The sequence below is a fragment of the Apodemus sylvaticus genome, chromosome 18 (genome assembly GCF_947179515.1).
Source record: "Apodemus sylvaticus chromosome 18, mApoSyl1.1, whole genome shotgun sequence".
In the NCBI taxonomy this organism is placed as follows: Eukaryota; Metazoa; Chordata; class Mammalia; order Rodentia; family Muridae; genus Apodemus; species Apodemus sylvaticus.
In genome coordinates, this window is record NC_067489.1 from 36,737,989 (window position 1) to 36,810,077 (window position 72,089).

Sequence of the window (72,089 nt, forward strand, 5' to 3'; positions counted from 1 at the left end):
CTTATCCTATGAGTATAGGAAGGCCACTGATTTGCTTGAGTTGATTTTATAACCTGCCACTTTGCTGAAGTTGTTTATCAGCTGTAGGAGCTCTCTAGTGGAGTTTTCTGGGTCACTTAGGTAGACTATCATGTCGTCTGCAAATAATGATAGTTTGACTTCTTCCTTTCCAATTTGTATCCCTTTGACCTCCTTATGTTGTCGAATTGCCCGAGCTAGTACCTCAAGTACAATATTGAAAAGATAAGGAGAAAGGGGGCAGCCCTGTCTAGTCCCTGATTTTAGTGGGATTGCTTCAAGTTTCTCTCTATTTACTTTGATGCTGGCTACCGGTTTGCTGTATATTGCTTTTACTATGTTTAGGTATGGGCCTTGAATTCCTGTTCTCTCTAAGACTTTAAGCATGAAAGGATGCTGAATTTTGTCAAATGCTTTTTCAGCATCCAATGAAATGACCATGTGGTTTTGTTCTTTGAGTTTGTTTATGTAGTGGATTGCATTGATGGATTTCCGTATATTGAACCAACCCTGCATTCCCGGGATAAAGCCTACTTGATCATGGTGGATGATCGTTTTAATGTGTTCTTGGATTCGGTTGGCAAGAATTTTATTGAGTATTTTTGCATCGATGTTCATAAGGGAAATTGGTCTGAAGTTCTCTTTCTTTGTTGGATCTTTGTGTGGTTTTGGTATCAGAGTAATTGTGGCTTCGTAGAAGGAATTGGGTAGTGTTCCTTCTGTTTCTATTTTGTGGAATAATTTGAAGAGTATTGGTGTTAACTCTTCTTTGAAGGTCTGATAGAATTCTGCAGTGAAACCATCTGGTCCTGTGCTTTTTTTGGCTGGAAGGCTTTCTATGACTCCTTCAATTTCTTTAGGCATTATGGGACTGTTTAGATGATCTATTTGGTCCTGATTTAATTTTGGTATTTGGTATCTGTCAAGGAAATTGTCCAATTCCTCCAGATTCTCCAGTTGTGTTGAGTACAGGCTCTTGTAGTAGGATCTGATGATTTTTTGGATTTCCTCAGTTTCTGTTGTTATATCTCCCTTTTCATTTCTAAGTTTGTTAATTTGGATACTTTCTCTGTGCCCTTTGGTCAGTCTGGCTAAGGGTTTATCTATCTTGCTGATTTTCTCAAAGAACCAGCTCCTGGTTTTGTTGATTCTTTGTATGGTTCTCTTTGTTTCTACTTGATTGATTTCAGCCCTGAGTTTGATAATTTCCTGCCTTCTACTCCTCCTGGGTGAAATAGCTTCTTTTTGTTCCAGGGCTTTCAGGTGTGTCATTAAGCTGGTAATGTAAGCTCTCTCCATTTTCTTTTTGGAGGCACTCAGGGCTATGAGTTTTCCTCTTAGCACTGCTTTCATTGTGTCCCATAGATTTGGGTATGTTGTGTTTTCATTTTCATTGTGTTCTAAAAAGTCTTTAATTTCTTTCTTTATTTCTTCCTTGACCAAGGTATCATTGAGTAGAATATTATTCAGTTTCCACATATATGTGGGTTTTCTGTTGTTTTTGTTGCTATTGAAGACCACTTTTACTCCATAGTGATCTGATAGGAGACATGGGATTAGTTTGATCTTCTTATATTTGTTGAGGTCTGTCTTGTGACCAATTATATGGTCGATTTTGGAGAAGGTACCATGAGGTGCTGAGAAAAAGGTATATTCTTTTGCTTTAGGTTAGAATGTTCTATATATATCTGTTAAATCTAATTGGTCCAAAGCGTCAATTAATTTCATTATGTCCCTGTTTAGTTTCTGTTTTCCTGATCGGTCCATTGAGGAAAGTGCAGTGTTGAAGTCACCCACAATTATTGTGTTAGGTGCAATGTGTGCTTTGAGCTTTAATAAAGTTTCTTTTACGAATGAGGGTGCCCTTGCATTTGGAGCATAGATGTTCAGGATTGAGAGTTCTTCTTGTTGTATTTTTCCTTTGACCAGCAAGAAGTGTCCCTCTGGGTCTCTTTTGATGACTTTGGGTTGAAAGTCAATTTTATCTGATATTAAAATGGCTACTCCAGCTTGTTTCCTGAGACCATTTGCTTGTAAAATTGTCTTCCAGCCTTTTACTCTAAGGTAGTGTTTGTCTTTGACCCTGAGGTGTGTTTCCTGTAAGCAGCAAAATGTAGGGTCCTGTTTACGTATCCAGTCAGTTAGTCTATGTCTTTTTATTGGGGCATTGAGTCCATTGATGTTAAGAGATATTAAGGAATAGTGATTGTTACTTCCTGTCATTTTTGACGTTATTTTTTAAATTTGATTGCTTAACTTCTTTTGGGTTTGATGAAAGGTTACTTTCTTGCTTTTTCCAGGGTGAAGTTTCCCTCCTTGTATTGGTGTTTTCCTCCTATTATCCTTTGTAGGGCTGGGTTTGTGGATAGATATTGGGTAAACTTGGTTTTGTCATGAAATATCTTAGTTTCTCCATCTATGGTGATTGAGAGTTTTGCTGGATATAGTAGTTTTGGTTGGCATTTGTGTTCTCTTAGAGTCTGCATGAGATCTGCCCAGGACCTTCTAGCCTTCATAGTCTCAGGTGAAAAGTCTGCTGTGATTCTGATAGGTCTTCCTTTATATGTTACTTGGCCTTTTTCTCTTACTGCCTTTAATATTCTTTCTTTGTTTAGTACATTTGGTGTTTTGATTATTATGTGACGGGAAGTATTTCTGTTCTGGTCCAGTCTGTTTGGAGTTCTGTAGGCTTCTTGTATATTCATGGGCATCTCTCTCTTTAGGTTAGGGAAGTTTTCTTCCATAATTTTATTGAAGATATTTGCTGGCCCTTTAAGCTGTAAATCTTCACTCTCATCTATGCCTATTATCCTTAGGTTTGGTCTTCTCATTGTGTCCTGGATTTCCTGGATATTTTGGGTTACAAGCTTTTTGCTTTTTGCATTTTCTTTAACTGTTGAGTCCATGGTTTCTATGGTATCTTCAGCGTCTGAGATTCTTTCTTCTATCTCTTGTATTCTGTTGTTGATATTTGCATCTATGTCCACTGATTTCTTCCCAAGGCTTTCTATCTCCAAAGTTGTCTCCCTTTGAGTTTTCTTAGTTGTTTCTACTTCTGATTTTAGATCCTGGATTGTTTTGCTTAGCTCCTTCACTTGCTTGTTTGTGCTTTCCTGTAATTCTTTAAGAGATTTTTGTGTTTCCTCTTTCATGACCGCAGCCTGTTGACCAAAGTTCTCCTGTATTTCTTTAAGTGTTTTTTGTGTTTCCTCCTTATTGGCTTTTGTATTCTCCTGGATTTCTTTTAATGATTTTTGTGTTTCCCTTGCAAGGGCTTCTAACTTTTGATCCATTTTCTCCTGAAATTCTTTAAGTATGTCCTTCATGTGTTCCTGTACCAGCATCATGACCAGTGATTTTAAATCCAAATCTTGTTTTACTGGTGTGATGGGGTATCCAGGACATGCTGGTAAAGGAGAATTGGGTTCAGATGTTGCCATATTGCCTTGATTTCTGTTAGTGACGTTCCTGGGTCTGCCTTTTGCCATCTAGTTCTTACTGGTGTTAGTTGGTGTTGTCAATGCTGGACTCACCAGTGCAAGCTGCCCCTTCCCAGGTGGCCTCTGGTGCACAGCTTACCTCCTGCACTGCCTGGAGACAGGGTGTTGTTGTCCAGGCTGTTTAGACCCCAAAGCAGACACCTGAAGGCTCCTGCTGGGGCCGGCTGGATTCACTGGAGCACACCAACTTCTCCCTGCTGGTCGCCTGGAAGCCCCACCTGCCTCTTTCAGGACTTAGGAGATGTGGTGTTGCCGCTCAGGCTGATCTGGATCCGGAAGCGTAGAGGCTACTGCCAGAGGCCTCAGGACTGAAATCTAGGCTCTCTCCCGCTGGCCGCCCGGAAGCACCACCTGCCTCCTTCAGGACCTGGAGATGTGGCACTGCTGCTCAGGCCGATCTGGATCTGGAAGAGGAGAAGTCGGAGGGCTACCACCAGAGGCCTCAGGACAGAAGCCCAAGCTGGAACGAGCTGTGCTGTGAGCTCCCAGACTGCCTCTGGGCGCACACCGGGTCCCCCGCACCTCCTGGAGACCGAGCGCTGCGGCCCAGGCTGTTCAGATCCCAAAGCAGGTGCCTGAAGGCTCCCGCTGGGGCCTGCTGGATTCACCGGAGCACACTGACCTCTCCTGCTGGCCGCCCGGAAGCACCACCTGCCTCCTTCAGGACCTGGAGATGTGGCACTGCTCCTCAGGCCGATCTGGATCCGGAAGTGGAGTGGTCGGAGGGCTACCACCAGAGGCCTCAGGACCGAAGCCCAAGCTGGAACGAGCTGTGCTGTGAGCTCCCAGACTGTCTCTGGGCGCACACCAGGTCCCCCGCACCTCCTGGAGACCGAGTGCTGAGGCCCAGGCTGTTCAGAATCCAAAGCAGGCGCCTGAAGGCTCCCGCTGGGGCCCGCTGGATTCACCAGAGCACACTCTGAGGTTTTGATCTTAGCCATTCTGACTGGTGTGAGGTGAAATCTCAGGGTTGTTTTGATTTGCATTTCCCTACTGACTAAGGATGTTGCACATTTCTTTAGGTGCTTCTCAGCCATTCAGTATTCCTCAGGTTAAAATTCTTTGTTTAGCTCTGTACCCAATTTTTTTTTAAATAGGTTTATTTGGCTCTCTGCAGTCTACCTTCTTGAGTTCTTTGTACATACTGTATATTAGCCCTCTGTTGGATGTAGGGTACGTCCCAGAATACCCAAGACACAATTCACATATCAAATGATGCCCAAAAAGAAGGAAGGAGAGGTCCTTGGTCCTAGAAAGGCTTGATGCAGCAATGTGGCGGAATACCAGGACAGAGAATCATTGGGAGGGGTTGATTGGGGAACAGGGTTAAGGGGAGAGGGCTTATGGGACTTTGGGGGAAGGAGAACCAGGAAAGGGGAAATCATTTGAAATGTAAATAAAGAATATATCTAATAAAAAAAAGCATTCCACTAACTCACAAAGTTGAACATTTAGAAGGTGGTTTTTATAGGTGCTAAAAAAATAAAGAAATGTTTTCTCCATTCATAACTGGATGATTGAATGAAGAGTTAGAGGAAGGGGGAAGGGGAGGAAGGGTGGGAAAAGGGGGAGAGGGAGGGAGGAATGTGGATAGCAGGTAGGGGAGAGAGATGGGCCAGGATCTGTTTGTGCCTTGCTAGGAGGGACACTCTGACATAAGCAGTCTCCGGAGGCAATAATGCGATAGAAAGTATTCTGCCCCTGAAAGCTCAGAGGGAGAGAGGGAGGAAGGAAGGGAGTGGAAGGGAAGAGGAGAACAGGACTGGAGGGAATGGGGGAGGGGGTGGGGGGTGGTGCGGGGGTAGGGAGGGAAGGGAAGGGCAGGGAAGGGAAGGAGGAGGGGAGGGGAGAGGGAGCAGAGAAAGACAGTATTTTAGCTGTGAAAAGGCTTTAATTTGCTTACTATTCCCCCTTCTACGAGGAATAGAAAAAGAAAAACCTACTTCAGGCAAATTTATGATTCTAACTTTTGGCAAATCAGAGCCGCTTCCATTAATCTTCCTGTGCATTTGAACCTTAGCAGGACTCTATATAGCAGTCAGCGGCATGGATAACGACCCTTCTGCGGCAAACTCGCTTCTAGATGAGAACACAAGCTCTTAAGCCGGTAAGATTAGTAAAGGAGAAAGAGGGGAGATAAAATAGGTCCCTCTTTACAGGGTTTCTGTTATTGATAAGACCTCAGAATAATTTGTTTGGCTCCATGAGCTTAAATCTGGAATCAGTTTACCCTTCCAGGCAGTGCAATCCTCCGGAGCTCAGTTGCAACCTTAGATGTTCAGCGCTGATATGGTTTAGGAGGAAGCCCTGCTTTGGGGCCAAGAGCCGTTCCAAACCACCTCTGAAACCTCATATCTGTCAGGCCTCTTAGGCAGCTTGTAGCTTCTACTTGCTTTGAATAAAAATGTCAGAGCAGGTGAATCTGAATACAAAGGCCGCTCACTTGTTCACAAGGCAGGGAGGCTGAAGCGGCATAAATGTAATTGCGTCACCCTTTATCACTAAGAGCCTATGTGTTAATGTGCTTATATGGTAGCTGTGTAGGGAGGCAGCGGCTCACAGTGAGGTGCTCAAATCAGCCCCTCAGTACAGAAATCTGGCAGTTCTTAAGGCCGGTGAGGTTTCCTCTTTTTAAGTTAAGGGCGGTGCTACACACAGGCATTTCGTAAACTTTCAACAGCCAACTTGGTCTGCGATAAGCATGACCTTGGGCAAAAGGCTGAGAAAATGGTAAGAGAACATGTATTATTATTATTATTTATTATTATTATTATTATTATTATTGGGATTCTAGGATGAGGACACACGCAGGTGAGCCGGGCAGCTCTGCTCCAATATTTGCAATTGCCTTTGGTATTCTAGGATTTGGAGCCCTTACTTCCTGTTACAGATCGCACTGATTTTATGAATTGTGTGTTGTACAGCAAGTACTGAAATGCTGCTCACTTCATTTTAGATCCCTTCCTTAGCTCTTCATTTTGTCGTTGTGTATAGACTTTGTCCTGTCACCAGCATCTTTACCATGTCCACTAGACTATAACGACTGATATCAATAACTTGGAATCTGAAGCAAACATCTTTATCTGTCTACCCCAAATTCTAATTTGGCCCACTGTACACTAAGTACATATATTGTCACAGGGGAATCCAGATTATAGTTCTTTAAATGTGATTGAAAAATACCTTCTATAAACCATGGTATGCCTTCCTAACCACACTGCTGCATGGCCAGAGCCTGCTGTGTGGACATTACTTTCTTCTCTTTCTTTCTTCCTGTGTGTGTGTGTGTGTGTGTGTGTGTGTGAGAGAGAGAGAGAGAGAGAGAGAGAGAGAGAGATACGTTAAAATGCACATGCCTGTGCCCATGGAGGCCAGAGAAGGATATTAGGTGTCCTGCTATATCATTCTCGCATTTTCTGCCTTATTCCCTTGAGGCAGGGCCTCTCACTGAATGTGGTTCTAGGCTGACTGTAGAGAGCCTTATTGGGGTACCATGCCACCTAGCAGGAACTTGACATTGACCAAGGTGAAGTTCCTCTCCCAGCCTTTGAGCAGGAATTCCTGTGTTAGCCATAATCCCCTCCACCTAGGGTGGAGCACTCAGAGTGAAGATGAAGTTCCTCATGAAGATCTACAAATTCCTGAATTAAGCAGGTGACCTGCCCAGCTGCCTGAGCAGTGGAGCCAATGCCCAGTGAGCAGTCAGACCAGTTCCCCTGAACACACCCTGGAATTTTGGGGGGAGGGTTTTCCCTCTGGCTTTATCTTTGGAGCCCCCACCCTCCCATTAAACTTTGAGCCTTGATCAGAAAACTTGTCTTGGTTCCTCGTTTCTCTCTCAAGCCAGTTCTATTTCATCCCCAGCTTTCCTTCCAGATAACCCGTTCGACGTAACTTCGGACAGTTACAGCAGAGCAGCCAGTAAATTCTGAAACACTACCCCCTCTACCCCAGCATAGTCTGGAGTTCAGGCATGAGTGGACCATAACTTGTTTGCTGTTACCTTCTTTTCATGGATGGTGGGAATCTGAACACAGGCCCTCAATCTTGTGTGCCAAGCACGCTTACCTAATGATTTTCCTTCCTCCAATAAATTATTTTTTATGATTATCACGATTTTCTTCGATAATTATATCCCATCCCTGAGTCCATCTGTCCAGTTATGGGGCATCAGTATTTTAGAAAGTAGCATTTTAGTTAGTTTTGATATTCTTCAAAGTTTTAAAGGAGACAGAATACAGATTACATTTTTAAAAGTATTTCAAGACACATTATAAAATACTGAGTTCAGCATGTCTCTATGACTAAAGATATTAATTATTTTAATTCAGGTCTTAATTCCTTATTTACCCATGTAATTTTGTGGAATGTGTTCTATTTTAACATTATCCATAATTACTGTCTTAAAATGCTGATCAGTAACTTGCTATAAAGTCTCATTACAATTTTAGCCATGACCTTTTATTCCATTGGAAGTGTCTTATGTTTCATGTTCACTGAAATGCATTAATATTATTAATATTTATTAGTATATGCTATATAGTCTCTTATTAAAATTAATTATTGAAATATTTTATATATTATTTAATAATAACAGTTATTATTTAATAATATTAAGTGCCTTAATATTGTGTCTTCCATCATACAAAAAGGGGCTTTGGATATTTTATTCACACCCAAGTAGTTTAAATAAATAAGTGCTAGAGCTGGTGGTGGTGGTGGTGGTGGTGGTGGTGGTGGTGGTGGTAGTAGCCAAGGGTGTGAGAGCAGGAGAGCTGGCCCCACCCCTTGTCTGACTGTGGGTTATTAAAGAGATGCCTTCCCTCTTCTCCCTTTCTGACCCTCACCACCTGCATAAAGGGGAAGAACTGGCCTGGAAGTCATGAGAGCTGGAGAGTTGGTTCTGCCCTTCATTGGCTGCAGCACAGTAGAGTAGTGACCCGTCCAGCAGGTCTAGTTATTCCAGGGTCTCGAAGAGGCACTACCTGAGGGTCAAAAATGGGGGGAAGAGAAAAGGGAAGCCAAGCACGCTAACAAAATCAGAGTCAGTCTGGGTTGTGTCAAGGCTTCATTTAATGTTGGGGAGAGGAACGGGTTTTAAGGCTTACAGAGAAGGAATTGACCTTCACACACGAGCAAAGGAGGGAAGGGCGGAGACACGCCTAGTGATGGAAGCAGGAAGCAAGGAGGTCATCCAAGTGGGGACACCTGGAGTTAACGTTAACGCCAGCAGGAACATTCCACGGTTAGGGCAGGAACATCTTGTGGTATTCTTGGGAATCTTCTCCCAAGCTCAAGGGGAAGGCTCTAGTTAATTGTTCTTCCTTCTCAGCAGCTGCCACCTTAGGGCTGTGAGTAAGCATAAGTCCGAATAGCTCGGGAAGGTTCCTCACAGTGTAGGCCCTGGTGGTGGTAGGGGTGGGGAGGTCCTGGGGAGGTAGTGCCAGGTGAGAACAAGAGAACTGGAGAGCTGGAAAGCTGACCCTGCCCCCTTGCAGGCTGCCTCACTGGGTGAGCTAGCCAGGACAGTGCTGGTGAGTTCCTCCTGGTGGTGCAGATGCAGGGGAGCTGGTGGCTGACTGACTTAACTACCACCAAGGCCTACATCCAGGGCTTTGAGTTGATCTACACAAACACCTACACCATCTAAGAAAAGGCCAGTCTTGCAGATGCAAAACTGAAGGATCTTCTGACACAAGGCAACAAACAGCAGGATGTCCAAGAGAAGCCCTGGTGAGAATCCAGTCAGAGGCCTCTGAACAGTCCAGTGACTCATCACGATGAACATTTGCAAAGAAAGATGTGTGGACAAAAGGGTGTACTATGTGATACACTGTGATTCATTACTGCCTTTACTCCAATACTGTTTTTAAATTCTATCTTATTTTCTTTTGTGGGGGAGGTTGCAAGGACAGAGGGCAGATCTGAAAAAAATGGGGAAATGTCTGGGATTGGGGTACATGATGTAAGATCCACAAAGAATCAATAAAAAGTGTTACAAAAATATTTATAAATATACCTGTAGGTTTATATGCACATATAGCAGATGGAGGCACAACAAACTCACCAAATGTTTTCAAAAGGGTTCTCAAAACATTATTATATCTTATATGAACCTCTTGTAGGAAAACTAGGATTTAAATATTGATTTCCATAATCTCCTTTTCATTATCACTTCCAGTCTTTCCATGTTTTAATTACTGTCAATTAACTAAGAGGATTTCATTCCTTGATCATCAAATCTCATACTTGTCAAACACTTTTAAAAAGCATCTAGTGTTTGCTGGTCCTGGATGATAGTTTGAATGATCTAGGATGCTTTTAAAAAAAATTAAACCAACCTCCCACAGTTGGAGATTTTGATATTAGAGGGAGCAGGATTTTAAATGCCAAGGAATGCCCATCCATTTGATGGCATTCTGTGGTAAAGCAAAATTTCTTTATGACACTTAGCCAAATGTTTATTTAGCCTCTGATTGACCATAGTTTGTACTAGGAAACATCATTTCTCCAAACTATGCTTTTTGTTCTTATTCTGACATGTCTGTCACAACAGCCTTTCCCATACTGGAACTAATCTTTCCTGTTACTTGCACCTAATTATCTCAATGTTACATGTGACAAAACCAAAACCAAACCAAGACAAAACAAAAACACCTTAAGTTTGTTTCATGCTGCATTTGTTTGACTATTTGAAGGTGACTTGAATATAATGTTTGCTTCAGAATCAGCAATCCAAAATCAAGGATAGTTTTTGTTATTGTTGTTGCTCTAAATTTTTCAACCGTTTCAGCCCATGGTTCTTTTCTGGACACGCTGCCACCCACTTCCTATATTTTTCTAGGATGTCTGTGAGAAGTACAAATGCATCACCATTCTTTAAAGCTACCAAAGATGGATTGAGTGGAAAATTATTCTGCTATTTATATGGTTCTTACTCTCAGCTAACATGACTGTGTTGTCATGATATACACTGATGATATGATACCTCCATTGAATTAGTGTGACGTAGGCTTTAGGTTCAAACATTAAGTTTTTGTGTGAAACGTGTTTTGTTGGATTTATTCCATTAAATCACATTACAGTGGTGTTTTAGATCTTTATCTAAAAATGTAGATACTCATTCTCCTGGCTTCTTATCATTATTGAACTTGTGAATCTATTTGCTCAGTATGCTTTCGTCCAGTTCTGAACATTAAAAGACCAAGAGTTGGGGTTGTAACCTAGAAATCTCTCTATATATCTACACATTACTGCAGTGCTCAAAACTAAACACACTCGTAAGTTCTAAATGCACTTTTAAGTTTTCTCAATAATACTTTTTTTTTTCTGAGAAGACACGGTGAACTCTATTAAAACCTCACAATAATCTAGATAATACCTAAATTTACCAGACTAGGAAAGCAAGGAAAGGGGTTTAGTGAAAGCAATTTCTTCTCTTGTTACCGTGACTTCTTAGAGATTTTGCTAATTCATTTCTGGTATCAAATTCTTCTCTGGATTCTGGATAGCTGTCATCATTGAAGTCTTAGGCAAGTAAAATCTACTCTTTCTTCCTAGTTTTAAAAATTGGACCAAAATTTCCTGGTATGCAGTTTCCCTGTATCTATTGTGTTGCCAAGGTTCCTAAGCAATGATTCAGAATGAGTCCACAATCTTATCTGAGAAACTTCCTGTGTCCTCCTCTGGTTTCCAAAATCTTTGCACTTCCTTTGTGGGCAGTCAAATACAGAAATTGGAAAGAGGGTGACAAGCTGTCACATTGGCAGGTAGGTCAAGCTTGTTGTTATCCAATGCCATTAGGAAAATTAATGTTAACATGTCTCTGGCTTGAGATTTCTTCTCATACAACTGTGCACACCAAGCATAAAGATTTATGCCATTACATTGACACTAATAGCACTTGAGTGTTATCTGAAGGCATAGAAGAAGATGAACTTAACTAGACTATGCATCACTTAAGGCCTTGTTATTCACTCCCTTTCTGCATTAGAAGTCTCATTGCCAAGGCAACTTGGAGGAAATTCTAAGAAGCATCAATGTAAGCAAATGAACTCAGCCAGGGTTATCTCGATGCTTGCAAGCATGGCTCAGTATATATAGCTTCCTGCTTTCCTCAACAGTGTCTTTTAATTCCTGGACTTGCCATACTCCATTTTTAGAAAGTAAATCTTAAATAGAATGCCTTCAGTTCAACTTTTCTGAATCATGAGGTGAAACATTTGACCTGATTTCGAACAGTTATTTTCCCAAGCCCAGGAAGCACTTGAAACTTTCAGTGTTTATCTAGCCAGTTCCAGTGAAAATGTGCTTCATTTGCCTTTGAAAGAAATAAGAATGAAGAGTTCTCTTTGTTGCTAAATCTTTGCATGGATTCCAAGGATAGACCTGACTGGGGAGGGTGAGGGGATGAAGAAAGGATACACACACAGACAGACAGGAATGCTGTCATGTTTACTGGGCACTCTGATAGAGAAGCCACAGCACTGTCGAAGATCAGCACACTTATTATATACAGTTGAATACTTAGGCGGGACAACTGCATACAGCTGTACAGAGGACTGTCTTTATTACAGACAGATAACAAGAAGGCAGTATTTGTAGTATACAACTGGATTAAGGAAACAGGTTTGACTAATCTCTGTTGGTGCAGTCTCTGTAGCAGAACAGTCCCCAGGCTGTAAATATCCAGCAGAGGTATTTTTTTGTTTTTATTTTTGTTTTTGTTGTTGTTGTTGTTGTTGGTAGTGGTGGTGGTGGTGTGTGTGTGTGTGTGTGTGTGTGTATTAATATATAGGCTTGGACAAACGAGATGACAGATGACATAACAGGTTAAAGCACTTGGTATAAAACCTAGTGATCTGATTTCACTTCCTGGAATCCACATAAGGGTAGAGAGAGAGAATGAACTCCCACAGCAATCCTCCTACCTGTACACACTACACACACATGCCATGGCATGTGCATTCACACAGAGAACACACACAATAATAATAGTTTTTTTTTAAAAATTCATCCCATATTGTCTAACTTGAGGTGACTCTACTAGTGATTGATTTCATTGTCTTGCAAAGTCTGGTAGATCGAGGCACTTCTTCTTAGGTCATTATTGCCCATGAACCCATTTCTTTTAAAAGTTTAGCATGTTTAAAGATGTGTACAGTGTCACAACATATAAATAGTACTTTTTGCTACATCACAGCATAAACATTTATACACTCATTACATATTACAAAAACCCTGATCAAAGTCACACTATAAAATGCAGAGTAATTGAATACTGATTAGATTGTAGACTCCTCTGTTACAGAAAAGAAATCAAATCACATGCCTCTATTGCAATGTTACCATACAAATTAAAATTTTTACCTGTAATGCTTTCTACTTTATGTCAGAATTCACAATATATTTTCTCAAAAAAATCCATAGTCTATTTTCCTCATTTCCAAAACAAATCAATTTAATACAAAAGTAGACTTTAACTAATAATAGTTTTATGCTAGAGTGCAAGCACATAAATATACTAGAACAAATATTGATCAAAACCTAATGAACACAGTCCCCGTGGCAATACAGCTGGGAAGACCCTGACATTGCTGATAGATGCTAATGGGAGAGGAGGTTCTGTGGTCTCTAAAACCACTAATAGGACCGTTTCATCACAGAGGACATAGATTCCACCAAGAACTCAGAGACTAAGTTATTTGGTTTCTTACTTATAAAAGAATGTCTGAAGATTTCACACGAGATGCAAAACAAACAAAAAAAATTGAAACTTGTGGGTGGCATAGGCATAAGTGATGAGCTGAGACAATTAGTCAAGTCACAAAAGACTTAATAGCAACCTGGAGCCAAATTGCAATCAATGAGAAGAAATCAGCTTTGGAAGACATTCACAGGAGTACAAGGGGAAGACAATCATGGTGTCTGTCCATGTATAGAGGAAAAACAAAATGGGCTCTGTACAGCTGCGAGACAGTGTTGGAAAGTTTACCTACAAGATCTGAAGAGGAATGTGTTGCAAACACTCTGACATGAAACCCATGTGCCTTGGAAGTCTTTCAGATATCTCGTATTAGCTGGGTTTCCTGAATTCCTTTCTGAAATTTAGAAATTATCCTGATGAAGGAAGAAAGACAAAACCCTTTGATATGAAAAGGTGTAAGATTTCAAGGGAAACAAGAAGTCAAGGGTGAAAGTGATGCTAAGAAAATTAATATGAGAATGCAGAATCTCATACATGCTGATTTTTGACACAGTATGGTTTTAATTTGGCAGGAGAGTAACTCCTTGAGCTTTTCCATTTCTTTCTTTCTTTCTGTTTTTCTTTTTTTCCTATGTTGATCTACACTGAATATAAATGAAGAAGTGGAATGTGAGGGCATGAAGAAATAAATGCCCAAAGTCGCATATGCATATAATTGTTGCACAAAAAGGCAAGTGTCTAATACAGCTGTTCTGTGTCAAATCACAGAAGGTGAGGAGCAAATCAAAGTAGCCATGAGCTTGAGAAACTGGCATGTGTTGGAACTTAGGAAAATGGTGCAAACAGAAAGCGTGGGGAGCCTTGAACATGTAAAGTCCTGAGTGCATTAATTAGCATGAGCTGGCCATGTCAAGAACTCTTGCCTCAGACCCATGGGAGAACTGCAGTCTTCCCTGCCAAGGTGTCTCAGAGTAAAATGGCTTTCCCTTCTAGTCCATGTGTGGATATTGACAACATATGCAGAAAATGGCCACCAGAATCTCCACCTGAGACACACACACACACACACACACACACCAAAAACAAAAAAACAATAACAAAAAATGCCTCTGTTGAATATTTACAGCCTGGGGACTGTTCTGCTACAGAGATTAGCCAAACCTGTTTCCTCAATCCAGTCGTATACCACAAACACTGCCTCCTTGCTATCTACGTGTGTGTGTGTGTGTGTGTGTGTGTGTGTGTGTGTGTGTGTGTATGTGTGTATGTGTGTTATGGAGTTCAAGCTCAGGTCACCAGGCTTGGCAGCATGTGACTTTAACTGCTAAACCACCATGCAAGCCCCTGAGGTAGAGTTTTGTCTAAATTAAATCTATGGCTTACGAATGTTAAATCTGAAAACAAGGAACAATTTCCTAGATTCATACCCATAAGACTGTTTTTCTATATCTAACTTAAATGCAGTCCTTAAGACTTGCTTTGATCATTTCTAGTTGTGGTTTCTTAAATAATCCTGGGTCCTGATCCAGGAAAGAAGTCAGAATTTGAAGCTGTGAAGAATACGATAACTTGCTTCCAATCCTTTAACTTCTCTGTCTGTCCACCTCTTCCATTTCTCCTTCATGTGATCCAATATTCTTGTTGGCAATGAGAGACAGAATGAACAAAGCAATAAGTGGTGTTCATGGTTTTCACCCGTCTCATACATTGGATGGATCATGGAGCTGTAAGTACATGTAGGGACTGCACCAGAAGATCTATCTACATGCAGGTAACATGATATTGTCTTTAGTTTTGGACACAGTCCAGAATTCTATCATTAAGAATCATGAAAACTTTTGCTTTCTGAAAATTCAATGAATATCACCTCTGTAGTTGGATTATTTTAACATAATCTTATTTAGTACAAACGTGCCTGTACTTAATTTATTCTCTTATCCCTGTGTAAAAAAACAAATGTAAATAACTAATTTTTTCAGTGAAAAATGCACTTAGTAATTCTGACCATAGACTGAGCCACAAACTTTGCTCCTGAAAAGAATTTAAACCAGTTTCAGGAACATTGTAAGCAGAGAAGGAATGAGAATGTGGGTCTGAGAGGAACAGAATCCTAATTTCTGAATAACTCAAAAATTTTCTTGCATGGGAATCTTACTCTGTCAATTCCCTGTTTTAAAAAAACAACAACATTGTTTTATTAGATTAAAAAAAATGGACTTTGCCAGATGGGTCTTAAAGTACCAATGGCTGTCAGCTGCCTAGTCCATCTCAGTTTTGGAAGGAAAAGGCTGAAAAATCCTCCCCCATCAGCAATCCTCTTTCTTGCCAGGTCTACTGTGGTAGTAGCCATTGTCCCGGGACCTTCCAAAGCCTTGGTTGTCAGTTTTACTTTTGCCGCCATTAATGACAGGAAATTGATAGTCTATCTATTGGAAAAGAATGAGCTTCAAATAAAATTCAAGTATAACTTAAAAATAACATGCATATATATACACATATAAAACTTCTAAAATTTGTAAATGTTATAATATAGTTTATATATTACTATATATTATATACAGTATGTATAAATTTATGTATTTATATATTTAAATATATGTATTTATATGTATAACATAGGAATGATTAAATACAAACATCATCCTCTCTGACCAAACTAGATCTTCTGCAACCATGGCTCATGCTCTGTCTCCACTATGTCATCAGGAAGCGTCTGTACCTCCTGAAGACAACTGTGTACATTTATGATCTCACAGAACATCCTGCACAGAAAAATGAAAGAGGCTAAACCAGGTTCATGGAGAATATCCATATGGCCTGGGGAGATGGCTCACCACTTAAGAGCACTTTCTGCTGTTCCAGAAGAACTGAGTGTGGTTCCCAGAAGTCATACTGGGTGGATTATATTAAACTGTAACTCCAGCTCCAGGGAATCCATCAGCCTCCTCTGGCCTCCAAGGGCTACATGTACAGACGTGTACAGATATACATGTAAATAAAATTTAACAAATCTTTAAACAAAAAATAATATTTCTATGAGGTTTAAGGAATAAAGAAGTATTCTGATTTTTCTTAGAGATTTACCAATTTTGTTTAACTGGATACAAATTTTTAATATACAAATGAGAAGGAATTTAGTCTTATAGGAATTATAATAGACTTCCATTTAGGGATTATGATGGGAAAGGCACTTTGAAAAGATACTGGGTGGAAATAAATGACTGCATTTTGCTTCAGGAATGTTTGTGGCTTTTCCAGGGTGTGACATTATGAAAGTAATCTTAGCAAGAGTTAAACTTAATCATCGGGGACCTTTGCCCTGAAAAGTAATTATAATACCTTCTGTGACTTCATGGTTTTTGCAGTTATCAATCTAGGTATATGCGGTCAGAACAAATGGTTTTAAAAGCATTCTAGATTAGAATGGAAGAAGCTAGCTTTGAATTCTGGCCCCATCACTATTGGCAGGAATTGCTTCTATGCTAACCTCTGTCACTAGAAAAGGACAGCAGCCGCCACACCCTTTCCTGTGCCATCAAACACTTGTGACACAACTTTGGTACACTCTGAAGTAATTGCAAGTTCTTGTTGGGAATGACCTCTTTAAATATATCGCTGTGGGAATTCAATTAAACATATAATCTAGAACATTAGAACTGCTAATACAGCAACACCAACCAGCCAGCCAGAGGGAGTTTAATAAACATTGTTGACATACGTGGCCCTTTAATACTTCACTGGAAGACATGGTTTTTTTTTTTTTTTTTTTTTTACTATTTTCTATTTGAAAAACCACGAATAATCCCGAGGAAACATGATTGTTTATTTCTACCTAGTACTAGTACATTGTAGTAACATTTATGTCTGAAATTCAGAAAAATCTCTCTTCTGGTCATAGTAGCATCTGGGATCCCTTGTATGGGAGCAGGAGAACGTGGCAGGTCAGGGAAGCTGTCAGAAGCATCAGTCAGGCTATAAATGAAAATATTAGGAAGCTTCCTCAGAGAAGGCTGAGTTGTAAGAAACTGGAAATGGGAAACATTGACCCTAGAGAGAAATTCTTCACACAATATTTAGTTTGCCTCCTCAGAGACTACTACTTTCAATTTTAGAACTGTACTGCTCACTGAGATTTTGCAGTTAAATAGCTTTCCTACAACCAATTGTGGACTCAGTTCTGAAAAAGAGCAACAGAAGCAAAAATGTTTGCAGAAAGGGAAAAGTACGGCCTGGCTTGAAGTACTTGACTTGGCGCCCGTGTCCCAGGCACAAGGTATGTTTAATATACAGCTTACTTATTTTAAACACATTCTCTCAAACCTACTTTTCATTTCCCAACTTGCTGAAAGGGCATCAATTTGTTTCTAGAACACATCTAGGAGAGTTTTTAAAAATTTTTTTAGACACTACAAAGAAAGAAAGCTTTGAAAGGCCATCTACAATGAACACATTCATTTAGAGAGATTTATCCAATCCTATCCTCAAAAACTGATATAACTTAAGCATATATATATATATATATTGTATATGTATATATAATGTATATGTGTAATATATATTATTTCATATATACACATATATATTATACATATATTACACACATACACACTCACATATATTAGATGACAAAATGTCAAAATTTTAATCTAACAAGACTTGATGACTCAAGATAAACAATTCTCCTTTCTTGCAAGCTGAAAAGACTCAGCAGGCCAGATTATATTCTGTAACCAGAAGCAACACATCTTGTTTGTAGAGCAGAAGAGGTAAATCACTAGCTTGATACTGTAGGAAAATGCTTCCCTTAGACTTCAGGTAGTGAAAACTTCAAGAGGTAGAAAAATGTCTTTTATATTTATCACACTCCTGATTTGCAGTATCTCCTAAATCAGAGTAATAAATAAAAGGTGCTTGCATTCTTTCTGTTGGAGCTCATGACTGGGCTTGTGAAGAAAGGGAACCGTAAAGCACTGAGGCAACTGAAGGAGAATGAAGAGCTCAAACTGGCTCAAAGAGCATCGAGTTCCTCTTCATTTCAGCCCTCTGTGTCTGTAAACACGACTATAGCAGCTACAGCAGCATCAACAGATTATCTGTTGATGACCATACACACTCTCTTTTCTCAAGTACCTCTTATGTGTTCTCTTGTTAAAGCTGCAATCCCTTACAGACCTGGTCAGTATGTGTTCAACTATTACTTCACAATGCACTGAATCAGGCTCTCCTACTGGCTTTTTCTTGGCCCAAAATAATAAAGAATACAATAAAATGAAAGAAATAAGCAACTCATATGCTGTTTATAGCCAAAATCGACACTTCGTTCAAGAAAACATGTGTTTTTAGAAATGTATTTCTGTTGTTGTTTGAAATATGATGAATGTATTTTATACCTATGCAAAATCCAAGATTTTACTACAATATGGAGATTTATATAACAAAGGTTATGAAAAGGGACATGCAGGACTTGATGTACCATCTGGGGTGTCAAATCATTTTCTTTAACTTGTAACTACAGTGTTGCTTAGGCATGTATTTAAGTTAACGCTGCAGAACTTAACTGAAATGTGACATGAACATGACAATGTCCAGATTTGCCTTCAAGGAACTTCTTTAGAACGAACTGTAAGGTCTAGATTTCAGTGTGGGAAGAATTGCAATATTTTTGGAAGAATAAAAACTTAAAATTTCATGGAGTTTTAAGGAACAAATCTAATAGGTTTATTTCACTTCAGGGGCAATTTATGTGCTACTCCAAAACACATTAAGCTTCCAGTTCAAATCCCAATCCAACCTGTGATGTTCTGTATTAGAGTTCTTTTCATCTATTAAAGCTGACAGGCTCAATGTGATTCCTGTTTGAAGGGCCTGTATTTAACTCAGTCCAATTAACCTAGTATTATTTACTTTGGCTGATAGAAAAGTTCTACAACCCAGCTTAATTTTAGCTGTGATGCCACAGTAAGTGTTGCCACCAACCGTCTATGCAAGGTTTATTGACATTTCAATCTTCTGATTAACTTTCTGGTAGATAGAGCCTCCAAACTCTGTATTACTATTTACAAAGGTATGAAGTTAGAAGTCTTCAGCCTTGTAACCCAGAGCAAAATTATTCTGTGATGGTCTGGATTAGGCCGGGTCAAAACTCATAGACAGCATGCCTATCTTTAAAGGCCAATACAGCCATGCCAGATGAATCTCTATCAATATTATTACCAAGTTTAAAGCAATCCCATTTCTAGGACACTGTCTTAATTTGGAGTACTATTGCTAGGATGAAATCCCATGACCATAAGCAAGTTAGGGAGGACAGAGTTTATTTGGGTTATGCTTCCAAATCCATAGTACATCACTGAAGGAAATCAGGACAAGAACTATAGACAGGAGCTGATGCAGAGGCTATGGAGGGGTGCAGTTTACTGGCTTGTTCTCCATGTGTTGCTTGTTTGACCTGATGTCTTATAGAACTCAGGATCATCAGCTCAGGGATGACTCTACCCACAATGAACTGTGCTCTCCCACATCAATTACCAATTAAGAAGATGCCCCCATAGGCTTCCCCACAGCCCAGTTTCTCAATTGGCTTGTCTTCCTCTCAGATGACTCTACTACCTTTAGCAGATTGACATAAAATTTGTTTGCAACGACACATTTAGTTTCCTGTTCATCTTCTTTGTGTTTGGTACAAATATGGTGTCAAGAGTCAGGTTCAACCATTCAGCCAACTTATTCTCTCAAGAAATTTCTGTCCTCAGATTCTGTGTTTCATTTTTGGGTGAAGTTAAGCCCATATTGATCCTGTACTTAAGTCTCTGGGATACCAGATGCTTTTTTTCCTATATCAGTGAAAACAGAGCATGAAGCAGAAAATTTCACTGCACTACAAGATTTAGTTCTTAGATCTGTTTTGACTATGCCAAACCCATATCCTGTGTTGAAGATGTCCTTGGAAGCCTTTCTCAGGTCACAGTGAGTTGATCTGTTACACAATTCTAGATCTCAAGGGAGGGCTCATTCTGCTCCATCAAAGCAATGTTGAAGGCCTTCTGGAAATATATTTTTAATAGTCTTATTTTACCTCTATTTCTTAACTGTAATGTTCACTTCATTTTCTTTAGGACTGGATATAATTACTTTAAATATATGTATATATTATATATACTTAACTCATTTTAAATTGAAAGATATGTTAATCTTTAATAGGAAGAAAATTAATTGAGAATCCAGAGAGTTCTTGTGGGAATAGATTCCATCATTAGAACTGGTATCCAAAATGGAGAATCAGTGGAGAATCATCCAAAAGGTGATCAGTCCATTTTTAAATAGATAGGGTGTGTGTGTGTGTGTGTGTATGTGTGTGTGTGTGTGTGTTGTGTGAGGTGGATGGAGCAGAGCAAACATGAACAAATGGATCTGTTTGAGTACATCCTCCTTTTCAAGTGTGGGCTTACTGAAAGAATGAATTAATTCTCAAACACTTGAGGTCACAACAACACCTTAACTTTTTCTCTAGTGAGAGCTCATTCTTGAAAATGAGTGATGTGGCCAGCTGTGGTCAGTAAGAGTTCTCTTTTAGAGATAATAATGTATGCATATTGGCTATGGATTCTTGTAGACATATACTAGAAAATCAGTTCTACACCTACACTAGAGACTGATAAACATTTAAGAACTTACCTTTACTAAGCTATTGGGGCAATGTCCCAACCTCACTATCTCTTAGCATTGCTTTTCTGATAATGAATGATAATTGAGAAGAACTCTTTGCTTGAATGCCCTCTTCACATTGAGGTCTCCCCGAGTCATCTAGTAAACCTTATAATGGGTTTACTCTCAAGTCCACACTGCCTTAATTGTCCTTTTCCTTCTTTGCTCTGTTCATAGCATTGGAAGCTCTCTAAAGTGTTACATAATTTGCCTGTTATGAATGCCACAGATACTACATATTGAACAAGGCAGAAGATGTCCTAAAGAAACCTTACCTTACAAAACTAAATGGAAAACTTACCCAAACTTATGGCTGTTTCTGAGCTGTACCTGTACAGGCAATACATACAACCACAGTCTCATTGCCTAGTGGTCTGGATAGGCACAGGGGAGGATATAGAGAAGCGTCAGGCCCGAGTCCTCTTATAGACTGCAAGTATTCTAGATTTTACACAACACCATAATGGCCTCCTATTATATTAGTCTTGGGGCTTGGGTAAAGAGTGAAAAGACAGAGAGGTTGTGAAGTCCTGATGAATCAGAATATTTAAGGTAGGATTAATTCTGGCTTAGGGTATCTAATATGTCAAGGTTTTTAGCTGTCAATTGCAGTAGCAGATATTTTTGGATACTGGTAAATATCACAGAATTGTTGGTGTAGTTGAGAGAGAATATGTTCTGGACATCTTAGGGCAAAAAGCATTGGCAAATAAAAGTATTTCAGGATCTTAAGAATCAGTAATCTTAAATTAAATGATATGGGATAGTTTACCTTTCTATCATACTATACAAGCATTCAATAATTTGTAGAATCATTTGTATAACAATTATTAAATATTCTTTGATAATAGGGGCTGCTGTTTTGTTTTGTTTTGTTTTTGCAGTGTTTGAAAGTAGAGTTTACCTAACATTATTCTCCAAATAGATGTTATTCCAAAGACAATATATGAGTGAAATGGCCTATAATGATATCCATAAGAGTAAACTTTTTTTTTTTGGTTTGGTCTTTTTGAGACAGGGTCTCTCTGTGTAGCCCTGTCTGACCCGGAACTCACTTTGTAGACCAGGCTGGCCTCGAACTCAGAATTCTGCCTGCCTCAGCCTCCCAAGTGCTGTGATTAAAGGCATGCACCACCACCGCCCGTCTCTATAAAAGCAAACTTAAGGATAAAAATTATATAAAACAGATTTTAAAAATCCAATAATTTAACAAATTAAAAACTGCATAAACTTGTATGTGAAGAACTTCAGTGGTAAAATATAGACTTCTATATTGAGTTCAACAGAATTGTCTTGTGTCTGGATATATACAAATCCACTCAGAGAGAATGTAGATAGATGCTCCAGCCATTGCTAATATCTGATGCAGGTTTCAGAAAAGAAGACCCAATAAATCTCATGTAAGGACACTGAGCTATACCATCATAGTGAGAATTTGGAAAACACCATGTACAACAACTGCTTGCCTCTATACATAGTTTTCTCTTAGTATTTTATAGTTCTGACAGAGTGAACATACATGGAAGTCATCTGTAGAAAGATGATGTCACAGATCCATTCCTATTTCTTGACTTCCAAGTAGGTAGAAGAAAATTGGCCTGACCTAATCCTTATCAACTTAAACTTGAACCAAAGACACCTTAGGGAAGAAAGGAGTCTATTTTTCATAACATGTACTCAGAAAAGAAGTTCATAGAAAAAAAAAAGGTGGCCCCTATGTACTGTGAGAAGGCAGAGCCTCAAGGAGTTTTAGAAAGTTTTATTTAAAATCTTGACTTCAAATGCAACCCACTCCATTCCACAGTTAGACAGAGTGGTGCTTCAAGTGTGAAAGGTAGATCGCTTGTGACATATTTGGGCCAGGTACAAATTTAGAGTACTTATACTCTCAGGGATTCCTGCCAATTGTTCCAGCATCACCCTACCTTCTGGTGTAATCAGGAGTTCCTCCTCATTTTGTTTGCCGGTGCAGCTTAAGTAAGCAGTTTGCAGTTTCCTTTCCTGCATGTCATGAGAGTTTATTCATCTTGCCTCCTAATTGGTTTACTTATGAGCATAAAGAAAAATGGATGTGGCTTTCACATGGAGACAAAGTGCTATCCGTGTGACAGGGCAGAACCAAATATCATTCCTGTGACAACAGCACCAAACCAATTATTGTGGCTCAAATAAGATAGGAAGACTGGGCAGGAAGAAATTATTATAGTTCGCTAATTAAAATAGTAGGCCATTCATAGGAGAAATGCAGTCTAGCATTTTTATAAAGGAAGAGAAAAACAAAACAAAGGACACCAAATATTTCCTACTTTTTATGCAACTGATATATGTGTGTGTGTGTGTGCGTGCAAGAGAGAGAGAGAGAGAGAGAGAGAGAGAGAGAGAGAGAGAGAGAGTGTGTGTGTGTGTGTGTGTGTGTGTGAGAGAGAGAGAGAGAGAGAGAGAGAGAGAGAGAGAGAAGGCATGGCAGGTCCAACAGTGTTATTCTAGGTAAAAAAAACAATACCACATTATTATAAAAGCTCATATTTGATTACCATGTCAGAGTTTAGAACTTTGTGATAAAATAGAAACTGCAGGTATGTATCCAGGACACATCTGTCATCTGTGCCACTTATAATGGGCTACTGTGTTAGGGCTTGTATTTAATGCCCAGGTTTCAGTGAGGACTTTGAAATTCCTTTTGAATAGTTACTATAAAATGCTTACTTGAAGTCTCTAGGTATCCCTCAGTTACTGCTCAGGGAAAACTAGAGTCACTGTCCTACTTGTGGTTGACAGTAGGACACTTTAGGTAGAAAGAACATTTCCTCAAAGAGTTTAGTATTTAATTTCTGGGATTAACATGGGATTCTTGAATCACTTTCAGATGGCATTTGAAAAGAAATCTTTGAGAATGATGTAGATTATAATGCCTTCTACAGGACGATGCCAGGATCATATTTTTTCCTCTTCTTTATTTACCATAAATGGAAAATTGCTATTATTTCCTCTGTCAAGATAAGGGCTAATCTTTCAAATGTTACTTCAGTTCAAAATGAGAAAAATCTTGCTATCTCATCCTTCCAAGTAAAGGAAGATTTGTTGCCTTTTACTCCTTTGGAGTAGCCGAGTAAAAGGCGTCCAAGTCTAGGGATGTTGGGTTAAAGATGATCAAAACACGGGCAAGACATGTCATCAGGTACAGACAGTGAGAAACACATGTTTATTTAACTCCGAAGGAAGATGTAAAGCCATTGTGTTTAAAAATAAGAATTAGAAGTGAGCCTATCCTTTGTTTAGAGAGGAGAAATGTGGGATGAGTAGGGGCTGAAGTTTCTGTACCAGGATAATCAAGCCCATGCGGTAGACAAAACTATCAGGATATTTATCATATGATCCTAAAAGGCTTAGTTAAAAATAAAATAAAAAAAGCTTAACAAGCAGAATCTGAGCTTTTGTAATGAGTTTATCTGGAGCACAGTACAGGCACTGGTTGCCAGAAATGGTTATAAAAATGGTAGCATTTATTCTTCCTAACACCCACTCGTTCATCATGTTCCAAACCTGTTCTCACTAGAATGATCCACTGGGGCCTAAAGTGCCTGTGGAAAGAATATATATTTTTTGAGGAATAAGCTCCAAAGAGCAGGGCTGTACACCAGAAGAAGCAAAAGCATTAATATTTAAGAGCCTTCACCATGAGCTGGGCGCTAGGCTGGGCCTCACATGTGTGACTCATTTTAATGAGAACCCAAAAGGCGAAACTGTGTCGAAAGTCTTTTAAGCCCAAGTCTTGGCAGCAAGGTAATGTCAGAGCAAAATTCCAAAATCCGTGGACAGACTTCCCCAACTGGGAGCTTGACTCCAGAATCTCGGCATGTAATCCTGCTTTCCCCCCAAGTGCTCACCAACATGAAGAAGATGACTGTGGAATTGGCTGGGGTCATGACTTCAAGATTAAGAATATACTTGGAATAAAGTCATGCCCAAGAGAGGGAGAAACAATCCAATTAGACACCATCCACACAAGTACAATCCAAAAGACACCTGGTACTTAAAAGTAATTCACTACTGAAAATAAGCAGCAAATGTTTATTGAGCCATGCGGTTCTGATCACTATTCTCTGCCCCGGGTGGCCCAGTTTTGTGTGGATTCTCACGGATAACATGAGCCAGAGCTAGCCTTTGGATGGCCAGTTCTGTGTTCTTTTCACTTGAATATTCTGCTCAAGGAATCACTGGAATGATTGGCCAGTTGGAGAATGTAGTCAGCCAATTTAGGGAAGAAAGGGTGGATTCTTTAAGAATATTAATTTATTCCTTAAGATGAATTGGACTCAAATTACTTAAAAATATATCCCCTTCTGGGTGATTAAAATGTCATGAGGGAAAATGCTCAGGTGGGTTTTTAAAATACCTGTGACTATGCTATGTCAAGCAACTTGTCAAACAATTTAAACCCACAGATTTCTCTAACATAAGATTGAAATTTTTTGCCTTCCTTTGGTAATTTCTCTTATGCAGCATTATGTTAATCTACTCGCATTACATACGAAATACATTTCCTTCAAACAGGACTGTCTTTAATTTGCTATATCCAACTTAATGATAATGAGGAAATTCTGTAATTATGCTATCAAAGCAGCACGCTTCAAGGTTTCTGACAATAACTATTCTTCATCCATTCCAATAAATATTTAATGAGATACATACCAAGTATTTTCTGGGTATTGAGAATGAGTGGAAAATTAAAGTACTATCATTCATACTTTCTGGAAACTTCTTTTTTAGATAAAGAGACAAAAACAAGAAGATAAATCTGTTAGAGTTTCACATATATTAAAATCATAAAGAAAAATTAGAGTAGACTAGTCACTAGTGATTATTTGGTAGGGCAGAAGGGGAGTGATTAAATTAATGACAGCACCTTTGGGGAGATGAAATTGTAGAGGGAGCCAGACTGGAGGCAGTGAAGAGCTCGATGAGTAATGTTTTAAGTGGTAGAAACAGGTCAAGGATGAAGGGAGGAATATTTTGGCTAAGAAGAAGCTATGATAACAAAATGTAAGGCTGGAATTGGAAAGCTGACAAATGCAAGCTCATATGTCCATGCACAAATTTGCCATGGATAAGAAAGATGGAAGTTCATGGTTTAGAAAAGTGCTTTTACCTTTTGTGTAGAAAACAGGTTGCAAGGTAACAATGAAGGCCTGGGAGACATCCAATGTTGTCCAATGAAGTTGGGGAGGAAACGGCAATGGTGGTTTATGAGGATTCTCTAGAGATTTGGGTTAACATCATACATATTGACATACACACAAATACACAAACACATACACATCATATATATTTATGCATGTGTATACACACACAGACACACAGACACACAGGCACACATGCACACACACACACACACACACACACACAGTGATAAAATATTTCAGAGGCCAAGGCATGGTGCAGTAGGTGGCTTTAGGGTAGACCCATTGTTTTTACTGTTCTATTCTATTGTTGATGAACATTAACATGAACATTTGAATTAAGAATTAGGTTCGAGAATGATACAATATGTACCTTGGAAAGAAATGCTTTGGTAAGCTATTTGGATAGGGATATAGTTTGGAGCAACTCTCATTGAAATTTTCATGGCAAATTACAATTGGAGTATGCCTATTAAATGCTTTACCTTTTGCTATGTAGTCCTTAAGTTTCAGGACAAAGAAAACAGTGGCTGGTGTTCTAGAGAAGATGAACTGTGACTTTCACAAGTTCTCACACTTTATTTGCCCCAGCCTCATACTTTAACTTCTAGTGCTTCAGCCCATGAAACATTATCTTCTTCATCATCTGAAGAATTTATAATTCCTCAGTGAAGATGTTAACCCTGATTGTGACTAGTCACTGCTTATACATACAATTGAATTGGAAATTCTAGGCTAAAAACAAGAATGAAGGCTTTTGCCATCCTTTTAATAGTAGCTCAGCTATCCATTGACAAGAAAATGTATTTTCTCTAAAATACGAGATTGGATTAAAACTTACTCTTTAGACCCAATCCATAAGATAGACTTCTTTGGTGATCACAAACCAGAGATCAATTAGCCTAAAACAAAATACTACTGCTCTTTAAAAAAAATATCAATAAAATGACTCCTAATGATATTCTGCTATTCTTGTAGATTGATACCTTATTCAGCCATCAGAGAAGCTTCCTCCTGCATCATATAGGAACAAATACAGACAGCTACAGCCAGATAATACAAAGACACACACACACACACACACACACACACACACACAGTGAGAGAGAGAGACAGAGACAGAGACAGATGGACACAGACAAAGAGACAGAAACAGAGACAGAAACACAGAGACACAGACAGAGACAGAGAGACAGAGACAGGGACAGAGAGAGATAGAGACAGAAACATAGATCTTGGAACACTGAGCTAGAAATCCTTTTATGGCTCCATGAGATTCCTCCCCTCAGATCTCAGGGAACTCCAGTGGAGGAAGAGGAGGAAGAAGAGGAGGAGGAGAAGGAGGAGGAGGAAGAAGAGGAGGAGGAGAAGGAAGAGGAGGAGGAGGAGGAGGAAGAGGAGGAGGAGGAGGAGGAGAAGGAAGAGGAAACAGAAAAAATGTAAGAACCAGAGAGGATGGAGTACATAGGAGAACAAGGCCTTCTAAATCAACCAGGCAAAAGTCATATGAACTCACAGAGACTGACACAGCATGCGTACACAGGAGCTGCCTGAGTCTATGCTAACAGGTCCTTTGCAAATACATTATGGCTTCTAGTTAGTGTTTTTATGGGACTTCTGAGTGTAGACTGAGTTAGTCTCTGATTCTCATGTCTTCCTTCTTGGTTTGTCTTGTCCAATTTTGCTGTGATCATTTTTTTGTTTTATTTTATTTTTATTTTGTTGTTTTGTTGTTATTTCTTTTCTTGTCTAATGAGAGACAGAAAGGGAGTGGATCCACATGGTAGGAGAAGTAGGGAGGAACTGAAAGCAGTAGAGAGAGGGAGACCCTAATCAGGATAGAGTGTATGTGAAAAGAATCTATTTTCAGTAAAAAGGTAAGAATTTCATGCTAATAATAACAACAACAAAAGGTAACTAAAAAAAAATTTACTCTTTAGTGGAAATGATGCTTCTAGTTTTACCATGCTAACTTGGAGGTTTAGTGATATATGGATATATAACTTTTTAAAACAAGAAATAAAGATATCGATATGGCATAATTCTTTTGTTCCCCCCAGAAAGTATATGAAACATGGACTTCTAAGAATACTTTTGTCCTAAGGGCCAAATAATACTATGATGTATAGAGGACTGGATGACTTCTGGATCAAGGGTCATTTTTCTTACCAGTGTGGGATAGTCTAGACATCTCAGAATGCTGAAATCCTAGAGAATTACTCTATCAAGCCTTTAGTGAATGAGTAAAAATATTGTTATGTTTATATAATGGCTTTTAATAATTTAAAAGGCAATAACCTAGGGCAAGACTGAATCATCTTATTTGACCCTAAAACCATTAATAGAAACCATGATTGGCTTGAGGCTACTGGTTCAATTTTAGTTTTTCTTATTTTTCTATATAGATCACTAGAGCATTAGAACACAATGTAAGTTTTAAAAAAAATGTTGAAATTGATATTCTATATTTTGTACAACTAAGATGACCCAATTTGCCAATTCATACAAATTTCCTTCAATAAAGGCATTAAATTACACAGTGAATCTATTTTGATGCTGTTTATTTTATCAATCTAATTTGAATTAACTGTTGTTCTATCAAAGCAGGGCAGATCAATCACTGGGTATTGGATAATTTGATGGTCTTATTTTACAGTCAGAGATAAAATCCTGTATAGCATTTGAGTCCATTTTTGAAAATCTCTATATATTCATGTTATTTCTCATTAATTGCTGATCAATATCCATCTGTTTTACAGGAATTTGTGTAACACACAAACACACAAACACACAAACACACACATTTTCATTAGAGGAGAAATTGCCAAAGTAGGCATAACTTTTTCAAAACAGTTGCCATGGTCTCTGGTGAATGTTGTTCCTTCTACAAAAATTGTGCTATTGAAAGAGCCACAGAAATCTTTCTCTTTTTTTCTAGAATAAAATAATCTTGCTATGATTGTGAATCTAATATTATGAAATGTAAGATGTAAAAGCTATTAGGTATACAATCCCCTTTATGTTTTATCTTCATTTTCAAATGGCTAAGGCATAGTGAAATTTTACATACTAAACAGCAAGACATTTCAGTCCTGCACACACACACACACACACACACACATATGTATATGTATATGTGTATGTGTATGTCTATGTGTATGTGTATGTGTGTGTGTGTGTGTGTGTATATATATATATATATATATATATATATATATATATATATATATATAAATGTATGTATATGTATATACCTAAATAGTTTGCTAAGTGCTTACCAATCTAGATTAATTGTTCCTCATCTTTATCAGGTTTGTCAGGTTATATAACAGATTTGGGAGTGTAAAACTTCTGCAGACTATAATAAACGCCATTAGTGGAGGGAGCCATGACTGACTTTACTTCCTCAGTCCTGAAATATCAGTGCCTTACTTTGTCGTCATTTAAATTTCCACTGTACAATGGAATTCTAAAAGGAATCACAATATAACAGTCTTTGTTATGTAGAGACTTCATTATAATTTTATGAAACTTTACACAATTTGCAATTGCTGTAGCATATGAAACAAATTAAGAAACTATATTGCACTATTACTTGTGCATTGTAAACTAAACTGACTAAAAAATGAACAACTAGAGATTAAAACCAGTACATGAATATTAATCAGGGAATATTTCTGAAACTATAATTTACCAGGTCATAAATTGACACAAAAGTGAAAATTACCAAAATAGGACCTGATGCTTCTAGCATAATGATGTTAAGAACATTCAGCTAGTGCATTAATAACTACTCACCGAATGCCAACTGGGACGTAATTTAGCATCAGGATTCCGAGAATCTAATCATATATATTAAGGTGTTTAAAAATGTAATTAAAGAAACATTAAATAAACAGAAGTGCCATGTATATATAATGAGTCTTATTTCTTTTACTTTTGAGATTACAATATAATTACATCATTTGCCTGTCCCTTTCCATATAGCTTTCTATACTACTTTCCTTCAAATTGATAGATGACCTCCTTTTTATTAATTGGTGTTACATATATATATATATATCCCCAAAGCATAAATTCACCCCTGCACACTCTGAATAATGCCACTTGTATGTATATTTTCAGGAATGACCCTTTGGGATGAGACCTCAACCATACACAAAGAGTCTTTTTCTTTTTCTTATATTATTTATGTGTGTGTGTGTGTGTGTGTGTGTGTGTGTGTGTGTGTGTGTGTGGCGGGGCATCAGGTGAAACTCAGAGCCTTGTATACATTAACTGAGTGTTTTACTATGTGGATACATCTGTGACCTTGTTTCTGTTGGGTTGGGGTAAGGTAAGGTCTTCCTATATAACTAAAACCAGTGGTCTAATTATGAACATCATGCTTTAGCCTTCCAAGGACTGGGATTGCTTATGTTTTTCACAATGCTGTTACACAATGATTGTGAAAATGGGTTGAAGATAAGGAATCAGTGAGGAATATATCTTTGAGAACTTTTCCCAAATCAACGAGGAGAAAGGAAGATGAGGTTTGAGGAATTATGGGCAGCCTTGTTCCACAGTAGAGTGCATCATATTTCAGTCACTGTTAGTTTCTGGACAAGTCCTAATTGCTCATGCTTATCTCACGTGTGATTTTATAAAACTGAGATGTCTCATTTTTGTATTTAGATTACTTTAATATTTACTTTAATATTTAGATTACTTGCACATTCTACCTAGTGTGAGTTTCTCTGGGAAGGAGCCCAAGTCTTACTCATTATAGAGACCCTGGCACTTGCTGTGATGTCCTCATACTGTGAGTGATTGTAGTGATAATGTGGTGGTTTGGATGAGAGGGTTCCCCCACAAGTCTCAAATATTTCAATACTTGGTACCTGGTTCATGGCTATTACAAGAGGATTAGGAGACGTGGCCTTGCTAGAGGGAGTATGTCCTAGGGACTGGCTTTGAGGTTTTGATAGAAGCATTATATTTTGAGCTAGTTCTCTCTATTTCCTGTTATTGATAAAGGTGTGAGCTCTCAGTTGCTGCTCCAATGTCATATTATCCTGCTGGTTGCTATCTTCTCTGCTCTGATGCTGGTGGATTCCTGTGCACCTGAAACATCAAAACTCAAAAAAAGCAGTCACTTTATAAATTGGCTTGTTGTCATGTTGTTTTACCATAAGAGGAAAGAAGTAACTAATGCAGTTATCAAGAATAAATAATGAATTAGTCAATATATGAATAAGTGACTAGAAAGAATTTGGATTGAGGAGACTTAATCATTTATGTTCATTATTTTATTTTTCTCAAGTTGGCTTCTTCAGCACCTCATTACCTTCATTACTCATATGTAGTATACATTTCACATTCCATGTGGCCAGTGTACTATTACTGAAACCCAGGTAACCACAAATAAAGTATTGACATTGTACTCATCTAAGAGTTTTTCATTGAAAAGGTATTAGCACACAGCAATACATCAACATCCTTGCTCCTTCTCTGTGTAGCACCATGCACAGGGTTAATTGCCTGGTTTGAATAAATCTACTTTCATTGTATATAAGTCTTGGTATGCACTGTTCATTTGATAGGACATGATGAATACTGAGTTGAAAATTAAAGTCTCTGATTTTAGCCCATAGAATTGGAGAAAATATTTTCCACCTGTACATCTTGAATACAGGGTTAATAATTAGTATATGTAAAATATTGATTAAACTAAACTTCAAGAAAAGAGAGAATAGAGGTGAAGAAGGAGCTGTGGAAGTAAACAGAGCTCCAAAATAAGAAATACAAATGACTAGGAAACTGGTGTGAAACAGTTTGATATCCTTAGCCATCAGGACAATGCAGACTGACACTACTGTGGGACACCGAGGTGTGGGATAGCCAGATCTGACTCGGGGGTCCTCAAACCTACAAGAAAGCAAGGGCCCTCTGGTTCTCAGTCTCGCAGACATCCAGATGACACTGGGAACTGCAGAAGAGCTGAGAAAGGCATGGGGGACCCCACAGGCTGGATCTAACCAGGGGCTGGGGGCAAAAGAAGGCAGGAAGCTCCAGCTGGTCCCTTGGGTGAGTCCTTGGCTTGATGGTGGCTGTGGGCTTGGCTTGGTGGCACTGTGGCTGGGAGCACAAAGAGGCCTTCTGTTGGAGATTAGACAGCAGCCCTATAGGAAAAGGCCTACTCTATAGCTCCCTATGGCAGATCCTGATGAAAAGAGGCAGTCCATGGTTTTAAGGCATTCACTGTCTTGGTGGAAAGTGGATGAGTAAAACCATACCCCAGTTGTCAGGGCAGGTCTGAGGTTAAATACCTTTTGCAGGAGGAGTGTCTGGGAAGGAGAGTGTATTGGCTAAGTCCTCCAGGCCTTTAGGTACCTCATTAAAATGGAGATCTGCCTTGAGCCTGCATGACCACAGGTCACATCCTCTGCATGTGGAGGGACTTGAGGCATTGCTCTTACTTGACTGAATGATACAAATCAATGGCGAGCTGCAGCTAGTGACTGGGGCCTGGTACCTGGGAACCAGGTGAAGTGTCTACCATCCATTCAGGTTTTGAGCCTTAACTCAACCTGTCACAACATGAATAACATTGTATGCCTAATTTGCCCATCTCACTTTATAGGAAACATTAAAGATTATTATTACATGGTTAGATTTATAGTTCAAGAAACTGTGGAGACAGAAGAGAGAAGAAATGAGCAGACAATCACAATACTACAGTGCTTCTGAAAGTACAGAGGACAAGGATAATGTGATAGCAATGAGAATGTGGACATCCAATTGAAGAATATTCAGAGCATTAGAAAAGATTATTGGATTTGGGATGGAAGTAAAGGGGATCATGAAAAAGACAAAAACTAGAATTGATGCAGGATTTTGATTTGCTCTTTGTCCTTTAAAGTTCAAGCAAATAAAACCACAGAGATAAAGGATTTAGGACAAACTGTTCCAATGTACAGATGATAATGAGTTCAGTTGTAGAGAAAGTGAATTTTAAATGTTGAATTTCATTTAGGAGTGTGTGCTTTTTGGAAAAAAAACACATTTATTTTCTAGAGTTCTGGGGAAAACTATTTGCGAGGAAACTCACAAGTATATAGTAGCAGAAAGATCATTCTGGGAGAGGGAAAGGAATGAAGATAGCAAGGAAGCTGGGAACTCTATACTTACGACAGGAGGAGAGACCTGGGTGACAGAGGTATAGGAAGAATGATGATAGAAACGTGCAACATTGTGATCTCATGGATTCCAAGGAAGAAAAGGACATGAAAAGAAAATGACCAGCGATGAAAAATTTGGTGAGCAGTTTTAGCAATAAAAGTTTCAAAATTGCATACAGGATTTGTCCACTGGTAAGCTTATGGTGATTCTGGAAAATGAAACAAAACAAAAAACAAAACAAACAACAATAAAACCTTCCAAATTTAGGTGAGGATAAGAGGCAAAGAAGAATATCATTTGCTCTTACAACAGGAAAGAATGCTAGATGCTGTATCCATGTAAGACACATACATACACATACACACACATAAACACATATAAGCACACATATATACACATGCATGGTTAAATAATATTGGCAAATGCTACCAGCTTGTAAGAAAGATAGAAATCTTAGTATATCATGAAAAGTTAACTACAAGGTGGAATCAGTGCTATTTTTAGGTAAAAATCTTCAGATCATTTGACTGATTCATAGTTTGTCTTTCCACTCATTTATTTGATTCTACTAATTCTTGGTCTTTTACTAATGCTAGGGACACAGCCCTTTAGTTTGGGTAGTTAAGGGGATAGAGTTAGACCCATCTCATGTATAGTTTGTATAGAATAAAACTTGTATTTCAGTGTTTGTGGAAATGGAGAATTACTACTTTAAATTTGCTTCGTTATCTTTTCTTCCTGGAAGAGAAAAAAAAAAGAGCAAGACAATTTTGTGAAAATCATGAGAATGTATTCTTCAGTTATACAAGCATAAGATTTTATCTTAGAAAAATAGACCACTCATAAAGCTTTGCAGACATGTCAGCCTGAGAAGTTACATAAAAATGTAGTTTTCAATAGGAGCCTCTTTAAAGGGGTCAAAGGATGTAGAATTGGAAATAGCCAGGTAGAATTGGAAATAGTATTTCTTCCATGTTATGAATTTAACTGCAATTGATCTTGTAAATTGTTAATTTTTAGAAGAGCTATGACTATATTTTGTTCAAATAGTTATAATGAAGTTAGAGATAGTGCTTTATAATACATTCTTCTGAGATTGAAACATTCCATCCTACAGGGATTTTTTTTTTTTTTTTTTTTGACGGTAAAGGATTTAAAAGAGCTTCAGGAAATTCCTAAAATTTACTAGACTCTCCAGGTCCCTCTCACCTAGAGTAAGCAATAAATCTGATGTGAGTCACTCTTCGAGAAGGTAAAGGCCAAGGAAGACTCTGAGAACCTAACAGTTGTTTGGAAGAAGCAAATGCCAGCCTAGTTGCTTGGAAGAGGTTTAGAGACACTGAGGCTCTTGGAAATGACCTCTCCAACATGTTGAGCGGCCTGCACCCCACCCCTCTTTTCCATTACCCTTCCATTTCCTCTTCAGAAAAAAGCAAACCTTCAAAAGAGAGGATGTCAAACAGGACAAAACAAGATACAGTAAGACAAAGCATTTTAATTAAATGCATTGAGAAACAAATTAATATGTGAGTAACTGACTGCAGTGACTCAGAAAGTCCAATTAATTTGCATAATCCTCCCTAAATAGTAGTGCATTCCTAAACATTGTGAAAGCAATATACTACAAACTGATAGCCAATATCAAACTAAATGGAGAGAAATTTGAAGCAATCCACTAAATTAGGGACCAGACAAGGCTGCTCACTTTCTCCCTATCTATTAAATATAATACTTGAAATCCTCCCACAGCAATCAGACAACAAAAGGAGGTCAAAGGGATACAAATAGGAAAGGAAGTCATGTTATTACTATTTGCAGATGATATGATAGTATACTTAAGTTAACCAAAAAACTCAACTAGAGAACTCCCAAAACTGATAAACAACTTCAGCAAAGTGGCTGGATATAAAATTAACTATACAAATCAGTAGCCTTCCTCTATTCAAAGAATAAACAAGCTGAAAAAGAAATTAGGGAAATGACACCCTTCACAATAGTCACAAATAATATTACATAGCTTGGTGTGACTCTAACCAAGCAAGTGAAAGATCTGTATGACAAGAACTTCAAGAAAGAAATTGAAGAATAGCTCAGAAGATGGAAAGATCCCCCATGCTCATGGATTGGCAGGATTAATATAGTAAAAATGGCCATTTTGCTCAAAGCAATCTACAGGTTCAATGCAATCCCCATCAAAATTCCAAATCAATTCTTCATAGAGCTAGAAGGAGCAATCTGCAAATTTATCTGGAATAAGAAAAAACCCAAGATAACAAAAAACTATTCTCCACAGCAAATGATTTCCTGGGGGGATTGCTATCCCTGACCTCAGGTTCTACTACAGAGCAATAGTGATAAAAACTCTTTGATATTGGTTCTGAGACAGGCAGGAAGATCAATGGAATAGAACTGAAGAACCAGAAATGAACCCAAACACATACGGTCACTTGATATTTGACAAAGGAGCTAAAAACATCCTGGGGAAAAAGGACAGAATTTTTAACAAATGGTGCTGGATCAAATGGAGGTCAGCATGCAGAAAAATGCAAATCAATCCATTCTTATCTCTTTGTACAAAGCTCAAGTCCAAGTGGATCAATGACCTACACACAAAACACTGAAGCTTATAGAGGAGAAAGTGTAATATGGAAGAACGTTAAACACATGGGCACAGAGGTAATTTTCTTGAATAGAAAATTTTTGAATAGAACACTAATGGTTTATGCTCTAAGAATAAGAATCACCAAATGGGACCTCATAAAACTGCAAAGCTTCTGTAAGGCCAAGTACACTGTCAATAGGACAAAACAGTAACCAACAAATTGGGAAAAGATCTATACATCCAATAGAGGACTAATATCCAATGAATATAAAGAACTCAAGAAGTTAGACTCCAGAGAGTCAAATAACCCTATTAAAAATGGGGTACAGAGCTAAAGAGGGAATTCTCAACTGAGGAAACTCAAATGGCTCTAAAGCACCTAAAGAAAGATTCAGCATCTTTAGTTACAAGGGAAATGCAAATCAAAATAACCCTGAGATTCCACCTTATACCAGTCAGAATGGCTAAGATGAAAACCTCGGGACAGCAGATGCTGGAGATGATGTCGGGAAAGAGGAACACTTCTCCATTGTTGGTGGGATTGCAAGCTGGTAAAACCACTCTGGAAATCAGTTTGGTGGTTCTTCAGCAAATTATACTTAGTACTACCTGAGGACCCAGCTATACCATTCCTGGGTCAGGATGCCCAACAGAAGATGCTCCAACAGATAATAAGGACACATGCTCCATTATGTTCATTGCTGCCATATTTATAATAGCCAGAAGCTGGAAAGAACCCAGATGTCCCTCAACTGAGGTATGGATACAGAAATTGTGGTATTTATACACTATGGAGTACTATTCAACTATTAAAAACAATGAATTCATGAAATTCCTAGGCAAGTGGATGTAACTAGAAAGTGTCACCCTGAATGAGGTAACCCAATCACAAAAGAACTTGCATGGTATGCACTCACTGATAAGTAGATATTATTCCAAAAATCTCAAAATAGGGAAGTTACAATTCACAGACCACAGGAAGCTCAAGAAGGAAGACTTAAGTGGGCTGCATTGGTTTCTCCGAGAAGGGGAACAAAATACTCACAGGAGCAATTATGGAGACAAAATATGGAGCAGAGATTCAAGGAAAGGCCACCCAGAGACTGCCCTATATGGGGATTCATCCTATGAACAGTCACCAAACCCCTACAGTATTATGGATGATAAGAAGGGCATATCGAAAGCAACTTGTTATGGTTTTCTCCTGAGGGGCCCTGCCAAAGCCTTATAGATATAGAGGCAGATGCTAGCAGCCAACCATTGGACTGAGCGTGGGGTCCCCAATGGAGGAGTTCAGGGTGGTCTTCTGGGGCTGAAGTGGTTAGCAGTCCCTTGAGAAGAATGATGCTGCTCACCCAGATGCCTCAGGACTCCCAGGGAGTAAACCATCAAACAAGGGGTACACATGGTTCCAACCAAAAGTGTGGCAGAGGAATGCCTTGTTGGGCATTAGTGGGAGGAAAGGTCCTTGAGCCTGTGAAGGCTCAATAGATGCCCCAGCATAGTGAGATCGAGGTGGGGTAGGTGGGAGTGGGTTGGGTGGAGGGACATATTCTTGGAGGCAGGGGCTAGGAGGAGGGGTTGGGGGTTTTCAGGGAGGGGGAAACTGGGAAAGGTTTTAGCATTTGAAATGTAAATGAAGAATATATTAAAAAAATATTTAAAAAATATCATTCCAGTATATGATGCATAAAATGAAATATAGAGTCTGGCTTCAAGGTCAGAAGAGTCAGTGAAATAAAGGAGGCCTGGAAGTGGAATCCTAAACGATGTGCATCTAAGTTGCAAGATCAGGCTTGTTTGTTTTTCTTTGTAATGAGCACAAGGTATAGCGAGCTTCATAGCTTGAGGAAAAAAGAGAGGGAGGTAAAACAAAGAAGGAAGGGAGTGGAGAGGGCATGGCCTATCTGAGACTGTAGAGAACTTAGGAGATTTCTTATATCACAGAACAATTGTTTCTAATCCTAGTGGTAGTTGAGATCCATGAAATGACAGTCTTAAAGAGGATCTTACTTAGATTTTAGAAATAATATTAATAAAGCCATGACAAGAGATACTGACATATGTGATGGTATTTTAAAAGCATAGAAAAAATTGGTTTCTGGTCTAAGCAAGTAAGGACAATGAGAATGATGGAAAGTGGACCAACTATAAACATTTCTGAAGATATTAATAGCACATACAGCATGGAAGGGAAGGAAGGTATCAACAAAAACTCTCATGCTTCTGGAGCTACTGGGTAGATTCTGGTATGTTTTTATAAGGGGAATCTATAGAAGTAGAAGTAATTTGAGGAATAGAAAGTTATATGTTCATTTCTGGCAATGAATTATCTGTGTAATAGAAAATATTCAACAAGCATTTTGATATGTTCATCTATAACCCAGGAGGAATATTTGAGTTGAAGGGAAATGGGGAAGTTAATAGGATACAAATGTTAATCAAGTGAGTATCGCTGAAATGAAGCACTCAGAATGAGTGTGACTGAAAATGTAGATGGAAGAAGTATCATTCTATCTCACCTTTGTACACATATATATAAGTATATCCAAATAAACATAAAAGGAAACAGTAAAGTAGACAAAGAAGTCCGATATGGGGAGAAGGGAAAGAGGAGGAGAAAGAGGAGGAGAAGGGGAACAGTGAAAGAGGAAGACAAAAAGCAGGAGGGTGGAGAAAGAAAGTAAAAGAATGAGGGGGAGGAGCAAAGGAAGAAGACTGAAGGAAGGAAGCAAGAATGGAGTGGCAAAGTAAGAGGGAAGAGGAAGGGGAAGAGGAGGAAGAAGAATTTAAGAGAAGGAAGAGGGAAGGGAGAAGGAGATCTCGATGTTCATAAGGGAAATTGGTCTGAAGTTCTCTTTCTTTGTTGGATCTTTGTGTGACTTTGGTATCAGCGTAATTGTGGCTTCGTAGAAGGAATTGGGTAGTGTTCCTTCTGTTTCTATTTTGTGGAATAGTTTGAAGAGTATTGGTGTTAACTCTTCTTTGAAGGTCTGGTAGAATTCTGCACTGAAGCCATCTGGTCCTGTGCTTTTTTTGGTTGGAAGACTTTCTATGACTCCTTCTATTTCTTTAGGCATTATGGGACTGTTTAGATGGTCTAGTTGGTCCTGATTTAATTTTGGTATTTGGTATCTGTCGAGGAAATTGTCCATTTCCTCCAGATTCTCCAGTTGTGTTGAGTACAGGCTCTTGTAGTAGGATCTGATGATTTTTTGGATTTCCTCAGTTTCCGTTGTTATATCTCCCTTTTCATTTCTAAGTTTGTTAATTTGGATACTTTCTCTGTGCCCTTTGGTCAGTCTGGCTAAGGGTTTATCTATCTTGTTGATTTTCTCAAAGAACCAGCTCCTGGTTTTGTTGATTTTTTGTATGGTTCTCTTTGTTTCTACTTGATTGATTTCGGCCCTGAGTTTGATGATTTCCTGCCTTCTACTCCTCCTGGGTGAAATAGCTTCTTTTTGTTCTAGGGCTTTCAGGTGTGTCATTAAGCTGGTAATGTATGCTCTCTCCATTTTCTTTTTGGAGGCACTCAGGGCTATGAGTTTTCCTCTTAGCTCTGCTTTCATTGTGTCCCATAGATTTGGGTATGTTGTGCCTTCATTTTCATTGTGTTCTAAAAAGTCTTTAATTTCTTTCTTTATTTCTTCCTTGACCAAGGTATCATTGAGTAGAGTATTGTTCAGTTTCCACGTGTATGTGGGTTTTCTGTTGTTTCTGTTGCTATTGAAGACCACTTTTACTCCATAGTGATCAGATAGGAGGCATGGGATTAGTTCTATCTTCTTATATTTGTTGAGGTCTGTCTTGTGACCAATTATATGGTCGATTTTGGAGAAGGTACCATGAGGTGCTGAGAAAAAGGTATATTCTTTTGTTTTAGGATAGAATGTTCTATATATATCTGTTAAATCTAATTGGTCCAAGGCTTCAATTAGTTTCATTGTGTCCCTGTTTAGTTTCTGTTTTCCTGATCGGTCCATTGAGGAAAGTGCAGTGTTGAAGTCACCCACAATTATTGTGGTAGGTGCAATGTGTGCTTTTAGTTTTAATAAAGTTTCTTTTACGAATGAGGGTGCCCTTGCATTTGGGACATAGATGTTCAGGATTGACAGTTCTTCTTTTTGTATTTTCCCTTTGACCAGCAAGAAGTGTCCCTCAGAGTCTCTTTTGATGACTTTGGGTTGAAAGTCAATTTTATCTGATATTAAAATGGCTACTCCAGCTTGTTTCCTGAGACCATTTGCTTGTAAAATTGTCTTCCAGCCTTTTCCTCTAAGGTAGTGTTTGTCTTTGACCCTGAGGTGTGTTTCCTGTAAGCAGCAAAATGTAGGGTCCTGTTTACGTATCCAGTCAGTTAGTCTGTGTCTTTTTATTGGGGCATTAAGTCCATTGATGTTAAGAGATATTAAAGAATAGTGATTGTTACTTCCTATCATTTTTGACGTTATTTTTTATATTTGATTGCTTAACTTCTTTTGGGTTTGATGTAAGGTTACTATCTTGCTTTTTCCAGGGTGAAGTTTCCCTCCTTGTATTGGTGTTGTCCTCCTATTATCCTTTTTAGGGCTGGGTTTGTGGATAGATATTGGGTAAACTTGGTTTTGTCATGAAATATCTTAGTTTCTCCATCTATGGTGATTGAGAGTTTTGCTGGATATAGTAGTTTTGGTTGGCATTTGTGTTCTCTTAGAGTCTGCATGAGATCTGCCCAGGACCTTCTAGCCTTCATAGTCTCAGGTGAAAAGTCTGCTGTGATTCTGATAGGTCTTCCTTTATATGTTACTTGGCCTTTTTCTCTTACTGCCTTTAGTATTCTTTCCTTGTTTAGTACATTTGGTGTTTTGATTATTATGTGATGGGAAATATTTCTGTTCTGGTCCAGTCTGTTTGGAGTTCTGTAGGCTTCTTGTATATTCATGGGCATCTCTCTCTTTAGGTTAGGAAAGTTTTCTTCCATAATTTTATTGAAGATATTTGCTGGCCCATCAAGTTGTAAATCTTCACTCTCATCTATGCCTATAATCCTTAGGTTTGGTCTTCTCATTGTGTCCTGGATTTCCTGGATATTTTGGGTTACATGCTTTTTGCAGCAATGTGACCATCATTAAACAGGTTGACACGAAGGGTGAAGGTGTGAGGAGTTACAAAGCTCTGTCAATGGCTGGTAAGACAGTTTGTTCAACATTCTATCAGCCAAAGACTTAGCTTTGGTCCCATAGTACTCACCTAGTTAGGGTTAGGTCACCCTGGGATATTAATGTACACTCTGCAGAATCCACACAGCTATGAAATCACCTAACAGGGTGTTCTTCAGAACTTGATTTCACTGTTAAAGCTTCCAGGACGGAAGAGAATGGCAGTTCCATTGACAAGTGATGGGAAAAGCAAGATGCTCCTTGAGTCTCTTTAATGTTTCTTGAAGCTAGAACAGTTATATGATACCTAGGATAGAAGTAATATTAGCTTTGGAGATTTAAAACTCTAGGTGAGAATATGATCCTAAATATGGTCTTTGTCGTGTAGGGAGGAAATAGTGTGATCCAGACCTGGCAGATGCAAAAGTCCCTTGCATTGGATGCAGGAGATGGCAGTGGATGTGAGCAACAGTATGAGTGTCACGGGTCAAGCTAGGCATGGAGAGGGTTTCTGAGGGAGGGGTGTCTGGGCAGTGAAGACAAACAAGTCAAAGTTAAAATGTGGGTCCAACTGGCTGCTTAGGTTCTGCTGAGATGGCTTTCCAGACTGCCCTCTCTCTCTGTCTCTCTCTCTGTCTCTGTCTCTGTCTCTGTCTCTGTCTCTCTCTCTCTCTCTCTCTCTCTCTCTCTCTCTCTCTGTGTGTGTGTGTGTGTGTGTCTATTCTGCTCTAAACAGATTTTTTTCTTGCTGTTCTAAAAACTCTCTGGTTGAGACAGCTGTGTCTGCTAGTAAAAATTCTAAAAGCTCTCTGGATAGCTCATGTGTTTTCTGACCAAAGCCAGAAAAGCTGCTATAAAGAAATTATTGCATCTTTCTGCCAAGTCAGATATCCTGTTAGAAAAAATTCTTGAAGAGCTGTTTTAGCTCTCCAGAGATTGCCAGATACCTCATCTCTCTACTGAAAAATTCTAAAGAACTGTAAGGTGTTCTGCTAGCTCATTTCATATATACCAAAAAGCCCATTTTTTATTTACATATCAACCAATCATTCACTTCAGGTTTCCTTCTGATCATCCTATGAATCAGCATCCTGTGATCCAGCCCATTGATTCTTCGGAGACAGTAAGCATCCATTTTTTTCTTAGCATTGCAAAATAAATTCAGAGATCTGTCTGCCTTTGAAAAGCACAGACAATAAGCTAGTAGGGTGGGACTCTGTCCTGAAATTAAAATTTCTACCACACCTGAGCCTGGACTAATTGTGTCCTGGGCTAACCTTGAACTCAAGAATCTGCCTGCATTAGTATTTGCCTCTTTGTATCTTTCTGACAAGTTGGCTCATGGAGTAGTTACCTTTGTTCCTTTAGATTCATGAGGCCCTTCATAATTCAAATTTCATCCTTATAATTTTGCAGAGTTGAGAAATTACATATTTTAAATTCATATATTTGGAGTTCCTTCCTATAGCCATAAGGGCTGTCCTGAAGGTCTCAGAGTTTACTTTAGCTGAGACATAGGCACATCTGACTCCTGGATTCCTGCTATTTCTAATTGTCATAGAGCCCTTAAGATTATCTGGGAGGACATTTCTCAAAAACAAAAAAACAAAAAAACAAAAAAGGAGACTTCCACTGGTAGTACTGGCTTCAGAAAGTTATGTACATTATTACACAAACAAGCCTTATACCCACAGTAGCCATTGACACTCCTCGAGGTTTACACTAGAGCTCTGTCCCAGGGGTAGGAACCATGTCACTCTGTGCCCATCAAGGCAATGTTGGGCTTAGCATATGAGAAAGGATAGGAAAGAGGAGGGCAGACTGCCAGGAAAGAATGAACTGGTATCGGCGTGGCCTTTCAAATAAACAAATATAAGATGAATACAATGTGATGATAAAATTTCTACATATATCATTTGTGAGTGATTAAGCTTAATGAATGCATAAACATGAAGGATATGTTCATCAATAAACTCTAAGACCTTGACCCTCCATCAGTGGTACTTACTTCAAAATGACCCTGGGTGAGACACTGAGGCAGAGCAAAAGCAAGAGGTTTATTTTCTGGCACCTTCAATTAATCCTTCGAGTTGACCTTCAATTAATCCTTCAAGGCAAGTTACTGGAAGTTGACCCTGAATGGCTATTACAAGCAGTTTATATACTTTTTAGGGGCACAGGTTACATCAGCAGGGTTACAGTTCAAACTTACTGGTTAAACATATTGACCTTTAAATCTATTGGCTAGCAAGCATGACAAGCATTGGAATTCTACATGAGACTTTCCAGAGGGTCTGGTGTCTATCAGAATGTTCCTATGGGTGGAGAATTGAACTTGGCCTAGCCTTGACCCAGGCAGGAAGGGGAAGCTCTAATGAGGGTGTGGGATTGGAAAAAGCCTAAGGGTCCCTCAAAACCGTGACAATTTGAGTAAACATTTAACAAAACTGGAGTTCATGGTGGATGCATTTACTAGGTGGTTCTTGTTTCACAATGGCCTATTAATGTACCATTTTATAAATCTGGAGTAATTGGTGTTTCAGAGACTTTCTGCCTCTGTCTGCTAACCTAGGCCTAGTCCTGGATGCTTCTACCCACAATACAATCTAATCTAGGCCTAGAATGTTTTCAGCCTCTGAGAGTTGCTGCTGAACAACCTCACTCCTCCCTAGTTCTTTCTGATCTCTGGTTGGCTAGTTCAACTCAACTGTTTTGGCTCAAAGTCCTTCCCAATATGACTAAATATGGTTTCTCTCTTTCAGCCTCTCCTGAAATGCTCTCTTTGGTCTCCTACTAACTTTGGCAATCTGTTCTGTTCTGGCTCCTTCTCATTCTCTGACTCATTTTGTATTCACCTGTGTCTAGCTTGCTCTATCTCTGCAACCTGTGTCTGGACAACTGTCTCAGTAAAGCTACCCCCTTCCTCTTTTTTTCCTCTCTCTGCCTTGTTCTTAAAGTAGCATCCCTTTCCTCTCTCTTCTCTTGAGAATTGGGCATATCCTATTCTGTCAAACTGTTTCCAGCTTGTCACTTTGCCACTCAATTAGGTCTTACTTTCAAACATGGGTGCTTCCTTCTACAAACTAACTTTACCTTCACTGTTTGTACTAAGGTTAAATCCATTGCAGCCAGAGGGATTAAAGGTGTGAGGTAAGACCACACAGCAACTAGAAATATTTTTTTTCCGGTAAACAGCACAATCTTGGATCCACAGTGTGATAAAAACAAAAGCTAACAGCTTGATTTTGTTCTCTGTCATGCTACCATTTAGGAGTGTTCTTATTCATAATGTGTGTGTGTGTGTGTGTGTGTGTGTGTGTGTGTGTATGTGTGTGTGTATGTACATATGTATGTGAACATTGATTATAGATAAATATGTTCACCAACAGAAAAATAACAACAATAAAACCAAGAAATGGACAATGGGAGAGAGAGACAGAGAGAAATAATGAACTGAGATCATCTGAAGTTATTATATACTTTAAATGAGGAGTAAGTAGGCATTTTCATTTTTCCTATCATCATGTATCATTCATCAGACTGGAGGTACTAACAAACATCATACACCTGAGAAAGACAGGCTGCAAAGAACTGGAATTGAAGAGTTAAAATTCTTTTTTAGTATTCAGACAATCATTAAGAACAAATGATGAACATTGAATCAAACAGAAGCCTTCCCAACAGGGGAAAAATTGAAATTAACAAACTGGGATGCTGCTGAGCCCACAAACAAGTGATCAAAGTAATGACCTCAGTATTACTATGCCTGAAGTTCTCTGTATCACTCAACACCCATCAGAGAAGCTTCTTCTTGCAGTAGATGGTGGTTAACCCAGAGACCCACAACTACGAATACAGTGAGAAACCATGGAATACTTGGCCCTGGATTGGATACCTGTATCAAAGTTCTCAAGGTGAAGGGATCTCTGTGGAAGAGGAGACTCAAAGATTCTTAAGAACTGTGTATGGTGGATGAACATAAGGAAAAAACATCTTCCAGACAAAATAGGACTGATGCACACAGAAACTGACAGGATCTGTGAAATAATTTATAAGACCTGCATGAGCTCAAGCAAGACAAATGCCAGCATGGGAAAGGAAAAACAGACACAAAATCCTACCCCTAAGCGAGAAGCCATTTGCAATTGATACATGCTGTGGTAAGAAAGTCAGTGTCTTCACTGGAATAAAAATGAGTACATCAGCTACACTGTACAGAAGGCCTCGTGGTCAGCAGTCACTCACAAGCACAGAGGGCACTTCATATTTGTTGTGTACTTCGTTGTTGTGGTGGTGGTGATGGTAGTTTGGTTTTGTCATTTTAGATATTGTTTTGTTGGCTTTATTATTTTTCAGGGTTTTGAAGCAACAGAAAGAGCATAAAGTTGAATGGGTAAGGAGATAAGATCTAGGAAGGCTTAGGGGAGAGAAAAATGTGATTGAAATATACTGTATGAAACACTAAATAATAAAAATGGCATCAATAAGGTAAAAGAAATGAATCAACCAGAAGCAAGATATTAAATTAGTTGGTAGAAATTTATAATGTTTCTTTAAATAAACCCTACTCAGGAGCTTCAATAACCTCAGACTCTATATACAATAATTAAAAAATTAGAAATCTAGAAATAATATTAATATAGAGTATGTAATATCAATCTGGGAAAAATTAAAAATAATTCTGGAAAATTTAAAGATAATTCTCACTCAAATGAAAATACATTTGATGATTACAGAACTTAGTATAACTTCTTTGATCTAAGTTCTCTTTGTATAATATGGGCTGATTATAAACTTTTAGTCCTCATAAAATAGCTAACAGTGAGCCCACATCCTATCTTTACAGTCTTTACTTTGTTTTTGAGCTAAGACCTTATTGTATAATCTCGGCTGCCTTTGACCTTTCCATTCTACAGTTTTGTTTTGCTGAGTGCTAGGTATGTAGGAGTGTAAAACCTTTGTTCCTAGCAAAGATTTTAAATAGAATTCCTCTCTCAGTTAATTTATCATTTTGGCTTACTCCAAAGGAAAATACTCTATGTTTGTTTCTGGTGTTAAGCAGAATTTGAACTTCAAATGAAAAAAAAATCCAGGGAATATAAAATGAATTCTTTTTCATTTAAATTCAGCTAATAGATTGGTCTGATGGCTGTATTTCCTTACCTTTGCTAGTTCCCTAAAACTACACAGAGAAACCAAGAAGTATGTGAAGGCACATGAGCCATTAATTGTGCTAAGCCCTAGACATACCCGTTCAGACATACCTAGACTTCTTTCAATACCAAAGTTCTTAAGTTGTCTATCAGGAAAAGCTAACCACTAATGAACTGGGGTAATATTGATTTATATTAACCCCCTATGCTAATTTGGCGACGTCCCAGCCATGACCCCAATGTACTTGCTTCTTCTTATTGATCTGGCTCTTTGGGCTTCAGCTGTGTTTCCATGATCTCTCTCTGGACCCCTTCTTTATAGCTCCAATTTCTCCATCCTTCTGCCCATCTGAACGCCCGCACCCCCATTCTCTCCCTGTTGTAGGCACAAGCTTCTGCCTTGTTCTCTGTTGCCCAGCCATTGGGTGACCAGCATTTCTTGATAAGGCAGAGAATAAATGGTAAGAATTATTTGCATAAACTTGAGGCAGGAGAGTCTTGGTATAAGGATTACAATGCCATGTCCAGATGGAAACAAGATATTAGGGCAGAGAAATCAACATTTTAGTAATATAAGGGCAAACAACACAATGTACAAAAACACCATGTCTACAAGGGCAACCCTGGAGAAGGATGATAATGAGCATCCCTCTACTACCTTTAAAGCCTAATAATTGCCCTAAGAAACCTTCTGGCAAAAGAACTCACAGAAAGAGAAAAGCAAACTTTGGATTAATTGAAAACTTTCTGGCATAAGAATTCATATACTAGAGAAACAGAGACAATGGTTCTTGATTGATTCAAGTACATCTCAAAAAATATACTATAAACATGAGGGAAATTACATTAAAAATATCTTGGTAATCAGTATATGGAAGGTTCTTCAACCTCTATATGAAAGTTAGAAAAATAATATGGATATATTTAGCACAATATCAATAGAGATGTATGTAATATAACAAAGTTATTTTGGCCTAAAAATATAAAAAAGACAAATGATAAAAGAAGTAAAAATATTTGAAATTTATAAAGCAAAGTGTTTATTACATACTGTTGAGTTTTTAAAAATTAAAAGAGATGAAAGTCTTTTTGGAAATTGGCAAAGCACATGAACAGACTGTTCACTGTAACAGGCAAAAATAAATTCCCAACTTCATTTATAATTATAGAAATGAAAATGAAAACTAATACAGTTTCTCACCTGTTCAATTGCCAGAAAATTTAAAAATACAGACATATTCTGATTGTGAATTGTGGAAAAAACATGCACTCACAGAAACAAGGATAGACCACAACAATAAGATAAAGAATCTTGTGTGGTACATCACTAATTTGCCTTGATCCTTTGTGTCTTAGTCAGGGTTTCTATTCCTACACAAATATCATGACCAGGAAGCAAGTTGGGGAGGAAAGGGTTTATTCAGCTTACACTTCCACACTGCTGTTCATCACAAAAGGAAGTCAGAACTGGAACTCAAGCAGGGTTGGAAGCAGGAGCTGATGATGCAGAGATGTTACTTACTGGCTTGCTTCCCCTGGCTTGCTCAGCCTGCTCTCTTATAGAACCCAAGAATACCAGCCCAGGGATGGTACCACCCACAAGGGGCCCTCCCCTACTTGATCACTAATTGAGAAAATGCCTCACAGTTGGATCTCATGGAGGCACTTCCCCAACTGAAACTTCTTTCTCTGTGATAACTCCAGCCTGTGTCAAGTTGACACACAAAACCAGCCAGTACAATTGACCCCTTGTCAACTTGACACACAAACACATCACTATTAAGCCTCAACCCTTACTTTCTTATTCATCGCTAAAATCTAAATTACTTTAAAAGTCCCACAGTCTTTACACATTAAAAGTTCAATCACTTCAAAATGTCCAGTATCTTTAAAATTCAAAGTCTTTTAAAAATTCAAAGTCTCTCAACTGTGGGCTCCACTAAAATACTTTCTTCCTTCAAGAGGGGAACATATCAGGGCACAGTCATAACCAAAAACAAAACTCAAACTCCAATGGTTCAATATCTGGGATCCAACTCACGATCTTCCGGGTTCCTCCAAGGGCTTAGGTCACTTCTCCAGCTCTGCTCTTTGTAACACACAGCTTGTCTTCTAGGCTCCAACTGCCTGTACTCAACTGCTGCTGCTGTTCTTGGTGGTTATCACATGGTACTCGCATCTCCAAAACGTTGATATCTTCCACTATAATTAGCCTTCACCAACAGCCTCTCATAGGCTCTTTTCATGGTGACAAGCCTCTGCTCCTATGCATGACCCCTTCAAGTCCTGGGCCATCAATTGCAACTGAGGCTGCACCTTCACCAATGGCCTTCCGTGGCCTCTCACTGTGCCAAGAGCCTCAGCTACTCTTCATGACCCCTTCATGCCTTCAAAAGCAGTACCATCTGGGTGACTCTTACACAGTACCAAGTCCAACCACAGCACAAAATACAACTGTGGCTACCTCTGGAACACATTCTCTGTGCTCTCAGAAAACACTTCCCAGAAGATTTCACCTTCTTAATCACCGCTAATTTCTTAGCTCTAGTTAACCAGCATCAATAGTCCCAGTAACACAAAGGGTTACTTTAGTGGTTCTGGTATCTTGTTAATCACAACTGATTCTTCAGTCCCAGATAACCAAAACCACAGAATCTTCACAATCAAAACATGGCCACTGCAAGAGTCTTTAATATTCCCTCTGAAATTTCACAAGCCAGGCCTCCATCTTCTGCACTCTTCTCAACATTATCTTCCAAGCTCCTACAGAACATTCCACAGGCTCTTAACACCAAATGGATCATCTAGCCCAAAGTTCCAAAGTCCTTCCACAGTCCTCCCCAAAACATGGTCAGGTTGTCACAAGAATATCCCACTATGCTGGTACCAATTTGTCTTAGTCAGGGTTTCTATTTCTGCACAAACATCATGACCAGGAAGCAAGTTGGGGAGGAAAGGGTTTATTCAGCTTACACTTCTGCATTGCTGTTCATCACAAAAGGAAGTCAGGACTGGAACTCAAGCAGGGTTGGAAGCAGGAGCTGATGCAGAGGCCATGGAGAGATGTTCCTTACTGGCTTGCTTCCCCTGGCTTGCTCAGCCTGCTCTCTTATAGAACCCAAGAATACCAGCCCAGGGATGGTACTACCCACAAGGGGCCCTCCCACTTGATCACTAACTGAGAAAATGCCTCAGTTGGATCTCATGGAGGCACTTCCCTAACTGAAACTCCTTTCTCTGTGATAACTCCAGCCTGTGTCAAGTTGACACACCAAACCAGCCAGTACACTTTGCATGCCAGTTTAGAACTCCACCCTGATACAGAGCCTCAGTAATACAAAACCACTGTGTTGTTTAGAGAATTCACATTTGAAATGAAGTTATTAAGGCTGTGTATAGTCAACAAGGATTTAAACCATATTATCAATTGTAGATTTGTTCCCTGAACTATGTGAAGGCACATAAGCCATTAATTGTGCTAAGCCCTAGACATACCTGTGTATTACTTCTTTCACTACCAAAGTGCTTAAGTTGTCTTCCAGGAAAAGCTAATCACTAATTAGACTTAGAATCAGGAGCCAGTTTCAAGAATACACATGAACATAAAAATCCCAGTCCTCTGTTCCATGATATAGTAATTTCAAAATCCACACCCCTACAATACCCTGCCCCTAAAGAAGCAAGTCACTTTTCATGCCATCCACTCAATATGCAACCTTTTCCCTTTCTTTTTTAAAAATCCTCTCAAAACTCATGAATCCTTCATGTAGGTTTGCTCCTTGGCTATCACATTAAAGCTTTATCTCTTTGAAAAATATTAGAGACAACTTACTATGCAAAGTTTCTGTCAGCTCCCTGCTCAAAGACATCAGTCAGCAGAGAGGCTAGGCCTAAGTTATAGAGAGACCAGGGAGTAATATAACTAGAGGTTTTAGTGTGTAAGCCTGGGTTCCAACAGCTAGACTTGTATGCTTGTCCCCAGTATACTAAGCAGAGATAAGTAATGGAGGAAAGCAGAATAAAGAGATATATTCAATATGCCCATGTTGGTTAGAACAGATAAAAGGGGTTCATGATCTTAGTCCAACTTAGGGTATTGACAAGAACTTTTGGTTTAAGCAGAATTGGACAAGGTGCAAAAGGTATATATAATTCCATCATCATCTCTGGTTCTAGTCCATCAAGATAGTCTGAAGAGAATGTAGTGTCTTTATCATTTGAGAGCATCAGTCTGGTTTTGCAAGATAATTCTGCTCTAGGATACAGTTTTACTTATGAGAATTGCTTTCAGTTTTAAGAGCGAGGTGGTCTATCCTATGAGGATTTGTTCTTCTTACAATCCAAGGTGACTCAAAGTTTAGAACAAGGACATACCTCTGTGCTTTCAGCCTTGAAAGAAGATGGGATTGTTCAGACAGGCAGTCTTTGCATGATTTCATGCTGACTTGCAAAGGTAAGGAGATGATCCAAAGTAAAAGAGACAGCTATAAAATGAAGGTAAAGATGCCAATTGTTTCTTCTGTTTTAGTGACCTTGTGGGCCCAAGTAAGGAGTCAGTGCTTTTTTGAAGGAAGAGTTATTCCACTGGGAAAGAATGTGCTAGCTGGTCAGAAATTGGCCTGAATCTTATCCCAAGGACCATCTCAGCTAACCCATAAGCAAAGAGTTTATCGTGTATTTTTAGCCACAAATGGGTGGGTGTCATGGTTATACATTAATCATGCAGTGGTCCATCTCTGCAATACACTTTCTAATGTTATATGAAGGTTAACCAATAGATGAGACTCTCTAAATCTAAAGACAGACCACTGAGCCTGAAATGTGTTTCTTTTTTAGAAGTATTAACTCTACCTGTTACTATTTTAATTTTTCCTATTTATTTTATTATTTTTATATATTTATGTGTCTATGCTTGCAGGAGCCTAGAGGAGCCATAAGAGAATGACAGGTTCCACAAAACTAGAATTACAGGTAGTTGTGAGCTGCCGTGTGGGTCCTGAGATATGAACCAAGGTCATCTATAAAAAAAAAAAATGTGCTCTTAACCTCTGAACATCTGTTTAAACCTGTTACTATTTTAATTATTTAGTCTGAAATAATTTATTTTAATTTTAGTTTAAATTTATAATTTAAACACTAGACAAGGGTTTAAGAAGTGTTTGCAAAGGACATTTCACAAAACCAAGTTTACCTATTGGTCATCATCTGTTTTAGCTCCTATGCAGGGAAGTTAACAATGTGTTGCTCAATAAAAAGCAAATAACATGCTTTTTAATAAGTCACATTAGCTGCAATATAAAATAAAATACAATGAGAATTGATCCAACTATTTACTGTCCCCAAGAAAAATAGAGAGCTAGGAATATATATATACATACATACATACCTATGCATAAACCTAGAGTTAAAAGCTGAAAATCAAAGCACCAAGCAAACAGATGCTTCAAATAAGCTGGAATAGCCATCTTTTTAACTTATAAACTAGACTCTAGACAAGAACAATCAGAAGAGATGAAGAGAATCACTGCATATTGGTAAAAAGAGCAAGTCATTAAGAGAACATTTTTATTCTAAGTATTTATATGCCAAGTCTTGGAGTAAAAATTCCATAAAACAAATACAGACCACTTAGAGGCAGACATATTGATAATCATATCTCCAGTTCTGCATTGTCATATGTAAAGAGGTATTACAAATACAAAAACAGCAAATAAACCTTAGAACTTAGTTGCACCACAGATCAGTCATATTTAAGAAATGTATACAAATAGTCTATCCAACAAACAGCAACTATACATTTTCTAATATTGATCACACTGTAAGCAATAAAGCAATATTTAAATAATACAAAAATAAAAACTAATTCCCTTCATTTTTCAGACATTGGCATAAAGCTAGAAAATAAGAGAAAGACTAACCTCAGAAAATGAGTAATTATTGAGACAATGAACAATAATATACTTTTGACCAAACAGTGGATCAATGACACAGGGCAGAAATGAATGAAATGGAGACTAAGACACTGTGCACAGAGATGATCAGAAAGCTAGTTCCTTGAAAACATTAATAATACTAACTCCTTACTGAACTAATCAAAGGGGAGTGAAGACCCAAATTCTTGATATTATAGATGAAAAGGGAGTTGGCATAACACTTTAGTGAAACCCAAAATAACATCAGGTAATATTATGAAAACTTTTATTTCACACAGTTGGAAAATGTAAAAGAAATGGAGAAATTTCTTATTGTTTATGCCTACTAAAATTCAAGCCAGAAGAGATAAACATCCTGAGCCGACCCATGAAAAGTAGGGAGAATAGACCAATGAGTCTCCCTACAAAGAAAACCACAGGACCAGATGGCTTCATGGCTAAATGCTACCAAACTTTCAAGGAAAGTTTGCAACACTTCTCAAACTCCTACACAAAACAGACAGGAGATGAATATTATTGAACTCATTTTGTGAATTCACAATAGCCTTGATTCTAAAACATCATGAAGACACACAAAAAATTCAGGTCAGTCTTGGTGATGCAGAAAAATTTAAATACAAAATTCTTCAAAAACATACTCAGTAACTAAATTCAAGATAATAAAATGAAAAAAAATCATATATTTCAAGGGATGGAAGATTGGTTCAATATATTTAAATTAATAGACATAATATCAATGTTTTCAATAGACTTGCACACATAAATTATTGATCATTTCAATAGAGGCAAAAAGACATTTGACATAGTTCAGCATACATTTATGATAAAAGTCCTAGAGAAATTAGGATATATGGAGAATACCTGTGGTGGATATTTATTTATTTTTTAAAGTTGACACATGCTAAGGTTTTCTAAGAATAGATAAATATATTTGGAAAAATGCCTTCATCATTTTTGCTTATAAGCATATCCATGGAACATTTTTTTGATTGACATTTGATATAGGAGGGCCCAACACTGGTGACCTCTGGGTAGTAGGTACTAGGTTAAATAGAAAACAAGCTAAGCAAGCCACATAGACAAGCCAGTAAGCAGTTCATGGCTTCTGATCCAATTCTTGCTTTGAGCTTCCTGCCTTGAATGCTTGTCCTGACTTCATTTTATGATGGATTGTAAGCTATAAGATATTCTAAATCCTTTACTCCCCAGGTTAATCTTGGTCGTTGTTTACCATAGCAAGAGAAAACAAACTAAGAAAGATTATATATAGGAATCCTATAGGCAGCTTTATATTAAATGGGAAAAAACCTTGATAGTTTTTCTTTAAACTCTGGAATGAAACAAGAGTGTCCACTTACTCCAATCTTCTTCAATGTAGTGCTTATTGTCTACTTGCAAATGGCATGCCTGTATTTTAAAGACCCCATGGATATTACCCCAAATCTCCTGAATCTACTAAACACTTTCAGTAAAGTTGCAGGTTACAAAATCAACATATAAAAATCAGTTGCATTTGATATAAGCCAGCAACTAACTCATTGGGAAAGAAATCAGGCAATGTGTATCATTCATAACAGTCCCAAATATAATAAAGTATCTAGAAATAAGCCTAATGAAGGGTGCTGAAAACATCTACAAGGAAAAAAGTTAAGATGATAAATGATGAAAAGACATTTTATTCTCCTGTGTTGACAGAATTAGTATTGTGAAAATAATTGTACCAACAAAAGCATTCTGTAGTTTCAATGCAATTCTCACCAAAATTCCAATGGGAGCCTTCACAGAACTGGGAGAAGAAAAACCCTACAACATGGTCAAAGTAAAGACCATGGGCAGTCAAAGCAAGTCTAAGCAGATAGAACGCAGGCGGAGTCATCATGTTATCCCATCTCAATTGATACCATGGACCCATAGTGATAAGACAGCAAACAGACAAGTAGACCAAAGGCATCAACAGAAGACCAGAATAGTCTCATAGCACAGGCACCTAATTTTGACAAAGGGATGAAAACCTTGCTCTGAGAATGTCTTTTAACAAATGTCCATTTGCAGAAGAATGATCTTCCACCTTGCACAAAACTAACTCAAATGGTATGAAAGAATTTAATTTTTAAAGCAGAAATATAGACATTTCTAAACAAAAATGTAGAGAAAACATTTCTGGATGCAGATATAGACAAACAGGTTTATATTGAGCCATGGAAGAAACAAGCAACAAGAAGGACAGTCTACATAATGAAAGTAGAAGAACGCTTTGCTAGCTATAGTTTAGACAATCAACTATATAGAATAAAGAACTGTAAAAATTAAATACCAATAAAGCCTCATGCTGATCAGTGAATGGGCCAGTGACCTGAAGGAACAGAAGAAAAATGGGCAGTATTTATTTAAAAAGCTGTGCAACATCTCTAGCCAGCATACAAATACAAATTACAACTCTGAAAGCCTGCCTTACCCTTTTCACCATAGACATTTTCATAGAAACAAATGATGACAAAGGCTGACAAGAAAGTGGAAATAAGAATCCTTATCCAGTGTAGGTGGGGTATAAACTCAAATAGTCATTATAGTAAGCAGTGTGGAAGTTTCTCAAAATCAAAATAACAGAACGACCTGGGCATACACCCTAACAGTTCTATGTCTTACTGCAGAGATAGCTACCCACCCTGCTTTGGCTGCCCCTTTTCACAGTAGCAAAGAATCATAATCATTTTGATATCTATCCACAGATGAGCATATATAAAAATGCTGCAGACATATGAAATGGACTTTCATTCATCTATAGAAAGAAACTGAAGTCAGGAAATTTGCATGAAAATGGATGGAACTTGGAAAACATTATATTAAGTAAGGCAACCCTGGCTCAGAAAGATGTGAGCCATATAATCTCTTTTGCGTGTGGCTTCCAGCCTTGAACTGTTATATGTGTGTACCCAGATGGAAGCAAATATGGGTAATGGCTAGGAAACTAGAAAGGGTCCTGTGAGACTGAAAAGAAATGAGCCTTCAAGGTAGGAGAGTGGGGGGAATTGAACTAAATGGAAGGGGGTTTCTGGGGTCAGTGGGTATAGCAGGGAAATAGGGGGTAGAGAAGCAGGGAGGAAGAGGAATCACAGAGATCTCCTGATCAAAAATAAAAACATTAATTTATAAGGAAAAGTTTTACTTTATAAGTTGATTTTAAAAAGAAAACTGTTTTTTTCCCCAAAACGATCAGCAGGCTGCAGGCTGGCTTGTCAGGTAAAGGCACTGCTACCAAATGGGACAACTTCAGTTCAGTGCTTGGGCCCATATTGTGGAGGGATAGAAAGAACTCCAGCAAGTTGTCCTATTGTCTCTACCTGCAGCTTGTACACACACACACACACACACACACACACACACACACACACATACACACACACACACTCATGCACTCACAAATACACATGAACACATACACACACAAATGTAACTTAAATATGCTTAAAAACTGAGTAAAATAATATTTAATGATACAGGATAAGAAATCAAAATGAGTTTTTATTTTTATAACACTGTCACTCATCTACACTTTGTATACATGCTCTGTCATATAATAGTCAAATAGCTGTGCTAGAGGCAGTCTGATTGAAAACCAGAAATATAGATAGTCCTTCAAGAGACATTCACCCTCTACTGGTCTGGCCTCATATTAATTTTGCAAAAGTTATTTTGACTGTAATTCTGGGAATAAAATACAGGAAGTTAGTTAGTATGCAGATAATAATATATTTAAAGTAACCAGCTTAAGGTGAACATATTCTACTTTTTATTTTATGCATATAACATGATACTGTATGATATACATACAGTGGTCCCTTGGCATCTATAGGGCAATGCTTCTCTTTTTATTGGTTATTTTATTTATTTACATTTCAAATGTTGTTTCCCCTTCCCAGTTTCTCTTCTGCAAACCCCCTATCTGATCCCTCCCCCTGCTTCTATTGAGGGTGCTCCCCCACCCACCCACAAAGTCCCACCTCACCACCCTAGCATCTCCCTATGCTGGGACATCAAGCCTTCACAGGACAAAGAGCACCCCTTCCCACTGATGCCAGATAAGGCTATTCTCTGCTACATGTGTAGTTGGAGCCATGGGTCCCTCCATGTGTACTCTTTGGTTGGTGGTTAGTCCCTGGGAGCTCTGTGGAGTCTGGTTGGTTGATATTGTTGTTCTTCCTATGGGGTTGTAATCCCCTTTAGCTCCTTCACTCCTTCCCCTAACTCTTCTATTAGGGTCCCCATGCTCAGTCTGATGGTTGGCTTCCAGCATCCATATCTGATTTTTTCAGGCTCTGGAAGAGCCTCTCATGGGACAGCTATACCGGGCTTGCTGATGATTGTTGGCATCAGCAATAGTGTCTGGGTTTGGTGTCTGCAGATCCCTAGGTGGGGCACTGTTTCTTGGACCCAGTGTAAATAACATACACAAATGTTCAAAACCCTTGTACAAAGTGGCTCAGTATTTGCATATATCACTTCATAAATCCTTCACAAGGTGAAGAATGATTACTTTAAACCATTTATAAGTTTCAGAGAACAGAAAAGGAACCCCTTGGCACTACTTCATGTGAATATACTCAGGGTAGCAGATGGCCTACAGAATACTCATATTTTGAGTTTAGAACTTTCTGGATCTCTTTCAAATCTTTGAGCCTGCAGAAGATGATAGCTATGTGGAAAACTAAGCATTTTGTATTTCATGCTCGTTAATGGAGTGTCAAACTAGTCATCGACTGACTTTTAGTTTCTGCATGGGTTGTAGGAATTGTGAAGTTATGGTTCTCCATTTGTTCAGCCCTGTCTACAGCTAGATTTGTAGCCAATATGATGTAAGTAGGACCAAGAAGACATGAGCAGGATTCTGCTGGGGAGTATAAGTATTGGGCAAATTTTTGTTGTACTAATAGCAAAGTCATCAAATTCTCAGATTTCTGAGACTGTAACAAAATGCTGGAGGTAATTCATTTATAAGCTTCAGAGGTTTGTTTTGGCTTAAAAGTTAGAGCTTCATTGAACTGAGTGGTTTTATTGCCTTGGGCCCTGGTGAAGGCTGCCCATCATGGCGTGATTGTGTGTCTATGCCAACTGCTCGCCTTGTGATCCATGAAGCAGAGAGCAAGACAACAAGAGGACGACCTTGAAATGTTATAACTCCCTTGGAGCACATACCAGGGACCTAAGGACCTTCCTTTTGACATGTGGGACTTTGAAGGATGCTCTAGATGCAAACCAGAGCACTCATTGACTCCGGTGTCCTAAGTCTTCTTACTTAGAACTGTGATCCTACATTTTGTTTTCAATGCATAAGTGGTATCAACAGCTATGGTAGCTGTACCATGACTATGAAACAATGCCAAGTGAACAGAAGAGATGCTAAATCCTAATATCCTTGAACTGTTGAGCAAGCAGGACTCTAAGAAAAAGAATGTTAGACTTGGCTTTAAAAAGCCTAGGTCAACAGTGATTGCCCTTTTAGTCTGAGAATCTAAAGTACTAAATCGTCTAGCAGCACAAGTAAATGCCTTTGCTTAGGTGCTAACACAAAAGGGGAAAAATCTAGACAGACAGAGGTTTCATATTCATAATCTTGATATAATATATAATGAACCAAAAGTACGTTCAGATTAAAAAGTTACTAAATTTACCAACAGAAAGCCCACATAGAGAAAGTTCCATATGACTTTAACAAGAGGCTCACAAAACCTTGACCCAAGTCTTGTGTCCATAGGAATCAGCAGTACTTGTCAAATTCTGTTGGTTATTCTTGATTTTATCATCCTAAATGTAGCCTCAGATTATTCATCTAATTTAATTTAATAATTTCTTAGCTACTTAACACAACCCCAGAATTGTTTACAAATCTTATTAGAAAATATAAAATGTTGGATTGTTTCAATTTCCTTAGTTGTGCACACTAGTTTGAGTGGCATGAAAGATGTTCCACATACATAATATATAAAAACAATTGCACTTGTACAACCTACTAAAGAAATAAATCAGGTAGCCACTCATCTTCAAGGCCTCAAAATAACCATGTAAAAAATTTCATATTTGATGTCTAAGTTTCCCAATGAAACATTGCCAGCTATTCAAATAAGCTATTTAGATAAAATGTACTGACAATATGCCAACAAAAACAAGCTAGTTTTCAGTATTTAAAAGGAATTTTCCACCTGGTTCTTTGTAACTTTAGTTTGGTAACTGCAATCTGTGCTATTGGCACACTGGGAAATGTATCTTAGTTTCTAAATATATATTGAGAAAAGAAACATCTCCCAGAAACAAATCCCCACAAATATAACAAAGAGTGACAAAGAGCTACACTCTTAATGAGATAATACTGAGCATTTCTCAGCCTTGTATGAGGGCAAATAAATAAAGAGTAAATAAGAAAGGTCACCCGGGTTTACAGATTTTGGGGAGGTGGCAGAGACCTATACAAACATGGCTGTCCTTCAGATTCTGATTTGTAAGGCTTGGGGCTCCTCTTCCCCATTAAGAATAAAAAATTACCAAGTAAACAGAAAGAAATTAATGATATATTGCTCTAGCCTGAAATCAGAATCCATAATCCTTTTAACTTGTGAAGCATCTTGGCTGGAGTGTTGTTTTATCACAGTAATTCAGTTCTCACTGAGATGAACACAGTTGGTGCTGCTTGAGCAGATGGAGACAGTTTAATGTCTTATTTAACCAGAAATCAGACAGCAGGATCTGGAAGAAGGAAAGCTGGACAGAAGGATTCAAACAATATGAGGACTTTGTGTTGCCCATACTGGCAGCTTCTGAAACAGGCTGGTCATTCCTCAAGACTTCAGAAGGCGTTGGTCTCATTCTTCTATTTCAAGTAGGCAAAGGTGGCAACTCTCTTTGTCCGGAATGTGTCTTACTGGGAACTGCTTGTTTATCATAACCAAGGAAACTGGAAAAATAGGTGCCAGAGGTCTCATCCCATGGTCAATAGAGTATTATGCTAAGCTAACTCTCCAAAAGCAAAGATGAAAGATCTCCTTAATAAAGAAGTTAAAGCATGTATCAAAGTACAATTGTCTCCAAATTTACACAAGGGATTGGTTCCATGATCCATGCTAAATCTGAAGATGCTAAAGGCCCTCTATAAAATGATATGATTTATACATATACATTTCCTTATGTTTTCAATAATGCCTACATTACTTGAAATGCTCAATATAATGTAAATGATACATAAATAGTTACTAGACTGCAATGTCTAGGAAAAATTGAGAAGAAAAACAAACTATATGTGTTCAGTATGGATAAATTTTATGTATATGGTACTTTATGGTATGTTGGCTACATTTATATCTTTGTACCACATGCATGCCTGGTACACACAGATGCCAGAGAGGGAAACTGATCCCCTGGAACTGGAATTACAGACATTTGAATCATCACATGAAAGGGAAACATGTGCTCTTTACTACTGATCTATTTCTCCAACCCTCTTCAAAAATAAGTCACTAGAATCCATGGGCATGAGACACATGAGCGCAGAGATTCCACACTAGGATTACAAATTTATTAAAATTCCCAATGCTTATCATTTGTGGTCTCTACCACAGAACATCATTTGTTTAGAACAGCATTTCCCCAGAGGAATCTCTAGCTCAGAAGTCCTTGCAGTCTCTGAGTTTCAAGCAAACCAAAATGACTATTTTTTTAATATTGCACTGGCTCTTATTCATAAAAGGAGCAAGCTTTATGATTAGAAAAACAGATGAGGAAAATCCTAACAAAAGCCCCACAGCATAATTTTTTGTATTCTTAACACATCTTATCACACACCATCGTATGGGTCATACCAACCTTGTCATGGCCCAGCTTCCAATCTGGCATGAACTGCTTTATCATAGCTACAGGGTAGAGGCCCTACCAAATGTGCTGAGCTTACCAGAAAAAGCGCTTGCCCTTTACACGGTTATAGAGTAAAGGTGAGGTAATTAAAAAATGAGGACGCTTTCTACTCTTCCAATTTCCCTGCCCTTTTAAATAACCCAGGCAAGAGATAAGTTAATTAAAAAGAGAGGGTAGTTTCCACCCTCCTAATTTTCCTAGAGGTTAGAGACATGCTCATTATTTTCTGTGAGAACATGGGCCAATGATTCTTCTCTGCTTGTTTCTTCTCTGTTTTACTGGAAGACTCATTCTCCTTGCCCACAGCTTTCACACTGTGGTTCGTAGAAGATATACTCTTCGGACCTACCTTGAAAGGTTTGTTGTAGATACTAAGTGTTAAAGACGTTTTTAGCCTTCCAGTGCACCTCTGGCCTCTGGAAGGCTTACTGTGTGGATGACTGCAAATGGAGATACAAACTTACCCCACCATCTTTAGGTTTACTGGCAGGGTTTGTGTATACTTTCTGACTTGCCTTGGCAAAGGAGACAAAACAGAATCATAAAAAGCCATGTGCACTGAATTTCTCTTCTGTCCAGACATTAAGGAGATAAACCCACGCTAGTTAACTGGCTGATGTCCTATATATTAGGTTAAGCAAGACGCAGACCTAGTCTAGAAGGAGAATGGCCTACATGTAGGCCTAGCTGTATCCTGAGTCAACTGTCACTTTACAGAATTATGCAATGTCATGATTGTTGCTAGTTTTAATGTCTACACATTGGTGTGATTTTTGCATAGCAAACTCTAATTTAAAAATGTTATAGTTAGGTCCCAGAGAATTGAGGTCTGGAGCCAGGGACAGGCGTGAACCTGGTCTGCATGGTGCATACCTGGAACTTGGGGATATCTCTCTTTTCTGACTGCGGTCAGAGATTGGGGGCTCTAAGGTCTATTCTATCCTTTTGATTTTGTGTAACCCTTAAATAACAATTTCTCTCACTAAGACAAAAGCAAGCAGAGAGTAAACAAGAGTAGAAAAAGTGAGGAATGAGAAAAAAAAGCTACGCAGATATAAAAATGGAAGCAAGGAACCAGAGAGAAATTCTAGAAAGAAATGAATTACTTATCCTTAGAAAGAAGATTCTAATGTTAAACTTTTTTGGACACCATAAAGATTGTTTGATGACAATCTGTACAGTTTATAGTACAACATCGAAAAAGCTTTAGTATAAAAATAATGTACACTCTAAAAGTTAAACATATTTCAGATAATTATACTTTATGGTAGAGTCAAATTCCTGGGCAATTAGCTTGTGTCATTAACATGTCTCTCTGGCATGCATACTTTCACTTATAGTAATGGAATTATGAAATACTAAGCTTAATTCAATAAGAGTAGCACAATACTAGAAAATATCACACAATATGCATATAGATGCAAAAATGCTATTTCTCATAAAAATCTTCTCTCAAATATTACTAGAAACTATTTGATGAGTCACAACTCATCTACTATATTAATTACAGATATCCTAGTTATGTGGCATGAAAGAATATTACTGAAATTAGAGTGTAGAGGTTATGAATTACTAACTCCTTTAATAGTTCTAGTTGTTTTGGTGGTTCTGGTAAACTGGTAAGAGTAGAGAGAGGATCAAGAGACACTACAGAATAAGGGATAGAAACACCATAAAAGATGGAGAATCAGGAAAGTATATCTGCTGTGGGAGAGTGTCCTCTATGTATGACAGGGTACCACCTAAGAAATCTCAATAATATGGCTGCCTAAGCAACATCTAAGAAGTGATAATCACAGAAATTTAACATGATGGGGACATTCTTATAAGGCTTGACTCTGAGAGCTACAGACAGTTAGGTAATGCTGAGAGGAGCAAAAGTCTTCTTCAATGGCAAGCCCCTGATAATTTAGCCAAGGGCATGAGATCATCCCTAAACATACATGAGCATCATAAATGTATTTATGATTATTTATATATATGAGACAACTTAGTTAAGAAATTAGAGGACATGAATTTGAGAAGGAGTGGTGGGACCTGGAAGGGACTGGAGAGAAGAGGAAGGATATATGAATGCAGAACTCATCCATGAAATTCTCAAAAAAAAAAAAAAAAGGAATCTACTATAAAAAGAAGACAAAAGCTTTGTCTTTGTCTGAGGTGTATTTGCATATCTAGGTCACATCCATTTATATAAAGATAGAAAGGATGAATCAAAAGCCCTTTGAAATAAATAAAATAAGTTGGTTTGTTGCCTCCCCAAAGAAGGGCTTTCTAGGTGTTAGAAGCTACTCGTGATTTCAGTAGTCCTTGCAGAAGAGTCACTCAGTGAAGCCCAGCCTGATGAATAGAAAATGTAGGATTCAATATATAAAGATCAGTATTATATCTCACCCATACCACCAAGTATTGAAAACTGGGAATGAAAAATAAAAACAAAACAGAAAACCATGTCACTCACAGCTTCTGATAGGCCTGACATGAGATCATTGTGCTCCATGAGTGTGCTCAGACAGAAGTCGAAAGATGTGACTGTCACCACAAAGGCTTAGTCTTATGCTATTTCTCCAGACTAATCTATAAATTACACAATCCCAGCTATCTTTCTTCAAAACGATTCTGTTAAATAAGGACAAATTATTTTAAGCATCACATTCAGGGATAAAATACTCAACCAAGATGAAGGGAATATGAAAGAAAGAAAACACAAAAGAATTTTCATTGCTATATAGCTGAAACAACTGTAATCCACTGTAATGTAGTCAGTGTGCAAGAAGAGATAAGGATTAACAGAATAGAGTAGAAAATTCTGTTTAGTGTCTTCACGTCATGTATGGCAATGATACAGTGATTTGAAGATATGCAATGATTTTGATCCAACTATTTCTGCTTCCTCAGACAACTAAACAATATAACTGAAAAATAAAATGAAGCAACAGAAATAAAGGTAACTTTTAAAAACAAAAGAGGCTCCATTCAAGTATAGGCCATATTTAACCAAATAAGAAATCCAAATGTGCTAAATGACAACTATATACAAAGTACAAAGTTTGTATTAATGCCATATATAAACAAATGGAATTCTCTCTCTCTCTCTCTCTCTCTCTCTCTCTCTCTCTCTCTCTCTCTCTCTCTCTCTCTTTCTGTATGTGTGCATGCATGTGTGTGTGCATGTATGTGATATATGTGTGTGCATGTCTGCATGTGTGTGTGTGTGTGTTTATATGTGTGCAAATGGATGTGTATGCACTCGAATACAGAGTGCTGAGGCCAGTCTCAGGTACCATTTATTAGGTACTGCCTACCTTCTTTTGTGACAGGATCTCTCATTGGGTCCTGGGCATTACAGCTTAGGCTAGGTTAGGGATCGGTGAGTCCCACAAATCCTCCTCTTTTCTTTCTCCCTTCCCAATTACAGGCAAATACATCCACCACACTCAGCTCCTCACACAGGTTCCTTGGCTCTAACTTAGATCCTCATTCTGTGCAGCTCTCATTTATGAACTGAACAATCTCCCCAGTCCTGAATTTTCCTTAAACTCTGAACAGAGTGTAACGTCTATATGAATTCCATGCATGTGCAAATAGGTAAAAATATATTACAAAGAAACTAGTTTCTAACCAACCAGAGACTGCCCCACCTGGGGATCCATCCCATATACAGCTACCAAACCCAGACACTATTGTAGATGCCAACAAGTGCTTGCCAGGAGCCTGATATAGCTGTCTTCTGAGGGTCTCTGTCAGTGCCTGACAAATGCAGAGGTGGATTCTCTCAGCTAACCATTGAACAGAGCACAGGGACTCCATTGAATGAGCTAGAGAAATGACCCAAGGAGCTGAAGGGTTTGCAGCACCTTAGGAGGAACAATAATATGAACCCCCCATCACCTTCAGAGCTCCCAGGGACTAAACCACCAACCAAAGAGTACACATGGAGGGACCCATGGCTACAGCTGCATATGTAGCAGAGGATGGCTTTGTTGGACATCAAAGGGAGGAGAGTCCCTGAGAAGGCTTGATAGATGCTGCAGTGTAGGGGAATGCCAGGGCAGGGAAGCGGGAGTGGATGGGTTAGTGAGGATGGGTTAGGGTTTTGGGGGGGGTGGAGACCAGGAAAGGGGACAACATTTGAAATGTAAATAAAGAATATATCTAATTAAAATAACATGGAAACAGAGAAACTAACTTCTATAGATAAAAATAAGAATTGCATGATAAAAAATATAGAAACAAAATTACTTTAATTGATAAAACTATATGAAGAATTAAAGTTCTCAAATTACAAACATATAAGATGCTGTTATATGTTGTTCTCAGCTCTTTCCATTTAGTTTTCAAAACAACCTTCTTAGTTTGAATCTTCTATTGTTTTCCTCAGTTTGTGTTACTTTCACAAAACACCATAACATAGGAGCCTTGTAGACGACAAACATTTGTTTCTCAGCATTCTTGAGTTAGGATACCAATGCCATCAAGTCCTGAGCAGGACTGTCTTATGTGCTGTGCACTGCCAACTTTTTCGTCCTCACACGAAGGAAAGAGAGTTAGTTTACTCAGGATGCAACAAATGTGAACACTAATCCCATTTGTGAGAATGCCATCCCTGTGACCCAGTCACCCTTACATACCATCACAGTGAAGAAGACGACTTCACGACTTGGATTTTGAGCAACAATCACTATTCTTTGCTTCAGTCTTAAGCTCATTTATATCTCTGCTCTTACTGCACAACTCCAAGCAGCTAGCGTGGGTCTCCACTGCTCCCCATTGAAATACAGTTATTCTTTCATTTGAACTCTTTAATGATAATGCTATATCTTTCCCTGTCTGCCTCCAAATTCCCTTACATGAATTAACTCTAGTTTCTCCATCATTTACTATCTCATTTTATTACATGTTCTGATTGTGACACTTAATGAAATCTGATTATTTTCTGAGGTACTAAATTCCTCATGTCATTTTCCTGACCCAAGATCAGGTATAAGATCATGGATCTAGCCCCTAAGACTTCCTGATATTTTCTGTGTTTACATAGTGTGCAATCTAGTTAAGATGTGTACCTTAAAACAGAACATTGCTCTTGTCTCTGAAGTATGTAGAAAATAACATTTGTTTCATCCATATCTCTTGAGCCCAATAAAGTAGTAGAAGAAAAAGTATTTTGTTGGATTTAATGAGCACTTTCTGCTCAGAAATTTTCAGTGGTTTTTACCAGAGCCTATATTCCAAACTTTTAGCATGGACCTTGAAGTCGATACAATTTACTATTCTAGTCTTTTATAGTTATACATCTGCACTTGAATTCTTTCCAGCTTAATTATTCATATTGCCTCAAATCTGTATGTCTTTTCAACTTTCCTGTAGTTGTAATTTTGCCTTTCCTTTCTTGCTATAGTATAATTTCCTTGAGGTCAAGGACCATGTCTTGCACATTTCAATATTTCTATGGCTAAACTGAGCAGTGCAACAGAAGGTACTCAAAAGTATTTCTTGAAGAAGTAGCTGCAATTCCAGTAATCTCATGTGTCTTCACACCATACTCTATTCTTCAATTAACATGAGCTCTCTGTTTGTTAAAGCTAAGTTAAAAAAAAACTACATTGATTGGAGTCTTCTCAGTTCACTCTACTTTTTAACTACAAGCATACCATATATTACTTTAATCCCAAGGCTTTAGAACATGATATCATTTCATACTGCAATTTCATATGACTTAGATATATCTTCCAGTGTGTTACTAAAGTACCTTGAGCATTAAATCATTGCCAGCATGTCTTCATTTCCTATGACTGTCCAATGATACCTTTGTACACAACTTCTGCTGTATTTCAGTGACCATACATGGCTCTGCAACCTCTATAAACCTACAATTTTTTAAAATTCTTTTTGTAATATCAATATAGTTTTATTTTTAAAATTACTTACATATGTGCACTGTTCGTCTTATGAATCAAAGGTAATTCTACAACCCAGAGAAACCTGTGCACAATCAAGTTTCTTTATTCAATTTACATTTATACAGTGATTAAAGAAAGCACATATCTGCTGAATAAAATACTGCTTGATGAACTTTTACTGATAAAAGGTTACAGTGTAATTTTAAAGCTGTGTATAGTTAGTTGTACCTCGTATTGTATTCAATACTATTTATCTACATGCCTTCAAGTATCTGCATATTTCTTAACTTTCTCTACATAAATATGTACCTTATTACATATTTTATGATTATTTAACAACTGAAATTAGGGAAACATTTAAAACTCATTATTTCTATCTTAAGATTCTATCTTAATGCCTGCAGTGAAAAAAACCTTTCAACCTCTCAAAGGTCACGGCTTGTAGATGTTTAGAGTTTTAGATTTACAAGACATAATCTTTGACATATTAGAACATTTAAATGTTTATTTATTTAACCCTAAAATACATAAATGAGATTTTAATATTTTCCTCTATAATTCTAAGATAGTAAAGGTTCTGTTCAAGAAGAGGTTAACATTCATGCTGCCAATACATATTAAAGATAGGAGGAATCAAGAATGTAGTAAGCTTTCCACACTTGATTCTGTGGCTTTTGCCAAGACATAAAACAAGTTTATACCAGCTTTATTAAGCATTTTGGTTTATCCATCTGAGACTATATATGAAAATATAAGTGTTGGCTTTGCCAAACCACTATGGTTCTGCGCACTCTATAAAAGGAAATGATTAAAAAGTACAGAAGTTTTATGATAGGCTGTAGCAACTGCTGACAATGAACTGCTTCTGAGACCTCCTATTCTCCAAGATGCTAATGAATGCTTCATTTAAACAAAAGAAAAATAGCTTGATCACCTGCATTTGACAATGCCTATGTGCTACCCTTTGTTCCAGGAAATCTACAATTTATTCAATGATAATGAAGGAACATAAATCTGTTCATCAAAAAGGATTGTTTGCCTTTTCATCATACGGAGTTTATAGAACTCGTTGCTTCAAGTGAGTGATCTCTCACCTCGTAAAAATTTCGTACTATCTTTAATAAGGGAAGGAATTAATGCCTATCCACACCAACTGTGAGTACTTTGGACAAGACACTAAAGAAATAACCTTTAAAAAGTAAGAGATTCATAAAGGTTCAAGGACTTAAAATAACCTTTAAAATCAAAAGATTAAAAATAGATCAAGGATTTACTGTCAAACATAACATTTAAAATGCAAATTAGCAGCATTGTCTGTATAAATCATGTTGCAGAAGTTGATTTTATAAGTTGGAACACTATCTGAAGGTTTTTTTTTTTGCCCCTTTGGTGCTATACACTATGCTGGAGCACTAATTTTCTGAATGCTTCCCCTGTGGCCAGAGGAGATAATGTTCAACTCAACATACAGAATTCAGTTCCAGGATGTAATTTACACACTGGGATAATCTGGATGAACATAGATCCCCCCACCAATCTATAAAACTTTGAATGATTCACAAAGGACAAATTACCAAGCTGTACAGATTAACAATCAACAATCTAGTGAAGAACCTTTTAAGTTATTTTCTTACAGCAAATGACATTGCAGCTTTTAAAGACACAAACTATTATATTAGATTTAGCAAGATTTCATAATTTATTAAGAAAGTACCAGTTTATTTTATTGTGTATATTAGACTGGGGGAAAAAGACCAAGGTTTGGCTTTTCATTATGTGCTATTTTTATTAGTATTAATGATATTTAATCTGAGACTCGATTGATTTTTCTCTATTTACAGTGGAAAGGAGATTAGAAAGTGGTTTACATGGAATTAAATACAGAGAGAATTTTAGTCCTATTTTGAATCTATGACATGGAAACGATATATAAATGTAGAAGAAAATTTCATGTAGTTGTACAAAAATGTTGTGTTTTACTCTTTCCCTCTACTACGATGGTTTTCATAAAAATGGTTGTGTGGATTCTATTCAAAGACAATGTTATAAGAGTGTGGATTTTTCACTTGTTTCCTGTCTTATTTGTGCTGAGGCACACTGTGGCTTCCCATCGTTAACATCATTATGTGAGGTTCATTAGTGTAGAGACTTCAAGTACTGAGCTGAACCCTTTCGATTGTGGTTTATAAATGGGAAAAGGCACACTGCGTGGAAAGACATGTTGGTAATTCTGATTTGTTTTCTAGAAGAAGGCCCATTCCAGACAGCACTTTATACACCACCACTGCTAAGAAATTTAGGATACATTTTTTTCCATAAATATAGTCTTCAAAATTTAATAGATACATTAATAATTTGTTTTTAAAACTATCTGGGTTGTATTCTTCCTATTCTCTCTCAAAAACAAAAACAAAATAACTAACAACAAAACACCTTAAACAACTCATGTTTTTTTCTTTTTTATTTATTTATTTATTTATTATTTATTTATTTATTTATTTATTTATTTATTGGCCCCTTTGTTGCTATACACTATGCTGGAGCACTAATTTTCCGAATGCTTGGCCAGAGGAGATAATATTCAACTCAACATACAGAATTCAGTTCCAGGATGTAATTTACACACTGGGATAATCTGGATGAACATAGATCCCCCCCACCAATCTATAAAACTTTGAATGATTCATCAAGCTATACCTCTGTAGATCATCACAGACGGTCATTCTTAGTTTGAATTTTTATATTGTGGCCATGTCGTTGAACAAGTTGACAGGTTAATAAATAATAATAAATTTCTGTAAGGTTTTCTATCAATTAGCTAGTCAGAACCAAGGGTGTTTCTTCTGTTAGAAACAAAGGCACAACTCCAAGCATTAGGTAAAATTGCTCTTTCTCAGGGTGCAGGTCATCTCGGATCTTGATAGCTGTGGACCACAGACTCCGCTCATACAGAGCCTACCTGGCAATAAGTACCCTACTTCCTTTCTTATGGACTTGGCTTGTTTCCAGATAGGCCAATTGTGGGAAGGCTCAAACCATGCATTGGGCACTATAGTTTATCTCCCAGAAAGCATAAATCTAAGAAGCTACATTCAGGAATAACAGTTTAAGAATCATGCTATATTTTCACCCTCTTTCTGGTGTTCTGGCTTTCTCTTCCTTTAATAAAATCTACATGTTTTAACACTGAGGAAAACCTCTAAAATGATGCTTTCCATTACAAACAAAAGTATCAATACTAGTCAAAATTCATGTGTGGATAAAGAACCAGATAAATACTTTCAAAAAATTAGAGGAACAGCTACATTTAGTACTTCAAGCAGGGAAGATAGTGTACCTAGTTTCTTAGAGAGGGACGGGAAGAGCTAGAAAATCTGATGGACATTCTTTGCTTAAGAAGACGTGAAATTTAAAATTACAAATGCAGTAAATGCTCTAAGACACCATAGACAATGTCTTGATGCTTCTTCTAGTACAAAACCAGGATCAGGATTCTCTGTAACACACAATAGCCATGCAAGCTATATAAATTGTTAAGATTTACATGGGAAATGAATTGTTACCCAGGATTTAAGATATGGATATACTCAATATAGAATAACAGAAAATAATTTTTAACTGCTTCCAATAAACACGTAGAGGATATTGAAGATGTACTTCATGGAGAATGTCTAATTTGTAAGACATATACATCAATAGAAAATAGAGTTTTTATCTTTGAGAATAATAAAACATTATTTATTCACTCACATATATATGTAAATATGTATATACATATATGTATATATACATATATATGACTTTTTCTGCTTATGTAATCAAAATATGCATAGTCTTTAGAAGGACTATAATGCTAATATTTTATTTTTTAACACAATATTTTTGTTGGTTCTTTGGGAATTCCATGTCATGCATCCGAACACACTTATTTCCCAGCCTTCCATGTCTACTTCCAAAACTCTTATGCTCCCTCCCGTAAATTTTTAAATTGAAATAAAAATAGAATAAAATAAAAACAAGTCAAATTTGTGTTATTTATAAACTCATTGGAGCATGGTCAATTGCTCAGAGGCTGCCCCTTAAGTAGAACAGAGACCTTCTCCTCCTGCACCTCTCCAGAAGCTATTGATTGTGGAGAGCTACATTTCAGCATCCTTATCACAATCTTTAAGAGTTCTCTTTGATGGCTTCCTGCTTATTTTATGCTGTTACTTATAGGGAGATGGGGGAAGGTTTAGGGCAGGGGTAGAGGTCTTCCATGTTCCTCTTTCTCAACTAATGGTCTGTGTAGAAGTTGGACTTATGCTAATATTTTATAATTATCTATTTTCAGTTACTTTTTATTTGATTAATCATCATAATATGCACCATTATTTCCATAAAAAGTCATATTTTTAAAATGTATACCTCATACAATAACTATCTTCTTTGAGTATAATACATTTGAGATATGTCCATGCCTTTATGTCACATACAATAGAAACTATTATATCACACTGCAGAGAATTTCATTTCCTAGATATGCCAAGTTTCCTGCCCCACCCTCCATTTGTGAAATAGATTAAAGTTAAAATAAAATCTTATTTCTGTCATCTCTTAGTTAGTTATGAAGTCCATCATTGATTCTAAATGTAGCTAATGATAACCCCCTTTAGGTTAATGCAAGGGTGGGGGGGGTCATTGCTACATTTATGCTTTGTAAAGGGAGAAACAGTAAGTTCAGGTGTAGGTATTAGAATCCCATGGAGATAAGCAGAATTCATGCTTCCTGGTGAGCAAAGTCTAGTCTTCCTATAATATACTCTGTCATCAGAAACTACTTTTCTACTTTCTAGTCTCACAAGAGCGCTATACCAAAAATTATCCTTGAGGTTTTACTGGTCAGTTGCTGGTGCATGCTTTTAATTATAGGAATAATTTTTTACAAAGTTAAGACTTACTGCTTAACAAATGCTAATCAATACTATTGTTTCCTTTGCTGTCTTAAAAGCTATAACTAATAATATCGTAATTATACAGCAATGAACATAATGGTTTCTACTCCTATTCCCCCTCAAAGGGCAGGGAAGCCATTGCATTTTTATTCTATATAAGAATTTAGAAAAGGTTACATCATAACCTTTTCTAAATGACTTGACTCATTTAGTCTAGATTTTACCATTCCTAAAGTATTTGCTTTTGCAGGAAGAAACACTTACCCCCTAAAAGGTACAAAACTAAAAAGGACTTTGAGTTTCAAAAAACATGACTAAGTGGCTAGAAAAAAAAAAAAAAAAGAACAAATGGGTATATAAGGCTTGCTCTTTTAAACTCCCAATTCAAATTTCTTCTGACATCATTTCTTAAACTTTTGGAGCTAAAAACATTCAAGTATTATCTATTTCTGACATTCTGTCATTGCTAAATTTCTAGTAGTGCCTTCATCACTTTTATGAATTGAGTTATGTGTTGTAAGGCAAAGGAGGTGGCATTCATTAAACTTGAGATAAACGCAGTTGGAACCAATAGACATGTGGTTTAGGTGGATTATTCTTATAATGTCCATGGGGTAGAATTCCTTTGCTTCCGTATTTTCATTATCAGTGGTGGCGAAGAGGAGACATCTATCTTGAATTGTTTAGTTCTCTGTAAAGAGTACTGAAAACCATCTCATTAGTCTGAAATCAATAGCTTGTCGTAAGGCCAGGTGCCTCAACATTTCAACTTGTTTTGTAGACTTTGTTTTGACTTTTTCATAGTTCTTAGTATAGTCAACAATCTTTAAAGCAAAGGACATATATCTGTCTGAATAAAGGAGGAGCATATTTTGTGACCAATGTAATAAAACTGTCATTCCATTAGCTGATCTATGGGTACTTGGAAAGAATTATGCATGGCCCCCAATCACCAGCCGTCACAAAGGAAGGCCCAATACCCAGTGCCATTTAGGGATCAGATTCTATTCTGTAACAGGAGTGAAGCCGAAAATGGCTCAAGCCTTGAGATAAATACCACCTTGGGCAAAACCTGGACAGTGGCTTCATCTGAAGCCGAAAATAGCTATATACTATGCAGATTCCTCATTACACATATGTTCAGAAAATAGTTATTGATATTTTAAGCTTCTAAATCTAAATGTAATTTATTAAACAGGAAGCCACCACCTCCATCATCAGCTACAAAATGTTTCCTCTCTGAATTTCGTTCATGAATGTA

At 37.9% G+C, this 72,089-nt stretch overlaps 1 pseudogene; it reads right to left on the bottom strand.

Moving 5' to 3' along the window:
• Positions 1-18,985: 18,985 nt before the first annotated feature.
• On the bottom strand, positions 18,986-44,268 carry LOC127668998 (voltage-dependent anion-selective channel protein 3-like; annotated as a pseudogene).
• Between the last annotated feature and the right edge of the window lie 27,821 nt (positions 44,269-72,089).